Source organism: Scyliorhinus canicula, chromosome 4, assembly GCF_902713615.1.
Source record: "Scyliorhinus canicula chromosome 4, sScyCan1.1, whole genome shotgun sequence".
Classification (NCBI taxonomy): domain Eukaryota; kingdom Metazoa; phylum Chordata; class Chondrichthyes; order Carcharhiniformes; family Scyliorhinidae; genus Scyliorhinus; species Scyliorhinus canicula.
The window spans coordinates 98,037,197-98,109,285 of NC_052149.1; positions in this window are offsets into that span (position 1 = coordinate 98,037,197).

The window sequence follows — 72,089 nt, forward strand, 5'->3', positions numbered from 1 at the left end:
GGAATTGTGATCGCTATTCCCAAAGTAATCACCGACTGAAACATCAACCACCTGGTCGGGATCTTTCCCCAATACCAGGTCCAGTATGGCCCCTTCCCGAGTTGGACTATTTACATACTGCTCTAAAAAACTCTCCTGGATGCTCCTTACAAACTCTGCTCCATCTACGCCTCCAACACTACACGAATCCCATTCAATGTTGGGGAAGTTAAAATCTCCCATCACAACCAACCTATTGCTCCTACATTTTTCTATAATCTGTCTGCATATTTGTACCTCTACTTCATGCTCGCTTTTGGGAGGTCTGTAGTAAAGTCCCAACAATGTTACTGCACCCTTCCTATTTCTCAGCTCCACCCATATTGCCTCAGTGCTCGAATCCTCCATCGTGCCCTCCTTAATCACAGCTGCGATATCATCTCTGACTAGTAATGCAACTCCTCCACCACTTCTACCTCCCTCTCTATCCCTCCTGAAGCATCTATACCCTGGGATATTCAGTTGCCAGTCCTGCCCTTCCCTCAACCAAGTCTCAGTAATACCAATAACATCATATTCCCAGGTACTGATCCAAGCCCTAAGTTCATCTGCCTTACCTGCTACACTTCTCGCATTAAAACAAATGCACCTCAGACCACCTGTCCCTTTGCGTTCATCATCTCTTCCCTGTCTACTCTTCCCCTTAGTCACATTGAGTTTATTGTCTTGTACCTTACTGGCTTTAGTTGCTGCTTCTTTACTGACCTCTAACTTCCTAATCTGGTTCCCATCCCCCTGCCACATTAGTTTAAAACCTCCCCAACAGTGTTAGCGATACCCCAATAGGGTAGTTCCAGGAGAGTTCACAAAACTCAAATCATAACTTAGTCTGTTTGGTATTCTGTTTGTTACCTTTCCATGTGTTAATCAATAAGTCATCACTCTAGTTAAGTCACCAGCAGTTCTATGTGAATCATTGCAATGGCAAGGCGACAGAACACAACAGGAAAAAACATGAAGAAGGTGTGTCAATCACAGTGCTGGAGGGGGAGAATCCGATCGCAGGGATGGTGAATTTTAGTTGTCGGGGTGTTCTGACCCATGGGTTCAGTTATGGGTGGATTCCAACAGAAGAAGACGGCTTCAAATGTGGATGGGAATCCAACCATAGGGGTAGCGGGAGGGTAGATGGTGGCCAGGGAGGTCTGATAGCATTCAGGGTGTTAGCTGGTTGTGAGTGATGTCCAACAGGGGAAATGTAGGTTCAATGTGGTTGGGCATCGCGTAAGATGGTTGAGGGTGTCAGACGGTGGATGGGCAGAGCAGACTGATCAGTGGGCATGAGAAATTTTTTGGCTAGGTTGTTGGATTTTGAGGACACATTCTGCTCTTATGACCCTCAGGCAGTGATGTAAAAGATGTTCATGAACGTCTTTTCACCTTTTACCCCTTTTCACCTCCTTGCATCTATTCTACTTGGTTTTCTGAGTTCCAGGAATGATAATATGCAAGATAATCTTCTATAGAATGACTGATGGATCCATTTAGTCCCAGTCTTCCTGAACTATTATAAGTTTTTCCATCGCAATGGTCTCCTTCATTCTGTATTACGCCACCCACATCCAAAGCTTGCATTAACTTCATTTATCTAATTAAACAGGAACCACTGCTTTTTGTAACTATGTGCTTAGAAGGAATACAACTTTTTTTAACAGTTTGACTGCTACAGATTTAGCAAATTTTAAATCCTTGCTTCAGGTTATGCCATTATTTATCGCTAAGAAGCATTCCAATGAGGTAACCCAAGACTTAAGTTAATCACTGAAGCTGTTGCTAATTCAAAACTTGGCATGTGGATGCATCACTGAACTAAACGTTGAAGTGTTTTGTTGCTGTATGCAGTCAGTATTGTGTGGAGATACATAGATATAGATATGTCAGCCAACTCCTACTTGTCTGCATAGCATCTGCTGGGGTTAAGATGTTTCTTGCAGGCTGGCACTTCTCCCAGGCTGTGACAACATTCTCTTGCAGTGATTTTTCTTGGTATCACAAGGCTATACCTTTGAAACTTTCTCCCCTTTTACTAATAAGTTGCCTAAAGTTGGTAATAACCAGTTTGAAGATATGCATCTTGGTTGCTTAAACAAGTAACCATACCATTCCATCAAAACTATTTATTGTTTAATCATTGCCACAGTATTATCACTGCTTGTTAAGCTGACTGCTGCGCATGCTCTTGACAGTCGGGAAATTACATCACCTAGAAATTAAACTTCTTCAGGTATGTTGTGACTTATCTAAGAGCGTCTGGTGAGCACCATGAGAGTAGATGAACAATGCCCACTTTCCCTCCCCTCTCCCCATGCGGGACTGTCATGCCTACAAATAAAGTGGTTGATGGATGGGATCAGGTGCACACAAAGCACACAGAGCAGTGTTCAGCGGGCAGGATGTGATTTGAGAGCAGGAGGCAATCATGATTTTCATGTGGCCTCTTTATTAAGCAATTAGATAAATAGATTTAAGGCATCATTTTGTGTGTTCAGTACCTGGAATGCATTGAAGTCATGTCATTCTCATTTAAAATTGGTACTGCTCTACCTTTCAGCTATTTTAGGCACTAAAAAGAAATAAATTGAATGGACCACCCAGCATCGACCGAGGCATTGGAAATATTAAAGGCAAACCCAGCCCTGTCGACCCTGCAAAGTGCTCCTTACTAACATCTGGAGGCCAAAATGTGGGAGAGCTGTCTCACAGACTAGTCAAGCAACAGCCTGCCATAGTCATACAAATGGAATCATGCCTTACAGATAACGTCCCAGACACCACTGTCACCGTCCCTACGTATGTCCTGTCTCACCGGCCGGCAGGACAGACCCAGCAGAGGCGGTGCAGTACAGTGGTACATAGTTGGGAGGGAGTTGCCTGGGAGTCCTCAACATCGACTCTGAACCCCATGAAGTCTCATGGCTTCAAGTCAAAAATGGGCAAGGAAACCTCCTGCTGATTATCACGTACCGGCCACCATCGGCTGATGAATCTGTACTCCTCCATGGTGAACACCTCTTGGAGGAAGCACGGAAGTGTGGAAAGGGCACAGAATGCACTCTGGGCAGGGGACTTCAATATCCATCACCAGAAGTGGCTCGGTAGCATCACTACTGATCAAGTTGGCCAAATGCTAAAGGACATAGCTGCTAGACTGGGTATGTGACTGATGGTGAGGGAACCAACAAAAGTGAAAAACATACCAGACCTTATCCTCATCAACCTGACTGCCGCAGATGCATCTGTCCACGACAGTATCAGTAGAAGTGACCACAGCACAAAGTCCCATCTTCACTTTGAGGAAACTGCCCATTGTGTTGTGCGGCACCACTACCGTGCTAAATGGGATAGGTTCAGAACAGATCTAGCAACTCAAGACTGGGTATCCATGAGGAGCTGTGGACCATCAGCAGCTGCAAAATTCTACCCAGCCATAATCTGTAACCACATAGCCCAGCATATTCCCCCACTCTACCATTAACACCAGTCCAGGGGATCAACCCTGGTTCACTGAAGGGTGCAGGAGGCCATGCCAAGAGCAACACCAGGCAGACCTAAAAATGAGGTGACAACCTGGTGAAGTTACAACACAGGACTACTTGCTTGCCAAACAATGTAAGCAGCAAGTGATAGACAGCTAAGTGATCCCACAACTAATGGATCAGATCTAAGCTCTGCAGTCCTGCCACATCCAGCCATGAAGGGTGGTGGACAATTAAACAACTCACTGGAGGAGGAGAGGCTCCAAAAATATCCCCATCCTCAATGATGGAGGAGCCCAGCACAACTGTGCAAAAGGCAAGGCTAAAGCATTTGCAATAATCTTCAGCCAGAAGTGCCAAATGGATGATCCATCTCGGTCTTCTCCGAAAGTCCCCAGCTAACAGATGCCAGTCTTTAGCCAATAAGATTCACTCCACGTTATATCAAGTAATGGCTGAAGGCACTGGATATGGAAAAGGCTATGGCCCCTGACAATATTCCGGCAATAGAACTGAAGACTTGTTCTCCAGAACTTGCCGCAACCCTAGCCAAGCTGTTCCAGTACAGGTACAACAATGGCATCTACCCAGCAATGTGGAAAATTGCCCAGGTATGTCCTGCACAGAAGAAACAGGACAAAGAAACCAAAGTGGACGAGCCATATAAATACTGTGGCTACAAGAGCAGGTCAGAGGTTAGGAATCCTGCAGTGAATAACTCACCTCCTGACTCCCCAACGCCTGTTCACTATTTACAAGGTACACGTCAGGAGTGTGATGGTATATTCCCCACTTGCCTGTGTGAGTGCAGCTCCAACAACACTCAAGAAGCTCGACACCATCCAGGACAAAGTAGCCCACTTGATTGGCAACCCTTCCACAAACATTCACTCTCTCCACCACCAATGCACAGTAGCAGCTGTGTGTACCAGCTACAAGATGCACTGCAGTAACTCACCAAGATTCCATAGATAGCACCTTCCAAACCCATGATCACTACCATCTAGAAGGACAAGGGCAGCCGATACATGGGTAACAGCAGCACTCGCAAGTTCCCCTCCAAGTTACCTTGACTTGGAAATATATCACCGTTCCTTCACTGTCACTGGCTCAAAATCCTGGAAGTCCTTTCCTAATAGCACAATGGGTGTACCCACACCACATGGACTGCAGCAGTTCAAGAAAGCAGCTCACCACCACTTTCTCAAGAGCGATTCAGGATAGTCAATAAATGCTGGCCAAGCCAGCGAATCCCACATCCTGGAAAAATTAATTTTAAAAAAATACAGAACACTTTGATTGCATAGATATTGAGAGTGTGCTGGTCGCTTCATCTTTGGATCTTCACGAGGCATTTGGTAAGATTCCACATAAGAAACTCGGGGGTTTTTGTTCAGGGCTGACTGTTGGACCCCATGCTCAGAACTGCCCAAACCAAGAGTCCTCATGCCTGATCGACATATGGGGGGGGGGGGGGGGGGGGGGGGGGGGAGGTGAGCTGTCAGTGCCTCCACAGATGGCTCGCCTCAGGAGAAAGATCAATTTTAGACCAATTAAAAGGAGAAAAATGCTGGAAAATCTCAGCAGGCCTCAGCATCTATGGGGAGAGGAACAGAGGGTGAGCCTCGTCTTGTGTCAAGTGAGACGATGCCGGTGAATAGTGGGAGCCAAAAATGAGATCCTTACCAGGCACCAAACCGTTTGCGATGCAGCTGACCCACTTTGTTAAGCGATGCTGGCCGACAACCAATCCCATGCCCCATACCCCCAGACATGGTGTTCTGCCTCCCCACCCCGCGCCTTCCCCATATGACACGCCCTGACCACGCATCCTCATCCATGGTGGGAGGGCCTGCTCACTGTAATGCACGCCCGGCACCCCAGACATCCAGACACAATGTTCCCAAACCCCGGTCGCAGATAAGTGTCCAGTGTTGGGACCCATCCCGCACTCACCGCAGAGGCCTCTGGCCATGTGGCTGGAGGCCATTGCTGTTAGGGAATTGGCAATCGTGGTTAAGTGAGTGCTTCACACATCCCAAGTGGATCCCCATGGGTGGACGTGCCATGTAGCATGTGGGCTCATTGCCTCTCATCCGAATTACACCTTGATGCATGGACACTGTGCTTGAACACAACGAGAGGCAGTTCCACAGATGCAACAGCCAACCTTCGAACACCCGGGAGATGGGTCCCAACCCTGGACACTTGTCTGCGACCGGGGTTTGGGAACATTGTGTCTGGATGTCTGGGGTGCCGGGCGTGCGTTACAGTGAGCAGGCCCTCCCACTGTGGATGAGGATGCGTGGTCAGGGCGTGTCATGTGGGGAAGGCGCGGGGTGGGGAGGCAGAACACCATGTCTGGGGGGATGGGGCATGGGATTGGTTGTCGGCCAGCATCGCTGAACAAAGAGCCAGAGACATCATACTGGTTGTAGTGAGGGTTTTATAATTTGTCTTGTACAAGTGTACAAGTGTACATTCTCCCAATGGTACCGCCCCACTCTTCCCAACCCCTCTTCCCCACTCACGCTCCCCTCCTTACCCCCAACCTACACCTGATCCCCCCCTCAGTGCCCTATACATGATCCTCAATGTGCTTGGCCTTCCTTGCTCTACCGCTGTGTCTAGATGTATCCCCAGGATGCACATCAGAGGTGGAGGCAGCCAACTGTTTACCATGCCCCGTGGCCATCGATGCCCCCAGTGGGCGTACTATGGGGGCTCTGGGGCTGGGGGGCACCGGCACAATTGTCGGAGGTACATGCACAGCCTACTACCCTGTCCCGGGTGCTGACTGCGAGACACCGCGTCGCCACAGGCATGGAACGCGGAGGTGCTGGTGGCCACCATCAACACTCCATAGGATGAGTCCGGGTTGACCCTTAGTGCCCCCTCCTCCCGGTCTTGGGTTCACATCGGAATAGATGGGCAGCTGGACTAAGCCCGGCTGCCTCTGCGTCATCTGGCCCTGCAAACCCTGGCGGCTCTCCAATGTCTCCACCATGGTGTTGATGGCCTTGGCGATGCTCCTCCGTGATTGGGCCATTTACTGCAACGCCTTGGCAATGCCCACCTGCAACTGGGACAAGGTCCGCAGCTCCTCGACCATTCCTACTGAGACTGGGACATGTACCCCAGTGCCTCAACAAGGTCTGCCTAGTACTGGGTTATATCACTTAGCGAGTCGGACAGTCTACCGAGGGAGGCGGTGGGGAGATGGACTGGCACCATTGGCGGGAAAATGAGCAGTGGTCAGTGGGAGGGATGGGTTAGTCGGCATGGCAATAACAACTCGCGTGTGACACGTCCTCTGTTTGGGGCCCGATGGTTCCTCACCTCTGCAGCGTGCTCCAACCTCCACATTGGTGACCGCTCCGTCCTTGGCCAGCCTCGTAATCTCCGGGGACTATTCCTGAAAGGTGGAGAGGATTCTGATGTCCGGCACCCCACCGCCAGCTGGGCCCCCTCCCGATGATTGTAAGACAGCGTCTCCTGTAGAAACACAGGGAGGGCATCGTTAGCTGCAGATGTGCTTTACCGTGGTTGGGGCGAGAGAAGGCATGTGCAGGGAGGCTTGGGTGGGGGGGGGGGGGGGGGGGGGTGAAGGGAGGGTTGGGGCGGGTGAAGGGAGGCTTGGAGTGGTTGTTCACGTGGGGTGGGATGGTTTTGGGGGTGCCAACTCATAGGTGCAGGTCATTGACCTTCTTGCGGCACTGAGGCCTGACCTGAAGACCACTGCCACTTCATCCCAGGTGGCACTGGCTGCCCTGTGGCTCACCCTCCAGGACTTTTGGGGGAACTTCTCTCCTGGCCTTGACTGCATGTGAGAGCTTCCCCAGATCAGCATCTCCAAATCTTGGGGCTAGTCGTCTCGACACCATGGCTGCGCGCTGGGGTTGACTGTGCAAGAGCTGTTTAAGTGCTGCTCGACCTTTTTAGTGGGGGCTGGCAACGTGGTCCCAGCGAATTGGCTGGCGAGCCTTCATTTGCAGCTTGAAGACCGTCGGGCCTCCTTAAGTGGACCAATTAACATTGTATGTAGCTGCTGGCCTTGCCAGGCTGAATGCGGGACATTTGCAGCATTTCCCGCTCGCTAGCGCACTTAGAAATATTTCCAGAGAGTCGCGCCCAGCGTTAACGGTTCATAGAATTTTTTACAGTGCAGAAGGAGGCCATTCGGCCCATCGAGTCTGCACCGGCTCCTGGAAAGAGCACCCCACCCAAGGTCAACACCTCCACCCTATCCCCATAACCCAGTAACCCCACCCAACACTAAGGGCAATCTTGGACACTATGGGCAATTTATCATGTCCAATCCACCTAACTTGCACATCTTTGGACTGTGGGAGGAAACCGGAGTACCCGGAGGAAACCCACGCACACACGGGGAGGATGTGCAGACTCCGCACAGACAGTGACCCATTCCGGAATCGAACCTAGGACCCTAGAGCTGTGAAGCGATTATTCAAGTCCAATATGACTTTTCTTCCTCTCTACCGATGCTGCCAGACCTCCTGAGCATTTCCAGCATTTTCTGTTTCCATTTCTAATTTGCAGCATCTGTAGTATTTTGCATTCGATTTTAGACCACCTGTCTCCGCAGCAGCAGCCATCAGGCAAGTCCCAATACAGGCAAAGGTGAGGAGAGGCCAAGGAGTATGGAGTTGGGGAGAGCATTCCTGCTTTCCCTGGTTCCACACAGAGGTTCTTGAAACAAATATAAAATCAAACTTGCCTTTCATTACATGGGCCAGTAAAGGAATCCTGAGCAGGGAATACCAGGACCCTTCCCTGTCCATTGGTTACTATTTTTCCATTGCAATCCTTCAGCAGGCGTTTGTCCTCACATTAATAAATTCAAAGGGCATAATTTTAGTTTTTGGTGGCCACACACAAATTTAGCAGTGGGGTCAATACCTGTGCAGATTAGGCATAGGCCTTCCTCCAGCTAAATTGCTATGTGCCACGCCCAGTTGGCAATGCATATACCAGTGTTTTAACCCTCCTCAAAATTTCAGCCTTTGTTTTTGCACATTGGGACATAGCATACCTTGGGGACCACTATGGTATGGGCAAAGGAGAGGTTTTGACATCTGGGTGATTGGGAAGGTAAGATGGAATGGTACGAATGGTATGTGTTCATTGATGATTTGCTGCTGAGTGGATGTGAAGAGATCATATGGCTGTAAGGCAGACGTCTGATTTGTTTTCAAAGACATCGAGCTGGATTCTTGATTGATTGCTTGATTGATATCTACCGAAGTACAGTGAAAAATATTTTTCTGCAACCAAGGGAACGAACACAGTACATCTATAGTAGACAAAAGAATAACCAGAAGAGTACATGGACAAATGGTACATCAACAAATAGTGATTGGTTACAGTGTGAAACAAGGGCCAAACAAGAGCAGCAGAGGGCATTGTGAATAGTGTTCTTACAGGGAACAGATCAGTCCGAGGGAGAATCGTTGAGGAGTCTGGTAATTGTGGGGAAGAAGCTGTTCCTATGTCTGGAAGTGCGGGTCTTCAGACTTCTGTACCTTCTGCCTGATGGAAGGGTCTGGAATAGGGCAAAGCCTGGGTGTGAGGGGTCTCTGACAATGCTGTCTGCCGTTCTGAGGCAGCGAGAGGTATATACAGAATCAATGGCAAGCTTGTGTGATGCGTTGGGCTGAGTTCACCACACACTGCAGTTTCTTGCGATCTTGGGCTGAGCAGTTGCCATAGCAAGCTGTAATGCAGGCGGATAGGATGCTGTCTATGGCACATCTGTAGAACTTTGTGAGAGTCGATGCAGACATGCCGATTTTCTTTAGCTTCCATAGAAGTAGAGACGATGTTGGGCTTTCTTGACTGTTGACTGTGAGTGGACCAGGACAGACTGTTGGTGATGGTGACCCCCAAGAACTTAAAGCTATCGACCATCTCTACTTCGGAGCCATTGATGTAGACGGGTGGGAGGGGGACATGTGGGAGGTCATGCTATGCTTTCTGAAGTCGATGATCAGTTCCTTGATCTTTCCAACATTTAGAGAGAGTTTGTTTTAGGTATTTCGGTACAAAATTGGTTGTCAAGATGTTCGAGAGTTGGTTGTCGGGTCAGAGAGATAGCATCTGCTGTAGATCGGTTGTAGCGGTAGGTGAACTACAATGGATTTAGACCATCTGGGAGGCTGGCGTTCTGAGATTCTCGATCCCCGATTCCAAAATCGCATTCAGCAAGGTCGCGGAGAATCCCCGATGACTCCAAAATCGGGGACGACGCCGCTTTCGCGATGCTCCGGCCCTGTGAAAAGCAGCTGTATCCACGGCTTTGTCGCCATTGCCTGAGGCCCGCCCCGCGATGCTCCATCCCCGACTAGCCAAGTTCCCAACAGCGTGGGACTCTCATGGTCTCACTCGTCGTGAATTTAGCGTGGCGGCTGTGGACTCAGTCCGGCACCGCCAGTCGGGGGAAGGCCGATCCATGGGCGGGGCAGGGGGGGGGGGCTTCATTCGGGGCTGGGGTGCACTGTGGACAGGAGGTCCGGGGTGGCTACTTTTTTGGTGCCCGGGTCCGCGGGCTGAGTCCTCCATGAAGCATGGCGCGGCCATGGACCCGGTAATGCTTCGGGCAATATCGGAAGCTACAGCTGGGAGCTCTATGCTGCTCCCCTGATAGCGCCTCCCCACCCCCCCCTCCAAGGATTTGGTGGTCATTTTGCACCAGTTTTCCTGCCGCAAAACACCACCGTTTTCACTCCGGTGCGGAGAATCCAGCCCATCATGCTTGTTGAAACCTATTCAGAATGAGGACGCACAGGTGTCCCTTGCTCATCTCTCCATGGCTTTGGCGGCTGATCATGAAATCCCAGTATGGAAGCCTTCCTGCCCTGAAGCCAACTCCCCATTATCCTCATCTGAAGAAGAGTATAGTTCTCCTGTCAGTGTGTCTGACAAATGCTCCCCCATCTTCTGTGCAAAGTTGTACAGTGCACAGCAGAGTACGTCCCGACACTCTTTGAGGTGCATTTTGAAGAGATCTGCCGATCACCCTCGTCCGTCTCTCGATCACCATGACCATGACCTTCCACTCGATCACCCCCTGTTCACTCTCGACCTTTCACTCGAACCCCCCCACCAGCCTGCCTATCAATCACCCATATACTTCCCCTTGACCACCGTCGACCTCCCCCTCGACCTCTCCGATCACCCTCAACCTCCCCCTTGATCACCCTCAACCTACCTGCTGATGCCTCTCAGCCGCCTCTCCTTACTTTTAGCAAGCTCTGTTTGGGGGGACAGGCAGCTCCAACTCGCTCAGCATCACCTTGAACACTGTCCTGCCAGTTCCACATCAGCTTTACCTGACAGTGAAAGTGAAGGCCTAGCTTTCCCTTGTGCCACCAAATTAATTGCAAAGGTAGAATTTAATTGCCAAGCCATGGCCCAAGATCTTCTATCCTCTGATTTTCAGAGATTGGACATGTGACCCAAGGTGTGTGTCAGGACTCTGTGGAAGTCCTGATGCGGTGACTCTGGGAATCACCCAGAAGGTTGAAACTTCCAATGGACCATTTCCCTGCTCTTGGGATTCTTGGAAAAAGTCTCTAATTCTGAGTTAGAGTTCGATCCATCAGATGGTTCTGACTTATTTATCCAAATAGTTACCCAGGAAATGTTTTAAAAATCTTAATCTAACTCCTGGGTAACTATACAACTGACCACTGCACCCCCAATTTTCTCCTTGACCTCCTGATTAACCTCCTGACCCCCTTACTGACTACACCCCTGAAACCTCAACTCCCCTCTGATCCTCACGATACCTCCAACCCGACCTGACTAGCCTGTAGCCACTGTAGCCACCTAAAATGGACACTGAACTAAACAAGATGGAGAATTGCTAAGACTGCAGGGAAAAGCAGTTTAGCCAAGGCAGCAGCCTGCAAACACTCATTAGCATTTTGCAAGCAGCAAAACTAGTTTCTGGCCAGGTGGAAGATCTCAAACCAAAGGTGATAATGGCAAAACGCTTTACATACTAATGAGGCAGTCCAGATCTAGGCACACACAATGGCAACATTTGGGTTTGAATAAGATACTTTGAGTGGATGTCCAGACAGAGCGGCACCAGAAGTATCCACTATAGAAACCGCCCCCGCCATCAAGAGAGACCCTCACATTGGAGGAATTCAAAAGATATCGATTGGGAGTGATCCAATCGATACCTGAAGGTAAAGCCCGCCCAGAAAAGGCAAGGACATTGGGGACTCCTATAAAAGATAGACCCCCACCCATGGTCCTGTCTGTTGTTTCGTGCTCCGGCTTTGACCAAGAACTTCGAATTGTATCCTGACTCCAGCCGTTGAGCACCAGCCGCCGAACCGTAAGTGCCAATACGACGCTCGCTACGCGAACCAGGCCCTCTAGACCCCCAGTGACCAGCACGCTCTCTGAAGGTTGCAGACCAAGATCGGAACGAAGGCCTCGCTCCCTGACCTTGCCTGTTCCTGTTTAGTTAAGTATTCTGATTGCTTAGTTTAGTCATAGCTTAGTCCCTTAGCGTGTGCATGCGTATTTATTATAATTGTATAATAAATATTGATCGTTTGGAACTTACTAATCGGTGTATCGTTTTATTACTTTGAACCTGACCTTGGAATATTTGTGAGGTGTCTATACGGCATCTGGCGACTCCTGAGCTGAAAATACATACATAGAGCCTAGTAGTGTTAAGCACACGGCCTTTAAACGGAGGCGTGTTAATACACTCCAATAAACGCGTATTACACCCATAGTAAAACGTGCAACAAGCCCCCACCACCAGAGTAACCCCTGACCTTGCTAACACTTTCCCTGACCCCCCCAACCCAAATTGACAACACGTACCAACCTGACCCGACCCAACTACCTCCAAACCATTTACCCACCTACCACCGACCCACATGTCATCCTACCCACATGCCCTCCTACCCATACATCTCCTACTAACTCACTCACCCTATTTGCCCTATTTCCCTGCCATCCTACACACATGCCCCCTCACCTACCTGCTGCAGTTTCTTGGTCACCTGCCACCTTACCCACCTGCCAACCTACTACCTCATCCATCACCCTATACAACTGTCACCCACCAACTCATCATCTTCCACATCACCCATATGCCAGTCTAGCCATCCTACCCACTCTATCACCATATCCATTCACTCATTCCTCCATCGCCCAATCAGTAATATTCACACCTGACATTTAAACTTGCCATTACGGCAGCTAGTGATGTAAAAAGGGTGTGTGTGTCTTCTGCTCTGATCCTCATTGCTGCTCTCTGCATGAATTCCTGGGTTGAATGAGTTCTTCTGCATTGTGGTTTGGATGTTGGAACTTTTGACACACATCCAGGGATAGGTGGATAGTTTTCTATCGGAACAGGTGTTCTGACTCTGATTGGTTGTTTTTGGCCCTTGTCTTTAATGAATACCGATTGCATGCAAATCCACTACAATTACCTTTCCATCGTGTGTCATTGGGAATGCTGTCCCGCTTCCAACCAACTGCCAGGAAAATTCAGCCTGTCTATCTGTTTGTTACGACCTTGAAATTTCATCTCCTGCCCTATTTAATGCCCTCCCTCGACCAGCACTAAATTCCACTCCATAATACCCGTGTTAAATGTGTCATAACTTCTAGGTTGATGCAATGCTAAGTGATAAAAAACCAAAAAGTCTGGTGCTGGGCACAAAATGTTGGCAAAGGCTTCTGGGCTGGTTCTCTTTGCTGCTGTCTGTGAGGATTCCTGTGCTGAGGGAGTCCTTCCGTATTGTGGATTGAAAGTTGGAAAGTTGTCCACATAATAATAATATTATAATAATATATGTGGCCAAACATATGTGGGTAAGTGTGTAATTGCACGAGAATGTGTTCTGCTCCCAAAAAGTGACTGAAATATATTTAACACCGAATTGCATCAGGCAATATACAGATGACTATGGCAGCCACCTCCACTATTTTCTTTGCCATATTAATGAAGGGCCGAAAGCCTGTATTTATTACGGCGATAGGGTTGAGGTGTGTGCTCTTTCCAAGGGCAGGTGCAGACTCGATGTGCCGAATGGCGTCCTTCAGCACTGAAATTCTATGATTACATTGCATAACGTAGCATTTGCAGCATAGATAGAGGTCAATTAGCCCAAATAGTCTCTGCAAGTGTTTATGCTGTACTTAAAGCGCCTCCCACCTTACTTTATCTCCTCTACCAACATACCTTGTAAATCCTTTTTTCCTCATGCACACATCCAGCTTCCCATATATCTAATTCACCTCAGCCATTTGTTAGGGTAGAAATTTTCACATTTTAATTCACTCTCTGGGAAAGAGAGTTTCACAGTTCCTCTCACGCTCATCAGCCCTGGGCCGAGCCTGTGGCAGGCATGTTGCTCTTCATTTTTTAGGTTCTTGTTGGGTCCTCTGCCTATTTTCATCCAAATCTATCCCAGACATCCCTGTTCTGCTCCCATTAACTAACAGGAATTCTTGGAGCAGCACAGATGGCCATTACCTATTTTCTCCCTTTCCAAAGCTGATTCTGTTTTTCATATTGTGCCAACCCCGGGCTAATTTGATAGCTAATTGTATATCAGTCCATATTTAAAATCTGGCTAATTGAGAGTAATCGTTAACAATTCCAATTCAACCAAAACACGGAACAATCGAGCCTTTCAGCTTATTTAGCCATGAAGAACTGTTTAAGTTCATTATATTAACAGATAAACCCAGTTACACAAATAATCCTCACACTTGATTGGAGAAGATATTTGCATTTTCAAATTGTGTCAGACATTGGCCTTTCACCTTCAGTATGGTTAAACAGGAAAAACAAGCAAGCAGTCTTGCTGCGTAAATACATTTCTTCCCTCACTTGACCTTTGACCCATTTCATACGTTTTTGAATGGTATAATTTATTCTGTACAGAAATAAAGGTTTCCTTCACCAAGAAAGCTGATCCTTGAGCAACACTGAGCAGCCACACCAACTGAAAGTAAAATGTGTTTTCTGACTGGAATTATGCATTGAAATGTCACCCATCTGAGGTGTCATGATCTGATTTCTTAAAGGTGAAGAAGTGAATTATTCATCTTTGACAATGATCAAACCAATATTTATAACCGTTTCTTTTCCAATTCTTATCTTGCTGAATCATAAAACCATATTATCCTTACAGTACAGAAAGAGGCCATTCGGCACATCAAGTCTGCACTGACCCTCTGAAAGAGCACCCTTCCTCGGCCCACTCCCTCACTCTATCCCCGTAACCCCACCTAACCTGCAGGTCTTTGGGCACTAAAGAGAAATTTTACAGTTCAGAAGGAGGCCATTCGGCCCATCGAGTCTGCACCGGTCCTTGGAAAGAGGACCCTACCTAAGCCCACACCTCCACCCTATCCCCACACTTCCACCCTATCCCCGTAACCCTACCTTACATTTTTTTGGACACCAAGGGCAATTTGGCATAGCCATTCCACCTACCACTGCATATCTTTGGACTGTGGGAAGAAATCGGAGAACCCGGAGGAAACCCACGCAGACATGAGGAAAAGGTGCAGACTCTGCACAGACAGTGACCCAAGCCGGGAATCAACCCTGGGACCCTGGCGCTGTGAAGCCATTGTGCTAACCACTATGCTACCATGCTGTCCACCACCACGCTGTCCAATAGCATGGCCAATTCACCTAATTGCACATCTTTGGGCTTTGAAGTTCTCACCCACTACCTCCCCAGGGCATCTTTTTCACTGTTGAATCTCTTGACAGATAGATTTCTTGCTCGATAGAGCTCTTGCTCAATGGATCCCTTACTCATTGGATCTCTTGTTAGGAACATTGCTCAGTGGATCTCTTGTCAGATACATCTTGTTAGTTCTCTTGTGTAATCATAGAATCATAGAATCCCTACAGTGCAGAAGGAGTCTGCACCGACACCCCAAAAGAACACCCCAACCAGGCCCATGCCCTTACCCTATCCTTGTAATCCAACCTAAACTTTGGACATGAAGGGTCGATTCAACATGGCCCTAAATCCACCTAACTTGCACATCTTTGGGTTGTGGGAGGAAACCCGAGCACCTAGAAGAAACCCACACAGATACAGGGAGAACGTGCATACTCCATACTGGACAGTCAACCAAGGACAGAATCAAACTCGGGTTCCTGGCCGTGTGAGGCAGCCCTGCAAACCACTGTGCCACCATGAAACTCTTGCTCATGCTCGAAAGACCTCTAGTTAGAAATCTTGCTAGAGGGGTTGCATGCAGACGGATCTCTCTAAGATGGACCTCGTGTTAGATGGAACTCTTGTTAGAGCTCTTACTAGGCTGATTTGATGCTGGATGGATTATTTGTTCTTCCTCACTATCGAAAATGTGCTGACTCCCAACAGTGTCTTAAAGCCACTTGAAGTAGGACAATCAAAATTAAGTCAATTTATGTATTTATTAATATTTGTTGCTTAAAAAGCAAATGATGAACTCACAAAAATAAGCATTGCTGACAGGTTTATGCATTATTGTACATTAGGTATATTTGAGCAGCTAGGCATGGGGATAGGCATTTATTGTACATCACAGAGTTATTACCCAGAACTCACAATAGGCTTGTGGGATAGTTCAAAATCTCAGGGCAAACTAAAGCCCCAAATACTTAAAATGGTTCAGAATAACAATATTCAGAAAAGATTCAAAAATATGTCACTCAAGGCTAATACTTTAAATCCAACCAACAGTTTGAAAACAAATGCACTGAAGAGATCCTTATTTAGTACATTTATTTAGTTGATACATATTTCATAAATTAGATTTAACAACTATTGAAGGCCTACAGGTATTGCTGTATCTTTATTGTCTTTAACAATTCCCATTCCTAGCTGGTTCTTGACAGTACATTGTCAAACAGATGGTACTCCACTAAATTGATGGAAAATCTCAGCAAATGAGGCATATGAGGTGTTCCATTTAAATGCATTTCTAGTTTTGTGCCAATACAGATTATTTCTTTCATTGCAAATTACAAATGATTCAAGGCAATGTCATTGAAAAATTTTGTTGTGACTTTGAAAACCATGGAAACCCAGCCAAAGGCTAAAATCATTAATACTGATGAAACATCAAAGCACATTTGATTTGAAACTCAGGAGAACTGTAACGTGAAATTCATAGATTGCCTCTTGTCAGCACTTTGACATTGATACTTCCACTGATTCAACAAGAAAAATATTTCTGCATTTATATAGCGTCCTTAACAGTGCAAACACATCCCAAGGCAATGCACAGGAGATTAACAGGTACCATTTGTCACTGGGCTCCATAAGGAGATTAGGGTCGGTGAAGACTGGCCAAAGTGTGATCAAAGAGGTAGGTTTTGAGAGGAAACTTAAAGGAGGAGAAGGAGGTAAAGAGCTGGGGAGATTTGGGGAGGAAGTTCCAGTGCTGGGTCGAAGACATCGCTGATAATGGTGGAAGAACAGAAATCAAGGATGAGCAAGGCTCCAGAATTGGAGGAATGCATAGTCCTTCAGGGGCTGTAAGGCTTGACAAACAAATCACGGATAGGGAGGGGCAAGGTCATGGAGGGATTTGAAAGAAAGGAGGAGAATTTTAAAATCAAAGCATTGCCAGGCTGAAACCTAATGTAGGTCAACTAGTACAGGGTGAGGGTTGAATACAAGATAGGGTAAGGGCACCAGGGTTTTGGGTGAGCTCACATTTACACCATGGAAATGTGGATTAGCGGCAGAGGGTTCAAATAAACGTAAATTTGGAGCTGGCACCTAACTGCTGGGGAACCAGGGATATTTATTGCCATTGCTCGATTGCTTGGTGCTCAATTACAACACCATCCGTCAATAGGTTCCCCCTTCAGGGGATGTTGATTGAGACAAAACAAATATACATTTGACTCTTCGGTCTTGTTGACAGGTCATTATTTGTTCTTTCACTGTTGTGTTATGCTTCTTCAAGTAGCATAAGCTAGTTACTTGATGTATGCTTTGACAAAGGAAGGTCCAGACTTGGTAATGAGTTAAATATGTTTATTGAACTATTAACATAGTTCTTAAATGAGTTCCACTCTCCTGCTAATCTAACTGTAGTAACTCAGTCTAACTAAACCAGTCTGCTCTAAACCACGTGCTGGGTGTGATGCTTCTGATCAACCATGATGTATTCTCTAGATGCCTGTCTGTGGAAAGAGACAGAGCACGTGTGCCCTGTCCTTTTATATGGGTTGTGTAATGCCCCCTTGTGGTAATGCCACCTCTGGGTGACTTGACTGCTCATTGGTTGTGTCCTATTCTAAGTATTCATTAGCTGCATGTTTGCATATCATGACACCTCCAGTGCTCGCTCTAGTGTTTACTTAGTTGTACAGTAGTGTATTTACATTAACCCCTTGTGTATATACAGTGATGCATATCACCACATTTACTACTTGGACCACATAATGAATTAAAGATGTGGAACCCAATAATAAATGCCATTTCAAATGCTAAGATATATCTTGGACAAATTATTGTTTGCTCTCAGCATCTTTACCTCATACTTAGACAAGCATTTATCATTATCATAATCCTGCTCAAAGTAATTCCTCGTACCTTTCCAGAATCTTTGAGGGTAATACCATGTACTTCATACTTGAGAATGGCTCCAGAGTTGCAACAAAGGAAAACCCAGCGAGACAGAACAAAGAAGGAAAGAGATAAAAGAAAAAGAGAGAGAATCAGGTATAACAGTAAAGAGGGTGTAATATCCCGCACGGGGCCTATGGGGTGGGAATGAGTGTCTTCCCCATGGTCGTTGCAGAGTACAAGCTCCCCTCTAGGGATGGAGGATTTCTCATTAACCAATGTATTAAAGGTCTGACAGTAAGGCACCGACCATAAAGAGACCCGGTAGGGAACTATTGGGCACTGTATATACCGTGTGTTCTTCCTTTTACTTGGTATGAACTTCCCGTGTCCTTCTTAAAATGGTGATTAAGAGTAAACTGGTTGACGCTGTGACCTACTCGGCTGAGCCAACTCCCGGATTCTCTGGACCCAGGTTGGAATAAATTCTAAATGCCTCTGTCTGGGCAGTTAGATGCATTTGTTGAAGACTGAAACCAGTACCAGAAAGGATGCTTTACTTCTTCCGGACCAACAACATCACGGAGGATGAGGGCCAGACCATCATACTGTTGAAAGCCCATGGAGTACAGAAGTGTGGGGTGATCTGGAGTCTCATGTACCCGGCGGTGCCAGATACGTATTTGTTTGACCAACTCGTGGCACTTGTGCATTAACACTTTAACCGGACCCCGTCAGTGATGGTTCAATGATATCCATTTAATACAGTGGAGAGATCCTCCAGTGATTCCATCACCGAGTTCACATCACAACTACGGAAGATAGCTGAGATTTTGGGTATGGGACTGTTTTATTGGACATGTTCTGCAATCGTTTGGTCTCTGGAATAAATTAAATGGAAACACAGGAACATCTTTTGGGTGAAATCTCCCTGACGTTTCAATAGGTGCGGCAGATCTCTTTGTCCAGAGAAAGCACATAATGCGGCGTCCAAGAGATACAAGAGATACAAGAGATGGAGGTAAAGGTTTTCGGGCCTCGCCCCTCATGTCGTATCCCCATAGCATGGATCGACCGCCATGGTGACACCTGCATCTGGGCAATTATCCAGCCGTTGGGATGTAGGACGTCCCCGGACCCGCTGAAGGCGATTTCTGGCCTTGTGTGTTGTGCGGACGCCGGTCTAGGTGTAACCGCAGGCGGCAGGAGGGCCAGTGCTGCGTGCGCCCTGGCCGAGGTAGGCATCAGACCTGGGGCCAGGCCTTATATCTGGATGACCCAGAAGAGGCCATGATGAGGTTGAGATGTAACTGAATTGTTTGGTGGCGCCCCATGTGACCCCTCTTCATGTCCCAATGCAGGTAAATGGCCATATGCTCCAAATAGAATTGGAAACGGGAGCTGTCGTTTCTGTGGTGGTGCAGAGCACCTTTGATCTTATTAAATGGAGCGTGCATACTTTGACTTTTGCTGACACGGCAGCTTGTTTGGCCACTTAAAAGGGGGAATGGATGAATATTGGAGGGTCCACCCTCACTCCGATGGTTTATGGGTGCCAGTCAGCTCGCCTTCCCCTCATTGTTCTGCAAGGAAGAGGCTCTCGCCTGTTGGGCTGCGATTGGCTGAACCGTCTGTAGTTGGATTGGCAATTGATCCTCCAAGTGGGATTTGGCAGTCTGTGTGCGTTACTGAGCAAGTTATCCGAGGCTTTCCAGTCTGGCTTGGGTACAATTAAACGTGCCGTGGCGAATATCCAGGTGGCCCAGCTCCGATATTGTCGCACCCGTCCAGTTCCCTACGCTTTAGATAGTTGATACAAAACTTCATCGCTTGGAGGGTTTGGGCATCAATTGACCTGTGCGATCCGCTGATTGGGCAGCGTCGCTGGTCCCCATCATGAAGCCAGATAAGACAGTCCGTCTCTGCGGAGACAATAAGTTTTAAAAAAAATAATTTTTATTCAAACTTTTTCACATATTTTCAACAACAAACAAAACCCCCCCCTTACAAAAATGAGAAACAACAAAAAACGCATAAATAAACAGATTATATCTATATCACACATTCCCCCAGACTACTTGCCCCCATTAAACGATAAACAATAATAAATACAATAGTAAACACAAAGTACCCGTCCCCTCCCCACTCTGGGTTGCTGCTGCTGCTGACCATCTCCTAACGCTCCGCTAGAAAGTCTAGGAACAGTTGCCACTGCCTGAAGAACCCTTGCACGGATCCTCTTAAGGCAAATTTTACCTTCTCTAATTTAATAAACCCTGCTATGTCACTGATCCAGGCTTCCACACTTGGGGGCCTCGCATCCTTCCACTGCAACAGAATCCTTCGCCGGCTACCAGGGACGCAAAGGCCAGAATACCGGCCTCTTTCGCCTCCTGCACTCCCGGCTCGTCTGATACCCCAAATATTGCGAGCCCCCAGCTCGGCTTAACCCGGGTGTTCACCACCTTCGACACCATCCTTGCAACGCCCCTCCAGAACTCATCCAGCGCTGGGCACACCCAGAACATGTGGGCGTGGTTTGCCGGACACCCCGAACACCTCACACACCTATCCTCTACCCCAAAAAAACGATTCAGCCTTGCCCCAGTCATGTGCGCCCTGTGCAGAACCTTAAATTGTATCAGGCTAAGCCTGGTGCAAGAGGAGGAAGAATTTACCGTCCCCAGGGCGTCCGCCCACGTACCCTCGTCTATCTCATCCCCAAGCTCCTCCTCCCATTTACCTTTTAGCTCCTCCACCAAGGCCTCCTCCTCCTCCTGCATCTCCTGGTAGATTGCCGAGACCTTGCCCTCTCCAACCCACGCCCCCGAAGGCACCCTATCCTGGATCCTGCGTGCTGGCAACAGCGGGAATGCCCTCACCTGCTGTCTTACGAACGCCCTTACCTGCATGTACCTGAAGGCATTTCCGGGGGGAGCCCAAATTTTTCCTCCAACGCCCCAAGGCTCACGAACGTCCCGTCTATAAACAGGTCCCCCTTCCTTCTAATACCTGCCCTGTGCCAGCTCAGGAACCCCCCATCCATTCTCCCCGGGACAAACCGATGGTTCTCTCAGATCGGGGACCACACCGAAGCCTCTACCTCCCCCCTGTGGCGTCTCCATTGCCCCCAAATTTTGAAGGATGCTGCCACCACTGGACTCATGGTGTACCTTGTTGGCGGGAGCGGCAGCGGTGCCGTCACCAGCGCTCTCAGGCACGTGCCCACACAGGACGCCATCTCCAGCCTCTTCCACGCCGCCCCTCCCCCTCCATTACCCACTTGCCCACATCGCCACGTTAGCAGCCCAGTAGTACCCGCATAGATTAGGCAATGCTAGCCCTCCTCTGTCCTTGCTCCGCTCCAGAAACACCCTTCTCACCCTCGGGGTCTTCTTCGCCCATACAAACCCCATAATGCTCCTGCTGACCCGCTTAAAAAAGGCCTTAGGGATCAGGATGGGAAGGCACTGGAATATAAAAAGGAACCTCGGGAGCACCGTCATCTTCACCGACTGCACCCTACCCGCCAGGGAGAGCGGCAGCATATCCCACCTTTTAAACTCCTCCTCCATTTGCTCCACCAGCCTCGTCAACTTGAGCTTGTGTAGGGCCCCCCAGCTTCTGGCCACCTGGATCCCTAGGTACCTAAAACTCCTTTCCGCCCTTTTCAGTGGAAGCTCATCTATCCCCCTTCCCTGGCCCCCTGGGTGTACCATGAACAGCTCGCTCCTCCCCATGTCGAGCTTATACCCGGAGAAGTCCCCAAACTCTCTGAGGATCCACATCACCTCCGGCATCCCCCCACCGGGTCCGCCACATACAATAACAGATCGTCGGCATACAGCGATACCGGTGTTCCTTCCCCCGCACCACCCCCCTCCAGTCCCTGGACTCCCTCAAAGCCATCACCAAAGGCTCAATTGCCAACGCAAATAGCAGGGGGGGATTGGGGGCACCCTTGCCTCATCCCCCGGTACAGCCGGAAGTATTCCGACCTCCTCCGATTCGTGGCCACCCTCGCCACCGGGGCTTCGTATAGTAACCTCACCCAACTGACGAACCCCTCCCCGAACCCAAACCTCCTCAATACCTCCCAGAGGTACCCTCACTCCACCCTATCAAAGGCCTTCTCCGCATCCATAGCCGCCACTATCTCCGCCTCCCCCTCCACTGCCGGTATCATGATTACATTTAGGAGCCTCCGCATGTTGGTGTTTAGTTGCCTTCCTTTCACGAAACCCGTCTGGTCTTCGTGGATAACCCCCGGGACACAGTTCTCAATTCTAATAGCTAACACCTTTGCGAACAGTTTTGAATCTACATTGACGAGCGAGATTGGCCTATACGACCCACACTGTAAGGGGTCCTTGTCCCGTTTCGAGATCAGCGAGATCAGCGCCATAGACATCGTCGGGGTTAGGACCCCCCACCCCCTCACCTCATTGAAAGTCCTCACTAGTAGTGGGCCCAGCAGGTCCATATACTTCCTGTAGAATTCCACCGGGAACCCATCTGGCCCTGGTGCCTTCCCCGTCTGCATACCTCCCAGACCCCTTAGCCAGTTGCTCCAGCCCTACCGGTGCCCCAAGCCCCGCCACCTGCCCCTCCTCTACCCTCGGGAACCTCAGCCGGTCCAGAAACCGGCACATCCCCCCCCCCCTCCTCCGTCGGGGGCTCCGACCTATACAGCCCCTCATAAAAATCTCTAAATACCCCGTTTATTCCCACCGCACTCCGCACTGTGTTCCCCCCTTTACCTCTAACTCCCCCGATCTCGCTCGCTGCCTTCCGCTTCCGAAGCTGGTGTGCGAGCATCCGGCTAGCCTTCTCCCCGTATTTATACACCGTCCCTTGCGCCTTCCTCCACTGCACCTCCGCCTTCTTGGTCGTCAACAAGTTGAACTCGGCCTGGAGGCTTCGTCGCTCCTTGAGTAGTCCCTCCTCGGGGACCTCTGTGTACCTCCTATCTACCCTTACCATCTCCCCCACCAGCCTCTCCCTCTCTCTCCTCTCCTTCCCCTCCTTGTGGGCCCTAATGGAGATTAGTTCTCCCCTGATCACCGCCTTCAGCGCCTCCCAGACCACCCCTACCTGCACCTCTCCATTATCGTTGACCTCTAGGTATCTTTCTATGCACCCCCGGATCCGCCCGCTCGCCTCTTCATCCGCCAACAACCCCACCTCCAGGCGCCACAGCGGGTGCAGGTCCGTCTCCTCCCCAAGCTCGAGGTCCACCCAGTGTGGGTAATGGTCAGATTTGGCTATGGCTGAATACTTCGTGTCCTCCACCCTCAGAATCAGCGCCCTGCTCATCACGGAAAAGTCAATCCGGGCTCTATGGACTTGGGAAAAGAATGAGAATTCACTGGCCCCCGGCCTAACAAATCTCCATGTGTCCACTCCTCCCATCTGGTCCATAAACCCCCTCAGCACTTGGCCGCCGCCGGCCTCCTGCCCGTCCTGGACCTAGAGCAGTCCAATGCTAGATCCAATACCGTACTGAAGTCCCCATCCATTATCAAGCTCCCTGCCTCCAGGTCCGGAATCTGGCCCAACATGCGCCGCATAAATCCGGCATCGTCCCAGTTCAGGGCATACACATTCACCAAGACTACCCGCATCCCCTGCAGCTTACCACTCAAAAAAAAGAGAAAATGCAGTACCAAACAGAACAGAACATCCCCCCAAAACACAATAATCACTTTAATCCCCTCTCGACATCCCCTCGCCACATACCCTCAATCCGAGTCCAACTTTTCGGCCTGTATAAAGGTCCACGCCTCCTCCGGTGTCTCGAAGTAGTGGTGGCGGTCCTTGAAGGTGACCCACAGTCGCGCCGGCTGCAAAATTCCAAATTTCACCCCCTTCCGATGCAGCGCCGCCTTAGCCCGATTGTACCCGGCCCTCTTCTTGGCCATCTCCACGCTCCAGTCCTGGTATATCCGGACCACTGCATTCTCCCACCTGCTGCTCCGCTCTTTCTTTGCCCACCTTAGGACACACTCCCTGTCCACGAAGCGGTGGAACCGCACCAGCACCGCCCCAGCGGCGGCTCGTTGGGCTTGGGCCTCCTCGCCAGGACTCGATGGGCCCCCTCCAGCTCCAGGGGCCGCGGGAAGGCCCCCGCGCCCATCAGCGTGTTCAGCATCGTGACCACGTATGCTCCGACATCCGAACCCCTCCACCCCCTCCGGGAGACCCAGGATCCGCACGTTCTTCCTCCTCGACCGATTCTCCATGTCCTCGAACTTCGCCTGCCATTTCTTATGCAGCGTCTTATGCGCCTCTACCTTCACCGCCAGGCCCAAGATCTTGCGGATCTTGCGGACTGTCTCCGAGGCCTTTTGCCGCACCTCCCGGATCGCCACCCCTTGGGCCTTCTGGGTCTTGAGCAGCTTGTCAATCGAAGCCTTCATCGGCTCCAACAGCTCTGCCTTCAGCTCCGTGAAGCAATGCTGGAGAAACCCCTGTAGCTTGTGCGACCATTGCGCCCACACTGCCTGGTCTCCAACCGCCGCCATCTTGGTTTTCCTCCCTCGCACTTTTCGCCGCACCAAATCTACTTTCTTCACCGCTCCACTCCTGGTCCAATCCATACAGTGCCAGGGAAATATTGCTGCAGCCTTCCCACTCTGGGAAATCACCGAACAAATGCCGTTGAGGGCCCTAAAAAGAGCCCGATAGTCCGTTTCTGGCGGGAGCTGCCGAACGTGCGACTTAGCTCTTCATAGCCGCAACCGGAAGTCCCGGAGACAATAAGTTGACGGTCAACACAGCTTCGAGGTTAGACTGTTATCCTTTATCACGCTGTGAGGATCTTTATGGAACATTGGCCATTGGTTGTACATTTATTTACAAAATTTGAAGTGAGCAACGCTTATCTACAGCTGGAGCGCGACAAATCATCATGGAAGTATGTCACAATTAACACGCACAAGGAGCTTCATGAGTATACCTGGCTCCCGTTTGGGGAATCCTTGGCATGCGCAGTCCTTCAGTGTTTCATGGAGAGCATCTTCCGCGGATTTCCGCGTGTTGTGGTTTATTTAGATGATGTGCTAGTCACAGGGACCACAGCCAATAACACTTGCAGAACCTCAAGGCGGTGTTGAAGGTTTTTCAGAGAATGGGGTCCGCCTGCATTGCATGAAGTGTATGGTTCAGGCAAAATAAGTCGTATATTGGGGTATCGGGTGGACCGATACAGCCTGCACCCGGCTGCCGAGAAACTGAGAGCTATCAAAATGGTCCCATGAGATGCCACAGGGCGTTGTATTTTTCTTGGAACGGTTCATTACTATGGCTGGTTCATCCCAAACTTGGTGACTGCCTGGCCCCCCTTCACTTGCTCCACAAGAAGCATCAGCCTTGACAATGGAACAAGGCCCAGGATGAGGCACTTAAGAAGGTGAAATGGTGGTTGTCCTATTAGAGAGTGTTGATGCATGATGCATTCCGACCCTATGAAACTATTATTGGTCACATGCTATGAATCGCCAAATGGGGTAGTCCTGTCTGATCGAATGAGTGATGGCCGTGAACATCCAATCGCCTTTATCTCCTGGACACTGGCCTTGGCTGAGAGAAATTTTTTAGGAGCTGGTTTAGCACACTGGGCTAAATCGCTGGATTTTAAAGCAGACCAAGGCAGGCCAGCAGCACAGTTCAATTCCCGTACCAGCCTCCCCGAACAGGCGCTGGAATGTGGCGACTAGGGGCTTTTCACAGTAACTTCACTGAAGCCTACTTGTGACAATAAGCAATTTTCATTTATTTCATTTTCAGAAAGAAGGACCTGCGGTTATATTTGGTGTAAAGCAGTTTCATCAGTACATCTATGTACTGGATGGCTGATACATAACCTGAGTGGCTGGATTCTCGGTTTCAGCGGGTAAGTACCGGCTCAAACGGATAATTCGCGGCTGTTTTAAGATGCCAATCGGCACCGAACCATCTCCGATTCTGGGACCGGTGAGGGGCTAGCAGCCACGCCATGTAAAGCCTCACCTGCTGATACGGATGCAGAATGGTCGCGAATGCACATGGCGACGGCCTGCGGCAGCTGCGCCGTAAACATGGCGTTGGCCGCACACGGAACCGTCCCGCCATAAACTTCCCCCTGTAACCCCCCCTCGCCACCCCCGACCACCCCCCACCAGTACCCTACGCTCCCGCCGAAGGCCCCCTGCCAACGCAACGGCTCTCCCCCCCCCCTCCTGCCTGACTGTGGCGCCGCTGGACACAGTCCGCAACCGCCATGCCAGGTTTATGCAAAGTGAGAGGACAGGTGTCCCATGCCATCGGGAACTCAGCCCAATAGGGGCGGAACATCGGGGGAGGGCTTCAGGTGATGTCCTGAGGCCATCCTGACAGCGTGCAGCGGCTGTTGTTGAGGGGGCAGAGCATTGGAAAAACAGTGCCGCACCCGATTTTGGTGTAAAAATGGATTCTCCAGCCGATCTCTGAGTGCGATTTCGGAGTCGGCGATCGGACAATCCCGCCCCATATCTTTATCATCATGGATCACAAGCCATTTTTCTGGGCCTCGTCCATGAAGACAAAGGCGATCTCACTGAGAGCTTCTGCAAGGATTCAACGCTGTGCCTTGTTACTGGCTGTTTATGAATACTCTTTTGGGCACCGCCCGGAGACCCAGATTGCGCACGCTGATGTGTTGAGCCATCTTCTCCTGTAGACTGAATCTGCAGACACTCCCTTTGGTGGATGAAGTGGTCGCTGTCCTGAATTTTATGGACTCCTTGCCCATCACTACATTGCGTATATGTGACTGGACCCAAACTGACCCCATACTTGTCAAGGTGCTCTACAGTGGGTAGTATCAACAGCTGCCAGGGGAGTTGAAGGTTTTCTGCTCAAAATTCTCGGAGCTGACCGTGGAAGATACTGTCGTCCTGTGGTGCGCGAGGATTGTTGTTTCAATGAAGGGCCAGGCAATCATTATGAAGGACTTTCACAACGGGCACCCCAGAGTGTCCGAAATGAAGATGGTGATATCCGGTGGCCGGGTTTGGACAGAGATATCGAGATGTTGGCCCAACTGTGCTCCATCTGTCAAGAGCACCAGTAGATCCCCACAGCAGCACCCCTACACCCTTGGGAGTGGCCGAGGTCCCTTGGGCTCATGTACAAGCCAATTTTGCCTGTCCATTCCTATGTTTGATGATTCTCGTCCTGGTGGACGCCCCTTCAAAGGGGCTGCCGCTCCACAAGATAGCAACGATCAACTCCCGGGCAACCATCAAGCGAATGTCCATTTCTTTTTCCACCCATGGGATCTCGGAGGTGCTTGCAACAGGCAACCGAGCCTCTTTCACGAGTGAGGAATTTTCCCCTTTTGTGAAAAGCAATGGGATTTGGAAAATCTGCATTGCCCATACCATCCTGCATCGAATGGCTTGGCAGAGAGGTTATGCAGATGGTTAAATGGGGGCTAACAAAACAGACTTCCGGCTTGATGGACACCAGACTGGCACGTTTTCTATTCTCATATAGAGCTATGTGGATTGTGGTGGCCCCTGTTGCAATGTTAATAGATCGTAGGCTTTGCACACCACTGAATTTCATTATCCCGGATGTGGTGCGAAGGTGCGCCGTAACCAAGAATCACAAAGGTGTTGCCCAGTTCGACATCCGCCTCTTTGACACTTTGCACCTGACAATAACATTGCTCATTTGTAACTTCAGTGACGGTTCTCCGGTTCTTGGGGATTGTTATCCGTAAAACAGGGCCAGTCTTTTATCAGGTTGGGGTCCGGGAGCAACTAATGAGGTGGCATTTGGATCACATTCGCTCACGGAGGTTGCTCGCTCGTGAGGTTCATCAGAAGAATCCTGTCCTGGGTCCTCTGGCTCCATTACTGAATCAGCCCGCTGTGACGCTTCCAGCCTCTCTCGACGTCGACATGCCCAATGTTGTATCTTCCAACTCTGAATTGGAGATGCAAACATCTGAGGTCTGGGATGCTGATTCAACTGTTCCGCCACCTCCTGCCGATCATCCATTACGGCGTTCCTGCCGCAGACAGCGTTCACCGGCAAGGTATACGCTGATTGATTGGATGTATCGGGTACATGATGATTTGCCGGAGCCGAAGAGAGTCTGATGTCCTCCACCTGCTCCTTCTCCTCCTTCTCCTCATCGGTCGTCGAGGGGACTTCGGAGTTTGAGGGGAGGAATGTAATATCCCACCCGGGACCTACGGGGTGGGAATGATTACCCTGTGGCCCTTGAGGAGTACGTTTTCCGATCTAGGGCCGGGGAAACATAATGGGCGGAATTCTCAGCTCCCGGGAAAAATCGGGAAGGCCGTCGTGAAACTCGCCGAGAATGACCTGACGGTGGCGCCTATGTGACGTCAACCGCACATGCGCAGGTTGGCTGGCTCCAACCCGTGCATGCGCGGCTGATGCCACAACGGCTGACGGCTCAAACCCGCGCATGCACGATGGCCGTCTTCCCCTCCGCAAGACGTGGCGGCTTGATCTTGCGGGGCGGCGGAGGGGATAGAGTGCGTCGCTTTGAGGCGCCAGCCCGACGATCGGTGGGCACCGATCGCGGGCCAGTCCCCTCCCGAGCACGGCCGTGGTGCTCAATCCCCTCTCCGCACCCCACAGGTCCCAAACTCACCTTTCACGCACTGTTCACGACGGCAGCGACCAGGTGTGGTTGCCGCCGGCGTGAACAGGTCGGGAACGGCAGGCCGCTCGGCCCATCCGGGTCGGAGAATCGCCGGTCGCCATGAAAAACGGCGAGCGACGATTCTTCCGAGCGGAGGGTGGGAGAATAGTGGGGGGGCACCAGGGGGGCGTGATATGAGTCGCCCGGCCCTCCCGCGATTCTCCCACCCGGCGTGGGGAGCGGAGAATCACGCCCAATGTGATTCCAGGGAGGAAGTCGGTAGGGGGCTACCAGGAAGTGTATAAACCATATTGTAAATACATCTAATTCCTTACTTTACTTGGTGTGGACACCCCGGGTCCTTATTAAAGAGGGAATGAAAGATAAACAAGAGAAATAAATGAAAAGGAAATAGGTTATATTTAAATTTTGCCTTCCATATTTCCATGTCCAAAATTTGTTGTAAACGCATGTAATTACATTTTCAACACACTGCTGTTGAAAAAAAGTCAACTTGAACACAGCTAAGTGGATGATCAAATAATCTATTTTTGATGACAACGAAGAATGCTGGTGAGGATATTTTGAGAATTCCATATTCTTCTTTGTATAGCATCAGGGGATCTTTTACAACTAGTTCAGCAGGCAACCATTAAGGAGGAACTTTTAATCCGCATCACCTGACAGAAACTTGGCGAGTAGGTGTGTAGTCAAAACGCACCTTGTGATTTCTTCCCCTGGTCCTACTGCTTCCTCAGTAGTCCTTTATCATCACAGAATTGTAGAATTTATAGTGCAGAAGGAGGCCATTCGGTCATTGAGTCTGCATCGGCCCTTGGAAAGAGCACCTCACTTAAGCCTACGCCTCCACCCTATCCCTGTAACCCAGTAACCCCACCTAACCTTTTGGATACGAAGAGGCAATTTAGAACAGCCAATCCACTTAACCTGCACATTTTTGAACACTTTTTAGTAGAGAAGATGAACGTCCATTAAAAGGAAATGGAATTTGCTCTTAAATACAAAGGTCAGTCTCCAAAGGCCTTGGATCTCAACTACAGCCTTAATGTGAAGTCTGCATGGGAGTTAATTGTATAATAATTGTAATTAATTGTATGTAGATGATGGGCATTAGCTAAATATAAATAGGAAGCTTGAAACTGTGATTGTTGGGTTTTGAGGTGCATGTCTGTGATGTGTACATCTGTGAATAAAAGCCTGCGAAAGTGTGTAAAGTGATTGGCTCCAGTTAAATACTTCACCACCTGGCTTTTTATAACAGAACATGATAGCACAGATTGTGAACACAGATCTGAAGGCGAAACTTGGAAACTAAGAAGGAATCATTTCAAACAGAAAGCTAAAAGTCTGTAAATGTGGAAAATAGAATACGAATGGAAATTGTTGGGGGATGACTATTCTCTGACACTCTCAAAATCCAAGATATATGACCAGTGGAACAACAAAGTGAATAGGCCGGCACTGGTTATGTCCCTAATGAAGAGAAAAAAATTAGGTATTGTCTTGTTGTTGTTGTTTACTGCAAGAAGCTACATCCAGATTAAATATTTTCTGAGATGGATGCCCGTTGTAGCCATCTGAGATGGCCACCTGCAAAGGACCATGGGAATTATGGCCAACTCAGGACTCAGCCAGATACAGAGCTTCTGTGTATTTGAAACTCAGGTAGCTAGACCTGATTGAAACTCCCACACGTTTGCATTTTAATGGCCCGTTCCCCAGAACAATAGAACTCCAATCAAGAAACCGGTACAGCCACCGACTGATCGGCGCCACTCCCTTTACTCAGAAAGCCCAACTGCCGAGGTCAATGACCGCTAAGGACCCGTCCAGCCACCAAGGCACCCGCCCCTTTATTGGCCGAAATCCAAGGCAGTGATCAGAGCCCTGTTGAACTATTGGGTCCAAGATCAAGGACCGCCACAAAGAGCACAAAATCCCAGAGGGATAAAAGGGGACATAGCCATGTGTTCTGCCTCTTTTGGATCTGGCCTGTGCCAGCCTCCTTTGAATCCGGCCTGTGCCAGCCAACTGTAGCAGGAACAGCCAGCCAAGTTCAAGACCAACGATCGCTACCTGATGGATGAGCCCAGCAGAGACAGAGCCACTTTCTTCAAACCAGCCACGAGAGATCAAGATAAAGGCCTTATCCATCTGCACAGTGCTGGTCGCCCTGAAGTTAAGTATAGGTTATTGCAGCTGATAGGTGTAGTTTAACTCATAGTAGATATTGTGTTTGCATGTTGAAGTAATCCTTGTGTGTGTAAATAAACCATCTTTTGAACTGACTAACTGGTTATGTGGTCATTTGACCGATGTAAGGGAAAGACTTGTGGTTCACCGAGATAAATAGAAATAACCACAGTATTGGCGATGCTGTTGGGACATAAAATCACATTATAAATAGAGCCTCATATCATAAAGAGCAACACAGTCAATTGGATAGCGGTGAAAAGGTGTGGATGTTCTTTTATAGTTCTTGGGCTAGTTCTGTTAAATGCTAATGAAACACAGCCAGAATCTGTCAGATTTTGGAGAGCAGGTAGTTATTCCATGGAAGAATATATTTTAAATCTTTAAGACTTCATAAAATTCAATTTTGGGATCTCTGAATTGGTGTTTTGATTACTGGGTTTTGTTAAGGTGTCTCATGTGGGCAAGCAGTTGGTTCTAACTCATGCCCCAATCTCAAAGAAGGCCATGTTGGATCAGAAGTCTGCACATTAAAAAAATCCTAAGGAAGCAATTGTTCCCTTCAGCCCTCAAGGACCAAATGAGTCATCTCATGGTGTCACAATGTGGAGATGCCAGCTTCACCTGATGAAGGAGCAATGCTCCGAAAGCTGGTGAGTTCAAATGAACCTGTTGGGCTTTAACCTCGTGTTGTGAGACTTTATGCTGTCACAAAGAATAGATAACCCAATGATTTTCACATTTTGCAAAAAACAATATTAATCAATGCAACAGAAAGAATAAAGGCAGGTATAATGAGGATTAAAACATCTTTACTGATCTGGCCATTTCAGCAAAAGACAAAATTGGACCAAAATAAATAAGCGAATGAATGCCAGGAATGCACAAGGAAACATTAACAGGTACCTCAGATGTGTTTCAAAGTATTGTTATACAGTGAACTGTCAAAACGAAGAAGCAGGATATTCAAAATGGCACTTAATAAAGAGAATTCTGAGGTAGATGATGTAAATACACAATCCAAACAAATTAGACTGGTCACCAGGAATTTTAGTCATAGATCATAGAATTTACAGTGCAGAAGGCCGTTCGAGTCTGCACCGGCCCATAGAAAGATTACCCTACCCAAGACCGCACTTCCACCCTATCCCTTAACCCAGTAACCCCACCCAACCTTTTTTGGACATTAGGGCAATTTAGCATGGCCAATCCACCTAACCTGCACATCTTTGGACTGTGGGAGGGAAGCAGAGCATCCGGAGGAAACCCACGTAGACACAGGGAGAACATGCAGAATCCACACAGACAGTAACCCAAGCCAGGAATCGAACCTGGGACCCTGGAGCTGTGAACCAAAAGTGCTAACCACTGTGCTACCGTGCCACCCGGTCCTCTGATAAATGTTGCAGATGCAGACTCCTTTAACTTTGCAGTACTAGATAGAGTTTGTACATCAACAGTATCTTGGACAGATTGTTTGAGATGTTGGGCTATTCAACAGCACTATGTCATTTCTTTGATCTTGGCAAGGAACTCCCCATTGAGGCTACTCTTTACATCATTTCCTGCACTGGCGCGCTCAGCTTGCCAGTGCAGGAAGACTACTCGTGGATTGGAACACTATTTTTAGAGGTGGCCCTGATCTTTTGAATGTCTCTGCATCCCACCGCAGCCTTGTGACTCCCCACTTCACCAAACGTACCTCTTCTGGGGTTCTTGAGCTCTCCTTACCCCACCTCTTATGGGCAAGGCCCCCTGACACTGGTAATGTGGTACCTGGGCAGCTTGGCACTGCCAGCCTAGCACCCTGGCAGTGGCCTATTCAGTCTGGCAATGCCACCCAGGCACCATGGCAGTGCCAGGCAGGCAATGTCAAGGCGCCCAGGTGCTGGGGGAGTGCCAGGTTGCCACCCTACCCAGTGCCCAAACAGCCGGGGGCCTCAACCCCTGAGCAAGACCCCCCCACCAAGGTGTCATCATGACTGGTTCATGTCTTGGTGAACCTGTACCAAACGTCGCCCGGTTGAGGCCTCACTAGCGAAGCTGGTGAATCTTGGCCCCCGTGTGATTTGGGTTAGCGCATATTTAAATTAGCCTAATGACACATCTAAATGTGCGAACCTGGGTCTTGCCCAGTGAGAGTGAGACCCAAATCATGACGTGCCATGAGATTCTGTTGAATTTCACAAGATGTTGGAGCGTCGCGAATCTTGATGCAGACCTCTTGCGAGATTCAACAGTCTCATCCCGACACCAAATCCTGCGCGACAAGGCCGCTGAATCGTGTCCATTATATTGATTCACGAAGGAGTGAGGATCAATACAAATCTAACGAGTATAAAAATGGTACTTGCTTTAAGTTCGGTGATGACAGCACATTGCGGTCACTAAAGACAACTGTAATTCTATGTAAAATAGCAGGGGCAGCACGTTAGCACAGTGGTTAGCACTATATCTTCACAGCGCCAGGGTCTCAGGTTCAATTCCCACCTCTGGTCACTGTCTGTGCAGAGTCTGCACATTCTCCCCGTGACTGCGTGGGTTTCCTCCGGGTTCTCTGGTTTCCTCCCACAAGTCCTGAAAGACATGCTCTTAGGTAATTTGGCCATTCTGATTTCTCCCTCTGTGTACCCGAACAGGAGCTGGAATGTGGCGACTCGCGGCTTTTCACAGTAACTTCATTGCAATGTAAGCCAACTTGTGACAATAAAGATGATTATTATTAGGTGTAGGTAATTTTACAAGTACTTATGTTATCATTAGTGCAGTGGTTTCCAACCTCTTAAATGTCATGGTACACCTCTATACCATAAAACATTTTGAGGCACACCTCCTATTTTCTCTATCTTCTTTCCTTACTGGGAACTTCGTTTTTGACTTCTCCCTGTCCTCTCTCCTGTGTTAAATCAAGAGCAAGATGCGATATGGGATCAGAAGGCATAGAATCTGTGTGGGCAGAGTTGAGGAATTGCTACAATAAAAAGACCCTGATGGGAGTTATGTACAGGCCCCCCCTAGCAGTAGTCAGGATGTGGGGCAGAAAATAAATCAGGAGATAGAAAAGGCATAGAAGAAAGACGATATTACAATAGCCATGGACTGGGAACATCAGGTTGGTAGTGGAGCCCAAGAAAAGGAATTTGTGGAATGCCTGAGAGATGGTTTTTTGGAGCAGCTTGTGACAGAGCCTATTAGGGAACAGGCATTTCTGGATTTGGTGATGTGCAATGAGGCAGACTTGACAAGGGAACTTAAGGTGAAGGAATCCTTAGAATTTATCCCGCAGTTTGACAGGAAGAAGGTGGAATCAGATGTAATGGTATTACAATTAAATAAAGGTAACTACAAAGACATGAGGGAGGAGCTGGCCAGAGTTGATTCGAAGGGGAACCTAGCAAGGAAGACAGTGGAACTGCAATGGCAAGGTTTTTGGGGGTTATTTGGGAGATACAATAGAAATTCATCCCCAGGAGGAGGCATCCATGGCTGATGAGGGAAGACAAGGACAGCATAAAAGTAAAAGAAAAAGCATACAAAGTAGTAAGGATTAGTGGGAAGCCAGAGGTTTGGGAAGCCTTTAAAAGTGAGCAGACAACAACTAAAAAAGCAATAAGGGTGGAGAAGATTAAATATGGTATAAGGTAGCCAGTAATGTACATTTTTTTAACATATAAAAGGTAAGAGAGAGGCAAGAATAGGCATTGGACACTGGAAAATAAGGCTGGAGAAGTAGTAATAGGAAACAAAAAAGTGGCAGAGGAACTGAATAGTTACTTTGTATCAGCCTTCACGGTGGAAGACACTAGTTGGGTACCAGAACTCCAGGAGACTCAGGGGGCAGAAGTGAGTGTAATGGCCATCACCAAGGAGAAGGTTCTAGGGAAACTGAAAGGTCTGAAGATGGATAAATCACTTGGACCGGATGGATTACCCCCAGGGTTCTAAAGGAGATAGCTGAGGAGATTGTGGGGACATTGGTGGTGATCCTTCAGGAATCACTGGAGGCAAAGAGGGTCCCAGAGGCGAATGTAATATCCCTGTTAAAGAAGGGAGAAAGGCAGAAGATAGGAAATTATAGGCCGGTTAGCTTGACTTCATTCATTGATAAGATTTTAAAGTCCATTAATAAAGATGAGATTACAGAGTACTTGGAGGTGCATGATAAAATAGGACTTAGTCAGCACGGCTTCGTCAAGGGGAAGTCAAGTCTGAAAAATCTGTTCGAGAGTTCTTTGAGGAGGTAACAAGGAAGTTGGACAAAGGAGAACCAGTGGATGCGATCTATTTAGATTTCCAGAAGGCCTTTGATAAAGTGCCACAGAGGAGCCTATTCTATAAGTTAAGAACCCATGGTGTTCAGTGTAAAATACTGGCATGTATAGAGGATTGACTGACTGGCAGAAGGCAGAGAGTGGGGATGAAGGGGTATTTTTCAGGATGGCAGCCGGTGACTAGTGGTGTACCTCAGGGGTCTGTGCTGGGACCACAACTTTTCACAGTATACATTAACAATCTGGAAAAAGGACCTGAGGACACTGTTGCTACGTTTGCAGATGCTACAAAGAAATGCAGAGGGACAGATAGTATTGAGGAAGCAGGGGGGCTTCAGAAGGAGTTGGACAGGCTAGGAGAGTGAGTAAAGAAATGGCAGATGGAATACAATGTGAGGTTATGCACTTTGGAAGGAAGAATGGAGGCATCGACTAGTTTCTAAATGGGGAAATGCTTAGGAAATCAGAAGCATAAAGGGACTTAGGAGTCCTTGTTCAAGATTCTCTTACGGTTAATGTGCAATCGGCACTTAGGAAGGCAAATGCAATGTTAGCATTCATGTCGAGAGGGGTAGAATACAAGACCAGGGATGTACTTCTGAGGCTTTATAAGGCTCTGGTCGGACCCTATTTGGAGTGTTGTGAGCAATTTTGGGCCCCGTAACTAAGGAAGGATGTACTGGCCTTGGATAGGGCCCAGAGTAGGTTCGCAAGAATGATCCCTGGAATGAACAGCTTGTCATATGAGGAGCAGTTGAGGACTCTGGGTCAGGACTCGTTGGAGTTTAGAAGAATGAATGGGGATCTTTTGAAACTTACAGGATATTGCGAGGCCTGGATAGAGTGGACATGGAGAGGATGATTCCACTAGTAGGGAAAACTGGAACCAGAGGGCACAACCTCAGACTGAAGGTACAATGCTTTAAAACTGCGATGAGAAGCAATTTCTTCAGCCAAAGGATGGTGAATCCGTGGAACACTTGGCCGCAGAAGGATGTGGAGGCCAAATCACTGAGTGTCTTTATGACAGAGATAGATAGGTTCTTGATTAATAAGAGGATCAAAGGTTATGGGGAGAAGGCAGGAGAAAAATATCATCCATGATTGAATGGCAGAGCAGACTCGATGGGTCGAGTGGCCTAATTCTGCTCTTATGTCTTATGATGTTTCTCCTTCTAGCTATCTCTCTCACTTTTCCCAGGAAAAGTGCCCTTTTTTGAGTGTTTGCTTTTTGAGCAGGTGCATGGAACCTTTATCTTCAGCTCCACATCCGAAAGGGCGTGCGAAAGGGCCTGACCAAAATAGAAAATCGAAACCACGCATGTGTGGCTCTTTCCCAGCTGCACAAGATTCATTGAGTCTTGGAGATGCCAACCACAGAGCTGAAGATGAAGGTTAGTTTTAATTTAATTGCATGAATTTTGAATCATTTTGAATCTTTTTTCACATCACACTCGGGGGTTCTTCACGGCTCACCAGCATGCCGTGGCACACTTGTTGGGAACCGCTGCTCTAGTGAAGTACCTGTGCTATTAATCAAACATTCTATGAAAATGGCACAAATGGAGCTTGCCTGGAGCATGAGAAGTCAATATTTTTAAGAAGTCAATCGATTCCATTTTACCCAGTCAGGATATTATTGTATGCCCTTAACAAGACAAGTATTAATGGCATCTGGTTGAAAGAATCAGAGAGAAGGAAAACAAATTATCTTATTAATATAGACAATTTGCTCACCCTGTGTGTCAAAGGTGTAAAATCCTGCTAAAGATTGCCGGAATAGTTGTAAACGAGGCACCTTACACCTCAAATGTTCACATGTTTTGTGATGATGGTCCTGAGGAACAGAATGTGGTAAGTCAAGTGCTAAATACTGGTGCTGTGAGTGATCATGGCATACAGGACTGAGCTATCATATCCAAAGGCCTTTGCTAAATGTGGACACCCAGGTGATAGATATTCCAGAATTGAGGGATGCAGTCACTGGGGGACAGACAGGAAAAGCTACTGGCTTTTAACAGTTTAAATGTTGATTGAATGTTCAAGAAATGAGGTCCATGGACTGGCAGAATGGGGTGAAAGAGTGGAAAGTGAGAAAGCATGATGGAAATATCGATAACACGTCCAGAAGTAAGTGTAGCAGAAAAGGATGATGTACCAGAGAAAGAATGTCTAATAGTTCAAAGGGAAATCATGCAGTTGCAGTTCCTGACAGACATGAAAGTGGAAGTAGAGTCAGTGGTGTGTCAGTATTGTCACTGGACTAGTAATCCAGGCACCCAGGATTGTGGTGATATGCCTGTGAATAATATTGCATACACTCAGCAATGCAACCTCCCACCAGCAGGTGGCGTCAGACATCAGTCATGTGACATCCGGCTATCGGATATTGGTAGTAAGGCGTACATAAGGACAGTCACACACTGGGTAGTTCCAGAGCAACCCAGTCTGTATAAATTCTGTATGTTATCTTTCCATGTGTTAACTAATAAGTCATCATTCCAAATAAGTCATCAGCAGTTCTGTATGAATCATTGAAAGGATAAGACAACAGAATACAACAAGGATAATGCTCTGGGGACAGAGGTATAAATCCCACCATGGCAAGGGGTGAAATTTGAATTAAATAAAAAAACATCTGGAATTAAAAGTCTAATTGTGACCATGAGATCATTGTCAATTGTCATAAAAAAACATCAGGCCATTTGGGGAGGAAATCTGCTGTCCCTACCTGGTTTGGACTAAATGACCTGGTCAGACTCCAGAGGCCGGATTCTCTGCCCCGCCACGTCACATTTCCGTTTCACTCCGTCGGCGGAATGCTCCATTATGCCGGCTTCAATGGGGTTTCCCATTGTGGGGCAGCCCCATGCCGTTGGGAAACCCCCGTGCTGTCGGCAAAACGGAGCACCCCGCCGGCGGAGAAACCAGCCCCTAAACTAGCTGCCCCTAGCCAAGTTGTTTCAGTACAGCTTCAACACTGACATTTGCCCAACAATGTTTGATTTTGATTTGATTTGATTTATTATTGTCACAGTATTAGTAAACAGTGAAAAGTATTGTTTCTTGCATGCTGTACAAACAATGCATACCGTACATAGGGAAGGAAGGAGAGACTACAGAATATAATGTTACAGTCATAACTAGGACGTAAAGAAATGATCAACTTACTATGAGGTAGGTCCATTCAAACGTCTGATGGCAACAATGTGCAGAATTGCCCATGTACACAAGAACTTTTGCACAAGAACCCAGCCAATTACTGCCCCATCAGTATACCTTAATCACCAGTAAAGTGATGGAATGGATCATCAGCAGTGCTATCAAGCAGCAATGACCTACTCACTGATGCTCAGTTTGGGTAGCACCAGGATCCCTCAGTTCTTGACTTTATTACAGCCTTGGTTCAAGCATGGACAAAAGAGCTGAATTCCAGAGGTGAGGTGAGAGTGACTGCCCTTGACATCAAGGCAGTATTTCACTAAGAATGGCATTGTGGAGCGGTAACAAAACTGGAGTCAATGGGAATCAGTGTGAAAAGCACCGCTGATTGGAGCCATACCTGGCACAAATGAAGATCGTTGTGGTGATTGGAGGCCAATCATGTTTTCAGGCTAAAAGCACATTAACTCCCCAGGGCTTTCTCCAGTCAAACCAGAATGCATTAGCCCAGACTGAAAAACACATTCCTCTGGTCAATTTTGCCTTTTGGCTCCTAAAAGATCCAAGGCCCTACAAAACAGGATTCCTTTTAAAAACACGCTCTAACCCCAGTTAAGCCTTAAATTGCCTCAATATTTAGACTCCAACATTCCTAAAAGCCTCCATTCTCACAAGTCCTTCATGGGAGGTGGGGGTCAAGGAGGCGTGTGGTGCGCTGGAGGGGCTGAGGTCAGGATATTCTCGTGATGGGGCTTATTTTGCTGCTCTCCCCATCTGTATCCTTTAAACCCTTTAAACAGTCAGTCAGTATGTAAAATTAAAGTTTCCTCATAATACTGTAAAGTACTGTACTGTAAGTACTGTACACACACACACACCTGTCAGCATCAACGGGGCCGAGGTGGAGTTGGTGAGCAGTTTCAAATTCCTAGGGGCGCACATCACCAAAAATCTGTCCTGGTCCACTCACGTCGACGCTATCACCAAGAAAGCACAACAGCGCCTATACTTCCTCCGGAAACTAAGGAAATTCGGCATGTCCACATTAACCCTTACCAACTTTTACAGATGCACCATAGAAAGCATCCTATCGGGCTGCATCACAGCCTGGTTTGGCAACTGCTCGGCCCAGGACCGCAAGGAACTTCAGAGAGTCGTGAATACCGCCCAGTCCATCACACGAACCTGCCTCCCATCCATTGACTCCCATCTACACCTCTCGCTGCCTGGGGAAAGCAGGCAGCATAATCAAGGATCCCTCCCACCTGGCTTACTCACTGTTCCAACTTCTTCCATCAGGCAGGAGATTCAGAAGTCTGAGAACACACACGAACAGACTCAAAAACAGCTTCTTCCCCACTGTCACCAGACTCCTAAATGACCCTCTTATTGACTGACCTCATTAACACTACACCCTGTATGCTTCAACCGATGCCAATGCTTATGTAGTTACATTGTATATCTTGTGTTGCCCTATTATGTATTCTCATGTATTTTCTTGTATTTTCTTGAATTTTGTTTAATTCCCTTTTCTTCCATTACTGAATGATCTGTTGAGCTGCTTGCAGAAAAATACCTTTCACTGTACCTCGGTACACGTGACAATAAACAAATCCAATCCAATCCAATACAGTTAAAGTGTTCATATCTGAACGCCTAAACCATTTAAACAATCAGTATCTCATAAATAAACATCCCTCATGATAAAGTGATCATTCCATCTGTACCCCTAAATCCTTTAAAAGGTCAGTCATTATGCAAGTTTAAAGGTCGGTAGGATGAAGGTAAACATAATCCCTTTAAAGTGGTGGAAACCTTTGAAGTGGTTTTCACACAGTCAATTTCATTGTCGTTTAAAGTATAGAATTATTGAATCCCTACACTACAGAAGAAAGCCATTCAGCCTATCGAATCTGTACCAACCCTCCAAAAGAGTGCCCTACATAGACCCACTCTCCCATCCTATCCCCGAAACCCCACCTAACAAGCACTTCTTTGGACACTAATTGGCAATTTTAGCATGGCCAATCCATCTAAGTTGGATATCTTTGGATTGTCAGAGAAAACTGCAACACAATGATGATGGAAACGACTAATCATAGCAATCAATCTCTGTCAGTTAGGCCACAACATGCCCAGATATGACGTGAGGGTTTACTGTGCCACATTCTTACAGTTTCGAGAGCTCAGGCTTATCTGAAATCTTCTACCTTCTGCAACATCCAAATTTATTTTCTACACACCTATAAATATTTAGTGATCTGTCAACGAGCTTCCGTCCAAAAGTATAGAAAACGAATAGAAACGTAAACATATGAGGGCTAATGTTTCTATTTGGGTTCCAGTTGACGAAGTGGGCTTGAATTGTGCCCTTTTTGAGAAATGTTTTCCTTCCCCCCCCCCCCCCCCACCGCCGCAGCCTTTCGCTCAGCTGCATTTGAGTATCGGCGAATGCAAAATTTGCCATGAACCAGCACAATTGGACAATTAAGTGGCATTTCAAACAGTTATATTTAAAAGGATATGTTTTTAAAATATTGCTTGATATCTTTAAGGGTGTGGTGCAGTTTGATTAAAAATGGTTTATCACAAAAAATAAACAATTTTTAATCAGCATCAAGACTCCATCGTACAGCTTAATTTCAAATGACTGAAAGCGTCTTTTCAAAAACACCCAGAGCCACTTTCACGTTCGATTGAGCACTGTAGTCAGTTTCTTTGTAATTTTCAAAAGCTTTTAAAACAAATCTCTTGCTAACCTTTTGTCCAGCCTACGTTTAGAGCCAACTGACGACTAAAAATGAGTGCAATTAGTAGAAAGATGATGTGGTGATTAATTCACCTTGGGGGGCTGTATGGCCCATTTTGTAGGCAGGGCCTGCTTTTCGCACAGTGGTTTCAAAACTGGCACTAGAGATTGTCGAAACTCAACTTGCACTGAATGCAATTTGCATTTAAAATTCCACTATCGGGGCAGCACGGTGGCTCAGTGGTTAGCATTGCTGCCTACGGCACTGAGGACCCAGGTTCGAATCCCGGCCCTGGGTCACTGTCTGTGTGGAGTTTGCACATTCTCCCTGTGTCTGCGTGGGTTTCACCCCCACAACCCAAAGATGTGCAGGGTAGGTGAATTGGCCATGCTAAATTGCCACTTAATTGGAAAAAATAATTGGGTACTCTAAATTTATTTTTTAAAATCCACTATCTTTCGCGCAGGTCACGTCGGAAAAAGCCGACACAAATTGAACAGAATTTCACGGCGATTCTAGCTTCATTTTCACATCTTGCTGCTACTCTGTAACTTGTTGACCATTTCATATTTTAAGGAAATTATTTAAACTCACTGTGATCATGAAGAAGCTTTCGAAGTGATTGTTTTTAGGATATTTCTATTTATTCACAGTTCCATATTCTTCCATCCACCTATTGTACTTCATCTTCATTTTGGCCCATCTCCCTTAAGCCCAACAATTTAAGACCCTTCAAAACCTCAACTTCTGTCTCCATTAAAAAGCTTGAGAACGGTGTCTTCAACCAAGCTTTCAAAGACCTTTCTTAACCTTTCTTTCTCTCTCTCTGGCTTAGCACACATTTTCTAAAGCACCTTGGAATTATTTAACTGTTACCACTGCCTGGTCAGCTCTCAGCAGTGGCTAAGGTACTGGACCAGAGCTGCAGCTTTTTAAAGTTTTAAGGTGGTGCAGAAAGATTGATTCATTCCAGGATTAATGTTATAAGATAATAGGGCTTGCTTATTTTATAAAACAAGCTTTATTAAAACAAAATAAAAAACAATATTTAAACCTTTAAACTTCAACCCTAACAGTAACGGATTACATGTAATTTCTTAACTTTAACACACGAATTCCCATGAAACAGCACTTTGAATGAACATCCAGCTCTCATTTCACTTACACAGGTAGGCAAAAGTGATACTTGCATTTACGAAGCAATTTTTCTTCTGTTAGAGAAATTTTATCAGAACTGTTTTCCAAATCTGCCTCAGTGGCAACTTTCATGACCTTTCTCAGTAGTTTTCGTAAGCCTTCTTCCTGTAGCTGTTCAAATCAGGATTCTTTCTGTTTCTCTCTAAGCTCTGTCCAGCCCCTCAAACAAAGGTTCTCTCCCGGGGTTTCCAGACCTGATCCCATCACCGTTATCTTGGCTGTTTAATTGCCCACTCCCTTTTATACAAAACAACGGAGCCATGCTATTGATATGCAACTAAACCTCCATTGACAGACAAAGAGGCCATCAGACTCTGTAATAGGCTAGTGGTTGGCCAGACAAGAGTGTCCCAAAGGACAATGGATCTGGGGAATCCTGTGTATTCCCACTAATGAGTTTAAGTCTGAATGAGACAATGTAACTCAGGCCAGGTGTGGGCGTATCCCTCTGACTTCATGACAGTAATTTCTCTCAGTCTGTTTAACCCCTATACTGCTTGCTACACCTTCAATTCCATTTCTGGACACAATATCTTAATATCTCTCTCTCGTAACATAACATTAAAGTCATTATTTAAATGCAAGCCCTTGTTGCTGCAGAAATGACAATTGTGCATGTTCTTGATAGATAGTTTAATATATTTCATAGGACCTGAAGCCAAAGTCATTCAAACCTCCAGAATTACAGCTTTCCTCTTTCTCTCACACATTGCTTCACAACATAGAATAATAAATAAAGCTCTCCATCGGCAGCTTTTGCTTTCCACTTGCATACAATGGGATTTAATTCTGCTAAAGAACGCCTGTGCTGTATAACTCCAAGAGTTGTTAAAACAACAATGAGGAAATAAATTGCCGTTGGGTGCATTTTAGACACAAATTAGCTACCTCCATGTGCATACAAAGCGACAAAGTACAAAGTGTACATACATTCTGTCCTAGTCCTTGAAATAAGAAGCTACATTTTCTATAAATAATTCAGTAGCTCTCTAACCACCAATCTTCTCTGCATTTCCATGTATCCAACTTTAGCAATGATTTGAATTGGGTCATAGAGTTTGTGCTCCAGGAAGTGGCAGGTGCTGACATACTGGATAAGCAGTGGCAGTTTCAGTGAATAATTTATACCATTTTAATCCCTCACAAATGCCCCTTTGTGACCACCAGCATCTGAGAGAAAAGGAGTATTGCCGTTATCTGGACTAAATCCCTGATAAACATGCTGCGGAAATATGAATGGCCAAGTGGGGAGGGTAACTCCTGTTCTGTTGGTAAATGACAGGGATGGCTATCAGAGGTTAGGCTGAATGAAACTGTAATCACAGGACATCACAACTGTCAGTACGCATGTTTGAAACTGGATATATAAGAATTATATGCTGCTGCGTGTCAATGGGGAAAAATCTGCAAAATTATATTCATTTAGTCAACTGAGGTTAGGTTTTCATGGATTTTTAAAGGAACTGACTCCAGCACTTCCAGCAACCCCTTGATGCATGTTCAATTTAACACTTTAAGGTGGCTGAAATCTCCTTTTAGCTTGTAAAGCACTGACTGAATTTCTTTTTAGTGCAAATTCAAAAGCATTTTGCAGGGTAGTGGTGTGTGCAAGGCGGTGGGAGTGTGCAGCGTGGTGGGGTGTGGTGGGGGGAGTGCAGGGTAGTGGAGGGTGCGGGATGGGGTGTACAGGCTAGTGGGGGTGCAGGGTAGTGGGGGGGTGCAGGGTAGTAAGGGGTGTAGGGTGGGGGTGTGCAGGACGGGGGTTTGCAGTGTGTAGTGGGGGTGTGCAGGGTGGTGAGGGGTCTTCAGGGTGGTGGGGGTGTGCAGGGCGGTGGGGGGTGTGCAGGGTAGTGGGGGTGTGTAGGGTGGGGGTGTGCAGGATAGTGGGGGTGTGCAGGGTGGGGGGGGGTGCAGGGTAGTGGGCGTGTGCAGGGTGGATGGGTGGTGCAGGGTGGTGGGGGGTGTGCAGGGTGGTGGGGGGTGTGCAGCATGGTGGGGGGTGTGCAGGGTGTGGGGCTGCAGGGTGGTGAGGGGTGTGCAGGGTGGGGGGTGCAGGTTGAGAGGTGTGCAGGGTGGGGGGGTGCGAGGTGGGGGGGTGCAGGGTGGGGGGGGTGCAGGGATGTGGAGAGTTGCAGGGGGTGTGCAGGGTGGGGTGGTGGTGCGTGGTGGTGGGGGGGGTGCAGGGTAGTGGGAGTATGCAGGGTGGGGGTTTTTAGGATGGTGGAGGGGTGCAGGGTGGTTGGGGATGAGCAGGGTAGTGGGGGTGCAGGACGGTGGGAGTGTGCAGGGTGGTGGAGGGTTGCAGGGCGGGGGGTGTGCAGGGTGCGGGGTGTAAAGGGTGGAGGGGTGCGAGGTGGTGGGGGGGTGCAGAGTAGTGGGGGTGCAGGGTGGGGGTGTACAGGGTGGGGGGGCGCGGGGTGGTGTAGTTTGCAGTGTGGGGGTGCAGGGTGTGGGGTGTGCAGGGTGCGGGGTGTGCAGGGTGCGGGGTGTGCAGCGTGGGTTGTGCAGGGTGGGGGGTGTGCAGGGTAGGTGGAGTGTACAGGATGGGGGTGTGCAGGGTGCGGGGTGTGCAGGGTGCGGGGTGTGCAGGGTGCGGGGTGTGCAGGGTGCGGGGTGTGCAGGGTGGGGGGGTGCAGGGTGGGGTGTGTGCTGGGGGTGCAGGGGGTGTATGCAGGGTGGGGGTACAGGGTAGGGGTGTGCAGGGTGGTTGAGTGGGGGGTGCGGGGTGGTGGGGGGCAATGTGGGGGGTGTGCAGGGTAGTGGGGGTGTGCAGGGTGGGTGGGGGTGCAGGGTGGGTGGGGGTGCAGGGGGTATGCAGGGTGGGGCAGGTGCAGGGCGGGGGTGCAGAAAGGTGTGGTGCAGGGTCGGGGGGTGCGAGGTAGTGGGGTTGTACAGGGTGTGGGGGTGCAGGGTGGGGTGGGTGCAGGGTGGTGGGGTGAAGATTGGGGGTGTGCAAGGTGGGGTTGTGCAGGATGGTGGGGGGGTGCAGGGTGGTGGGGGGGTGAAGATTGCGGGTGTTCAAGGTGGGGGGTGCAGGCTGGTGTGGGTGAGCAGGGTGGTGGGGGGGTGAAGATTGGGGGTGTGCAATGTTGGGGTGTGCAGGATGGTGGGGTGGGTGAAGATTGGGGGTGTGCAATGTGGGGGTGTGCAAGGTGGTGGGGGGGGGTGAAGATTGGGGGTGTGCAATGTGGGGGTGTGCAAGGTGGTGGGGGGGTGAAGATTGGGGGTGTGCAATGTGGGGGTGTGCAGGATGGTAGGGTGGGTGAAGATTGGGGGTGTGCAATGTGGGGGGTGCAGGGTGGTGGGGGGTGCAGAGTAGTGGCGGTGCAGGGTGCTGGGCAGGGAAGTGGGGGTGTGCAGGATGTGGGGTGTGCAGGGTGGGGGGTGTGCAGGGTGGGTGGGAGTGCAGGGGGGGTGGGAGGGTGTGGGGGTGTGCAGAGTGGGTTGTGTAGGGTGGGGGTGTGCAGTGCGGGGGGTGCAGGGTGGGTGGGGTGCAGGGTGATGGGGGGCTGCAGGGTAGTGAGGGTATACAGGATGGAGGTGTGCAGGGTAGTGGAGGGTTGCAGGGTGGGGGGTGTGCAGGGTGGAGGTTGTGCAGGGTGGAGGGGTGCGGAGTGGTAGGGGGGTGCAGGGTAGGGGGTGTGCAGTGTGGGGGGTGTGCAGGGTGGGGGGTGTGCAGGGTGGGGGGTGTGCAGGGTGGAGGTGTGCAGGGTGGGGGGCAGGGGGTGTGTAGGGTGGGGGGGTACAGAGTGGGGGTGTGCAGGGTGGTTGGGTTGTACAGGGTGGGGGGTGCGGGGTGGTGGGGGGTGCAGGGTAGTGGGCGTGTGCAGGGTGAGGGTGTGCAGGGGGAGGGTGTGCAGGGTGGGGGGTGTGCAGGGTGGTGGGTGTGCAGGGTGGGGGGTGTACAGGGTGCTGGTGGGTGCAGGGTAGTGGGGGTGTGCAGGGTGGGTGGGTGTGCAGGGTAGTGGGGGGTGCAGGGTGGGGGGTGTGCAGGGTGGGGGGTGTGCAGGGTGGGGGGTGTGCAGGGTGGGTCATTCAGTGTGGGGGTGTACAGGGTGGGGTGGTGCAGGGTGGTGGGGTTTGCAGGGGGGGTGCAAGGTGGAGGTGTGCAGGGTGGGGGGTGTGCAGAGTGGGGTTGTGCAGGGTGGAGGTGTGCAGGGTGGGGGGGGCAGGGGGTGTGTAGGGTGGGGGGGTACAGGGTGGGGGTGTGCAAGGTGGTTGGGGTGTACAGGGTGGGGGGTGCGGGGTGGTGGGGGTGCAGGGTAGTGGGTGTGTGCAGGGTGAGGGTGTGCAGGGGGAGGGTGTGCAGGGTGGGGGTGTGCAGGGTGGGGGGTGTACAGGGTGCTGGGGGGTGCAGGGTAGTGGGGGTGTGCAGGGTGGGTGGGCGTGCAGGGTGGGGGTGTGCAGGGTGGGGGTGTGTGCAGGATGGGGGTGCAGGGGGTTTGCAGGGTGAGAGGTGTGCAGGGCGGGTTGTGCAGAAAGGCAGGGTCAGTGGGTGCGGGGTGGGGTGTGTACAGGGTGGGGGTGTGCAGGCTGGTGGGTGGGTGCAGGGTGGTGGGAGTGAAGATTGGGGGTGTGCAAGGTGAGGGTATGCAGGATAGTGAGGGGGTGCAGGGTGGTGGGGGGTGAGGTTTGAGGGTGTGCAAGGTGGGGGTATGCAGGATAGTGAGGGGGTGCAGGTTGGTGGGGGGGTGAGGTTTGAGGGTGTGCAAGGTGGGGGTGTGCAGGGTGGTGGGGGGGTGCAGAGTAGTGGTGGTGCAGGGTGGTGGCCTGGGAAGTGGGGGTGTGCAGGGTGGGGGGTGTGCAGGGTGGGTGGGGTTGTGGTGGGTGTGCAGGGTGGGGTGTGCAGGGAAGGGGTGTGCAGGGTGGGTGGGGTGCAGAGTGGTGGGGGCTGCAGGGTAGTGGGGGTGTACAGAATGGAGGTGTGCAGGGTGGGGGGGTGTAGGGTGAGGGGTGTGCAAGGTGCTGAGGGGTGCAGGGTAGTGGGTGTATGCAGGGTGGGTGGGGGTGCAGGGTGGGAGTGTGCAGGGTGGGTGGGGGTGCAGGGTGGTGTGGGGTGAAGATTGAGGGTCTGCAAGGTGGGGGTGTGCAGGATGGTGGGGGGGTGCAGGATAGTGGGGTGCAGGTGGTGGGGGGGTGCAGAGTAGTGGGGGTGCAGGGTGGGGGGTGTGCAGGGTGGGGGTGTGCAGGGTAGTGGGGGTGTGCAGGGTGGAGTGGGGTGCGGGGTGGTGGGGGGTGTGGGGGGTGTGCAGGGTGGGGTGTGTAGGGTGGGGGTGTGCAGGGTGGGGGTGTGCAGGGCGGAGGTGTGCAGGGTGGGTCGGGTGCAGGGTGGTGGGGGGCTGCAGGGTAGTTGGGGTGTATAGGGTGGGGATGTGCAGGGTGGGTGGGGTGTACAGGGGGGGGTGCGCAGTGTGGGGGTGTGCAGGGTGGGGGTGTGCTGGGTAGGGGGTGTGCAGGGTGGGGGTGTGCAGGGTAGGGGGTGTGCAGGGTGGGGGTGTGCAGGGTGGGGGGGGATGCAGGGTGGGGGTGTGCAGGGTAGGGGGTGTGCAGGGTGGGGGTGTGCAGTGTGGGGGGTGTGCAGGGTGGGGGTGTGCAGGGTAGGGGGTGTGCAGGGTGGGGGTGTGCAGTGTGGGGGGTGTGCAGGGTGGGGGTGTGCAGGGTAGGGGGTGTGCAGGGTGAGGGTGTGCAGGGTGGGGGGTGCAGGGTAGTGGGCAGCGCAGTGGGGGGGTACAGGGTAGTGGGCAGGGTGGTGGGGGGGTACAGGGTAGTGGGCAGGGCGGTAGGGGGTGCAGGGTAGTGGGCAGTGCAGTGGGGGGTGCAAGGTAGTGGGCAGTGCAGTGGGGGGGTACAGGGTAGTGGGCAGGGCGGTGGGGGGGTGCAGGGTAGTGGGCAGCGCAGTGGGGGGTGCAGGGTAGTGGGCAGTGCAGTGTGGGGGTGCAGAGTAGTGGGGAGGAGGTGCAAGATTGTTCTTAGTGCAGCCAAGTCCAAGGTAGTGGGAGTGTACAGGGTGGTGTGGTGCAGGGTGGTGGGGGGTGTGCAGTGTTGCAGGGGGGTGTGCAGGGTGGTGGGGGTGCAGGGGGGGGGGTGTAGGGTGGGGGGTGCAGGGTGGTAGGGGGGTGCAGAGTGGTTGGGGTGTGCAGGATGGTGGGGGTGTGCAGGGTAGTGGGGGTGTACAGGGTGGTGGGGTACAGGGTGGTGGGGGCGTGCAGAGTGGTGGGGGTTGTGCAGGGTTGTGGGGGTGTACAGGGTGGTGGGGTCCAGGGTGGTGGGGGGTGTGCAGTGTTGCAGGGGGGTGTGCAGGGTGGTGGGGGTGCAGGGTGGGGGGTGTAGGGTGGGGGGTGCAGGGTGGTAGGGGGGTGCAGAGTGGTTGGGGTGTGCAGGATGGTGGGGGTGTGCAGGGTAGTGGGGGTGTACAGGGTGGTGGGGTACAGGGTGGTGGGGGCGTGCAGAGTGGTGGGGGTTGTGCAGGGTTGTGGGGGTGTACAGGGTGGTGGGGTCCAGGGTGGTGGGGGTGTGCAGGGTGGTGGGTAGAGGGGGAGAGCAGGTAGAGGGGCTGGTTTAGCACAGGGCTAAATCGCTGGCTTTGAAAGCAGACCAGGCAGGCCAGCAGCAAGTTTCAATTCCTGTACCAGCCTCCCCGAACAGGCGCCGGAATGTGGCGACTTGGGGCTTTTCATAGTAACTTCGTTTGAAGCTTACTTGTGACAATAAACGATTTTCATTCATTCATTCATTTCAGTGCCTGGAAACAATAGGCTAAATGAGCTTGGCACAGGACTGTGATTCCTTTCCGTTGAGTGGCATCCAACTGTTGTCAAAGTTGGAACCTTCATCTCATCTAATTTACTGTCTTATCGACTCAGCCAGTAGGTGTATACATTGACCTTTATATAACTCTCAGAAAAACTATTCTCCTGGCACTGTATCTCTGCTTATCTCTACTCCTGACTGGTAAGGATGAAGAGGTAACCCAGGAACAGATATCATTTCATACATTGTCTTGGGGAGGTGCTGGCATAGTGGTACTGTCACTGGACTGGGAACCCAGAGACCCATGGCAATGCAGGGTTTGGATCCCACCATGACATACAGTCAAATTTGAATTTAGTAAAAAAAATCTGGACTTTACTAATGAAACAATTGTCCTAGAAACCCATCTGGTTCAGTAATGTTGTCCTCACTCGGCCTGGCCTATCTGTGACTTCAGGCCCAAAATAATGTGGTTGACAATTAAATAGTCGAGCAATTAAGGATGGTCAATGAATGTTACCCCCCCCCCAGTGATTCCCACATCCCACAAATGAATTTTTAAAAAGCTAACGGCATTAACAATCCCAGCGCAGGACTTCACATAAGACTATAAGATATAGGAGCAGAATTAGGCCATTTGACCCATCGGGTCTGCTCCACCATTCGATCATGACTGATATGTTTTCTCACCCCATTCTTCTGTCTTCTCTCTGCAACTCCTTAATCAAGAACCTATCTATCTCAGTCTTAAAGATACTCAGTGACCGAGCATCCACAGCCTTCTGCGGCAATGAGTTCCAGATCGTTGCTATGTATTATGAATACCGTGATGGTTACTCTGTTGATGCACACTCTAATTACAGCACTGATATCTTGGTTCTCAGCGCCAATGTTGAAAGAGACTATGGGTGGCATTCTCCGTTGCCCGATGCCAAAATCGTATCTGGCGATTGTGCGGAGAATCTCCGTTTGCGACCGAATCGGGGTCGGTGCCGTTTTTCAGATGCTCCTCCCCCCTCCAAATCGGCATCATCTAGGAGCGCTTCGCACTTCGTTGTGACGGTGTCAGCGTGTCGCTTTCAGGCCCTCTCCTGAAGCTCTGCCCCCCGATGGTCCGGGTTCACGGCCACGCAGGTCGCGTGCGGTCTAAGTTTTCATAAACCCGGCATGGCGGCTGCGGACTGTGCTCAACGCTGCCACAGTCAGGCGGGAGCCGTGCTGCTAGCTGGAAGGGGCTTCGGCAAGGGCTGAGGGGACTGGTGAGGGTTGTCCAGGCGGTGGCGAGGGAGTGTCGAGGGGGACATTATTTGGTCGGCCGGGTCCGGGTTCCTTCATCAGCCCTGTCATTGCCACACAGCTTGATGGCCATTTCCTACGTCAAGATCATTTCTACCTGAAGGTCACCAGGGATAAACTTTGAGGAACATGTGGAAATATAAACAATTAAGACAGTCAAGTTTAAAAAAAATATTTTTTATTCTCCTTTTTCACATTTTCTCCCAAATGTACACCCACCAGCAACAAACAATAATCAGTAATAAATATGTCAATCCCCATATCAAGAACAATGATCCCATCCTCCCACCAAACCCCAAACATTAGCCCGCAAGTTCACATAAACAAATGACAAAAAGGAATCAGGAATCACCCATAATCACCATTAGCACACACCGCCCCCCTCACCCCAACCCTCCACCCATCCCCCCAACTAATGTTAGATGTTATCCAGTTTTTGAAAGTGCATAATGAATAATGCCCATGAATTGTAGAACGCCTCCATCCTTCCCCTCAGTTCAAACTTAACCTTCTCAAGAGGTCAAGAATTCTAACAAGTCCCCCCTCCACACCAGGGCACAGGTTGGAGAGGCTGCTCTCCATCCCACCAGGATCCGCCTTTGGGCGATCAATGAGGCGAAGGCTACGATATCTGCCTCCGCACCCATTTCCAACTCTGGCTGGTCCGACACCCTGAATATGGCCACCCAGGGGTCCGGGTCCATTTTCACATGCACCACTTTAGAAATTACCCTAAAAACCTCCTTCCAGTAATGCTCTAGCTTTGGACAGGTCCAAAACATATGAACGTGATTAGCGCCCCCCCACCGCAACGTTCACACACATCTTCCACTCCCTCCATGGCTCAAATCTGTGGTTCCCCCGAATCGGCATTTCCCTTGACCCTGCCCCCAACCCGAAGTGTTGGCAAAACTGCCTCCAAATTCTCAATGAAGCTATTATTACCGGACTCCTGGAATATTTCCCCGGGGCTATCGGGACCGGCGATGTTGCTAGTGCTTTCGGTCCCGACCCCCTGCACAAACTCTCCTCCATTCTGACCCACTGGGAATCAACCCCTCTGACCCAGCTCCACACCTTCTCCACATCCGCCGCCCAGTAGTAATAATCAGGTTCGGAAGACCCAAACGCCCTGCCTACCTTTCCCTCTCTAGCAGCACCTTCCTCACTCTGGCCACCTTCCCTCCCCTTATGAACGACATAATCCTTCCCTCAATCTCTCTGTAAAAAGCTTTGGCAGGAAAATTGGCAGACTTTAAAAATAAACAGAAATTACAGCAATATGTTCACCTTAACCGCCTGTACCCGACCCGCCAGTGACAGAGGGAGATCATCCTACCTTGCCAGATCAGCTTTCACTCTCCCCATCAAACTAGAAATGTTGTACCTGCGGAGCCCCCCCCCCCCCCCCCACCCCACTTCCGGGCAACCTGCACCCCCAGGTACCTAAAGTGAGTCCCTGCCCGACGGAATGGCAACCCCCCCACCCCTGCCCCCACCCCCGGCCGAGACACCACAAAATACTCACTCTTGTCTAGATTTAGTTTGTACCCCGAGAAAGACCCAAACACTCGAAGCAGCTCCAATATTCCCCCTATCGACACACTCGGTTCCGACACATACAGCACCAAGTCATCGGCATATAAGGACACCCGATGCTTTATCCCCCCCCGCACTATTCCTTTCTATACTCCTGAACTTCTTAATGCGATGGCCAACGGCTCAATCGCGAGTGCAACCAGCAGGGGGGACATAGAACATCCCTGCCTCGTCCCACGGTGGAGTGAAAAGTATCTCGAGCTGATATTGTTTGTGCGGACACTGGCCTTCAGCTCCTTATATAGGAGCTTTACCCAGTTCACAAATCTTGGTCCAATCCCAAAACCGCTCCAGAACTGCCAGCAAGTATCCCCATTCTACCCGGTCAAACGCCTTCTCAGCATCCAATGCCACAACCACCTCTGTTTCCTTTCCCTCTGTCAGTGCCATAACGACATTCAATACCTTTCTAACGTTTGAAAAGAGCTGCCTCCATCTCACAAACCCAGTCTGATCTCCACCTATCACCTTCGGGAGGCACTCCTCTAGAGTACCCGCCAGCACCTTCGCCAATACTTTTGCGTCCACATTCAGACACGATATGGGCCTATAAGACCCACACTCCATCGGATCGAATCGCCCGGGGCCGGCATCAATCCGCCCCCGCCATGTCCCGAATTCTCTGCCCCCCTGAGGTTCGGTGGGGGTGGGAATTGCACCGCACCGGTCGGCGGGCCCCCTGCGTCGGTCGGTGGGCCCCCCGCAGCGATTCTCCGGCCCGTGATGGGCCGAAGTCCTGCCGCTGACAGGCCTCTCCCGCCGGCGTGGTTTAAACCATCTCTCTTACTGGCGGGATTGGCGGTGCGGGCGGGCTCCGGGGTCCTGTGGGGCGATCTGACCCCAGGGTGTGCCCCCATGGTGGCCTGGCCCGTGATTGGGGCCCACCGTTCGGCGGGCCGGTCTGTGCCATGGGGGCACTCTTTTTCTTCCGCCCCCGCCATGTAGAGGTATTACGGTACCTAGTAATGCTGGAACACCATTGGTAGTTAATGTATGCTTTCCATTGGTTGAGCCTGTATGGTAGCTCCGCCCTGCAAAGTGGGGTATAAGAGCCCGTGCCGCCCCAGCAGCTTTCTTTCTGTACCTGAGCTGCTGGGGGGGAACATCTAGCTTATTAAAGCCTTCAGTTGGACTACAACCTCGTTTTAGTAGTCATTGATCGTGCATCAATTTAATAAGCTAGATTTAAAGAATGGAGCTCCGAATCAAGCCGGAGTATCTGCAACTCAGCCCACATGCAGTAAACTCAGCAGCGACTTTCAAACACTGGCTAGCGTGCTTCAACCTCGGAACGGCAGAAAACACCCACAAGAGAACAGAAACTGCAGTTCCTGCACTCGAGGGTGAGCCCAGAAGTCTACACCCTCACCGAGGACGCGGACGACTTCGATGCCGTGATGGAGTTGCTGAAAGGACATTACATTCGCCTGGTGAATCAGGTCTACGCCCGGCATCTACTAGCAACGAGGCGACAAATTCCTGGTGAGTCACTCGAAGAATTCTACCGTGCGCTCCTAGAAACTGCAGCTGCTCGCAAGTTTCAGCAAACGACCACACGGAACTGTTGATTCGGGACGCTTTTGGTGCGGGTATGCTGTCTTCTCAAATCCGCCAGCGTTTGCTGGAGAAAGAAACTCTAGGCCTCAAGGAGGCACGGGCCCTTGCCGGCTCCCTGGATGTGGCCTCCCGAAATGCCCGCAGCTACGCCCCCGACCGTGCGGCAGCCCCCTGGGCAGCGTGAAACCCCTCTGCGGCCGACTCCGAGGTGATGACCCACACTCCCCCACATGCTTGCGCTGCAAGATGGCCCGGCAACCACGGGGGGCCCCTTGGCTATTTTTGCGGGCAAGCTAAACACCCCCAACAGCGCTGCCCAGCCCGTTCATCCACATGTAAAGCGTGCGGCAAAAAGGGCCACTTTGTGGCGGTATGCCAGGCCCGGGTGATCGCTGCGGTCTCCGGAAGCGAATGCGGACCGCCACTACAACCTTCTCCACGGGCCCCGTGCGGCCAGCGAGCGCCGCCATCTTCCTCCTCCAGGGCCACGTGTGGTCTCCGGGTGCCACCATCTTGTCCCGCTAACGCCGCGTGTGATGGATGGGCGCCGCCATTTTGTGCACCCACTGCCATGTGCGACCAGTGGGCGCCGCCATCTTGGATGGACTCCCAGGACCTCAGTGCAGATGACCACACACCACCCGACGAGAACACCCAGCTGCTGCCACGATTAGCCTCGGTGACCCTGGGCCAGTCTCGGCCACGAACACTCTCTACTGCGACAACAACGGTGCTAATCAACGGACACGAGACGTCCTCCTTAATCGACTCTGGGAGCACAGAGAGCTTCATACACCCCGACACGGTAAGGCGCTGTTCTCTCCCCGTCCACCCTGTTAATCAAAAAATCTCCCTGGCCTCCGGTTCCCACTCAGTAGAGATAAAAGGGTTCTGTGTAGCAAACCTCACGGTCCAACGAAGGGAGTTCAAAAATTACCGGCTCTGCATCCTTCCCCACCTCTGCACGGCCACAGTCCTGGTGTTAGACTACCAGTGCAACCTCCAAAGTCTAACGTTCAAATTCGGCGGCCCTATCCCCCTCTCACTGTCTGCAGCCTCGCGACCCTCAAGGTCGATCCGCCTTCCCTGTTTGCGAATCTCACCCCGGATTGCAAACCCGTCGCCACCAGGAGCAGACGGTACAGTGTCCAGGACCGGATCTTAATTAGGTCAGAGGTCCAACGGCTACTGAGAGAAGGAGTCATTGAAGCTAGCAACTGTCCCTGGAAAGCTCAAGTCGTGGTGCTAAAGACCGGGGAGAAGAATAGGATGGTCATCGACTACAGTCAGACCATCAACAGGTTTATGCAGCTGGACGCGTACCCTCTCCCCCGCATATCCGACCTGGTAAACAGGATCGCGCAATACAAGGTCTTCTCCACGGTGGACCTTAAGTCCGCCTACCACAAGCTCCCCATCCGCACGAGTGACCGCTAGTACACTGCCTTCGAGGCAGATGGGCAGCTCTACCACTTTTTAAGGGTTCCCTTCGGTGTCACTAACGTGGTCTCGGTCTTCCAATGAGAGATGGACTGAATGGTTGACCGATACGGTTTACGGGCACGGCCAGCAGGACCACGACACCAACCTCTGAAAATTCCTCCAGACCGCAAAAATACGTGTTTAGCACCGACCGCCTAGCCATCCTCGGCTACGTAGTGTGAAATGGAGTTATAGGCCCCGACCCTGAAAGCATGCGCCCCCTTATGGAGTTCCCCCTCCCTCACTGCTCCAAGGCCCTGAAGCGCTGCCTATGTTTTTTTTCTTACTACTCCCAGTGGGTCCCCAACTATGTAGACAAGGCCCATCCTCTGATCCAATCCAGTTTTTCCCCTGTCGATAGAGGCCTGCCAGGCCTTCAGCCGCATCAAAGCAGATATTGCAAAGGCCACGATGCACGACATTGTGACGCGTCCGACGTAGCCCTGGCGGCCACCCTCAACCAAGCGGGCAGACCCGTGGCCTTCTTCTCACGTACCCTCCATGCTTCCGAAATCCGCCATTCCTCAGTCGAAAAGGAGGCCCAGTCCATAGTAGAAGCTGTGCGACATTGGAGGCATTACCTGGCCGGCAGGAGATTCACACTCCTCACTGACCAACGGTCGGTCGCCTTCATGTTCGATAATGCACAGCGGGGCAAGATAAAACACGATAAGATCTTGCGGTGGAAGATCGAACTCTACACCTATAACTAAGAGATCTTGTATCGTCCCGGGAAGCTAAACGAGCCTCCTGATGCCCTGTCCCGCGGCACATGTGCCAACGCACAAGTGGACCGCCTCCGAGCCCTCCATGAGGACCTCTGCCACCCGGGGGGGTCACTCGCTTCTTCCATTTTGTCAAGACCCGCAACCTGCCATCCTCCATCGAGGAGGTCAGGACAGCCACCAGGAATTGCCAAATCTGGGCGGAGTGCAAGCCGCACTTCTACCGGCCAGAGAAAGCGCACCTGATAAAGATTTCCTGTCCTTTTGAAAGCCTCAGCATGGACTTCAAAGGTCCCCTCCCCTCCACCGACCGCAACACGTACTTCCTGCACGTGATTGACGAGTACTCCCGATTCCCATTCGCCATCCCCTGCCCCGACATGACCGCAACCAGTGTCATCAAAGCCCTCCATAGCATCTTTACACTGTTCGGGTTCCCCGCTTACATACATAGTGATAGGGGGTCCTCCTTTATGAGCGACAACCTGAGCGCCAATTCCTGCTCAGAAAGGGCATCGCCTCGAGCAGGATGACCAGTTACAACCCCCGGGGTAACAGACAGGTAGAGAGAGAGAACAGAATGGTCTGGAAGACCGTCCTACTGGCCCTATGGTCCAGAAATCTCCCAGTCTCCCACTGGCAGGAAGTCCTCCCGGATGCCCTCCACTCCATCCGGTCACTGCTCTGCACCATGACCAACCAAACACCTCACGAATGTCTCCTTGTCTTCCCCAGGAAGTCCTCCACTGGGACCTCGCTCCCGACCTGGCTGGTAGATCCTGGACCCATCCTGCTCCGAAAACACGTTCGGGCGCACAAGTCGGACCCGTTGGTCGAGAGGGTCCATCTTCTCCATGCTAACCCCCAGTACGCCTACATGGCGTACCCCGACGGCCGACAAGACACGATCTCCTTACGAGACCTGGCGCCCGCCGGATCCCCGCACACACCCCCACCACCAGTCCCACCCTCCATCCCACCGGTGCACCTTATAGCCTCCTTCCCAGGACGATCGGTTCTTCCGCCGGCCCCGTCTAGGCCCCACCGCCCACCGACGCACCCCGCAGCCGCTCCCTTCCCAGGTCAATCAGCTCCCCCACCAGCACCGTCTAGGGGTGTTGAAGCTGCCACAGAGATCGAAACCACGCTCCCGGAGTCACAGACGCCCGAACCTCCACCGGCGTCACCACCGAAGCTGCGACGATCACAGAGGACGGCCAGGGCCCCCGATCGACTGATTGCTTCACTGTAACTTGTATATAGTTAATTGTTAAATTGTAAATAGTTACGATAATAAGGCAAAACGCTGTACGGAGGTATTACGGTACCTCCATAACCATAACTTCTACCACATTACCATGTTGTAATGCCAAGCCACCATCCCCGCCGGACTCTTTTTTAACAGAGGGTGAATGGGGTAGCATGTATAGTGTGGTTAGAATATAGAGCATACAGTGCAGAAGGAGGCCATCCGGCCCATTGAGTCTGCACCGACCCACTTAAACCCTCCCTTCCCCCCTATCCCCGTAACCCAATAACCTCTCCGAACCTTTTTGGACACTAAGGGCAAGTTAGCATGGCCAATCCACCGAACCTGCACATCTTTGGACTGTGGGAGGAAACCGGAGCACCTGGAGGAAACCCACGCAGACACGGGAAGAACGTGCAGACTCTGCACAGACAGTGGCCCAGCAGGGAATTGAACCTGGGATCCTGGCGCTGTGAAGCCACAGTGCTATCCACTTGTGCTACTGTGCTGCCCATCCACTTGTGCTACCGTGCTGCCTATGTTATGCAGCACATGACCACAAGTCTGAGAGCATTGTCAGAGTTCTATTGCAGAATAACGCTGAGTAGGTCAGGCAGCAAAACCATTACACTGGTGGTCTGCTCAATGATGTTTATGGGATATCATGGGCGAAATTCTCCGCGGACCGTCGTGACGCCGATTTCCGGCGAGCAAAAGTGGTGCAGATGACTCCGGCGTCGGGGCCTTCTTTTAGGACGCTAATCTCTGTTCCCGGAGGGGCCAGCATCAGACCGACGCGATACGCGTCATTTTAATGCACTGCAGAAGTGGCGCGTTGAGAGAGAGAGGACGGGTACCGGCGTGGGGAGAGGAGGAGGAAGGAAGGGGGGGAGGGAGGAGGAGGAAGGGGGAGAGGAGGAGGAGGAAAGGGGGAGGAGGAGGGGGGGAGGAGGAGGAAGGGGGGGGAAGGGGGGAGGAGGAGGAAGAGGGGAGGAGGGGGGGAAGGAGGGGGAAGGAAGGGGGGAGGAGGGGGAGGAGGAGGAAGGGGGGAGGAGGAGGAAGAGGGGAGGAGGAGGAAGGGGGGAGGAGGAGGGGGAAGGGGGGAGGAGGAAGGGGGGAGGAGGAAGGGGGGCAGGAGGAGGAAGGGGGAGAGGAGGAGGAAGGGGGGGAGGAGGAGGAAGGGGGGAGGAGGAGGAAGGGGGGAGGAGGAGGAAGGGGGGAGGAGGAGGAAGGGGGGAGGAGGAGGAAGGGGGGAGGAGGAGGAAGGGGGAGGAGGAGGAAGGGGGGGTGGAGGAGCAAGGAAGGAAGGGGGGGTGGAGGAGGAAGGAAGGAAGAGGGGGGAGGAGGAAGGAAGGGGGAGGAGGAAGGAAGGGGGGAGGAGGAAGGAAGGGGGGAGGAGGAAGGAAGGGGGAGGAGGAAGGAAGGGGGGGAGGAGGAGAGAGGGGGGGGTGTGGGTACCGGCTTCAGAGGGAGGGGGGTGTGGGTACGGCCTTCAGAGGGAGGGGGTGTGTGGGTACCGGCCTTCAGAGGGATGGGGGTGTGGGTACCGGCCTTCAGAGGGATGGGGGTGTGGGTACCGGCCTTCAGAGGGATGGGGGTGTGGGTACCGGCCTTCAGAGGGATGGGGGTGCGGGTACCGGCCTTCAGAGGGAGGGGGGGGGGGGGTACCGGCCTTCAGAGGGAGAGGGGGTGTGGGTACCGACCTTCAGAGGGGGGGGGGGGTGGTGTGTGGGTACCGGCCTTCAGAGGGGGGGGTGTGGGTACCGGCCTTCAGAGGGAGGGGGGTGTGAGTACCGGCCTCCAGAGGGAGGGGGGTGTGAGTACCGGCGTTGAGAGGAGAGGGGAGGGGACCCTGAGTTGAGTGGAGAGGGGGGACCCTGCGTTGAAAGGGGGGGGGGACCCTGCGTGGAGAGGAGAGGGGGGGGACCCTGCATTGAGAGGAGAGGGGCAGGGACCCGGCGTTGAGAGGAGAGGGGGGGTGACCCGGCATTGAGAGGAGAGGGGGGGGACCCTGCGTTGAGAGGAGAGGGGGTGGGACCCTGCGTTGAGAGGAGAGGGGGGGGGGACCCTGCGTTGAGAGGAGAGGGGGGGGGACCCTGCGTTGAGAGAAGAGGGGGGGATCCTGCGTTGAGAGGAGAGGGGGGGGACCCGGCGTTGAGAGGAGAGGGGGGGAGGGACCCGTCGTTGGGGGCGGGGGACCCGGCGTTGAGGAGGGGGGACCCGGCATTGAGAGGGGGTGGACCCGGCGTTGAGAGGGTGGGGGGTTGCGGCGATGAGGGGGGGTGGGTTGAGGGTAGGGGTTGCGGCATTGAGAGGGTGGGGAGTTGCGGCGTTGAGGGGGGGGGTTGCGGAGTTACGAGAGATGGGGGGGCGGCGTTGGAGGGGGTAGGGGTGGTGGGGAGGGGGTAGGGGTGGTTAGGGGGGTAGGGGTGGTGAGGGGGGTAGGGGCGTTGGAGGGGGTAGGGGTAGTTAGGGGGGTAGGGGTGGTGAGGGGGGTAGGGGCGTTGGAGGGAGGTAGGGGTGGTGATGGGGGGGTTGGGGTAGGGGGCAGCGGCGTGGAAAGGGGGGGCGATGGTGCGTTGGCCCCGGGCATCCGTCGCCCCCCGCTCTCTCGAGGAGGAAGGGGGGGGAAGGGGGGGAGGAGGAGGAAGGGGGGAGGAGGGGGGGAAGGAGGGGGGAGGAAGGGGGGAGGAGGGGGGAGGAGGAGGAAGGGGGGAGGAGGAGGAAGGGGGGAGGAGGAGGAGGAAGGGGGGAGGAGGAAGGGGGGGTGGAGGAAGGGGGGCAGGAGGAGGAAGGGGGAGAGGAGGAGGAAGGGGGGAGGAGGAGGAAGGGGGGGAGGAGGAGGAAGGGGGAGGAGGAGGAAGGGGGGGAGGAGGAGGAAGGGGGAGGAGGAGGAAGGGGGGAGGAGGAGGAAGGGGGGTGGAGGAGCAAGGAAGGAAGGGGGGGTGCAGGAGGAAGGAAGGAAGAGGGTGGAGGAGGAAGGAAGGGGGGAGGAGGAAGGAAGGGGGGGAGGAGGAAGGAAGGGGGAGGAGGAAGGAAGGGGGGAGGAGGAGAGAGGGGGGATGTGGGTACCGGCTTCAGAGGGAGGGGGGTGTGGGTACCGGCCTTCAGAGGGAGGGGGGTGTGGGTACCGGCCTTCAGAGGGAGGGGGGTGTGGGTACCGGCCTTCAGAGGGAGGGGGGTGTGTTGTACCGGCCTTCAGAGGGAGGGGGTGTGTGGGTACCGGCCTTCAGAGGGGGGGGGGGTGTGGGTACCGGCCTTCAGAGGGAGGGGGGTGTGAGTACCGGCCTCCAGAGGGAGGGGGGTGTGAGTACCGGCGTTGAGAGGAGAGGGGGGGGGACCCTGCGTTGAGAGGAGAGGGGGGAACCCTGCGTTGAGAGGGGGGGGACCCTGCGTGGAGAGGAGAGGGGGGGGACCCTGCATTTTGAGGAGAGGGGCGGGGACCCGGCGTTGAGAGGAGAGGGGGGGTGACCCGGCGTTGAGAGGAGAGGGGGGGGGGAACCCTGCGGTGAGAGGAGAGGGGGTGGGACCCTGCGTTGAGAGGAGAGGGGGTGGGACCCTGCGTTGAGAGGAGAGGGGGTGGGACCCTGCGTTGAGAAGAGAGGGGGGGGACCCTGCGTTGAGAGGAGAGGGGGGGGACCCTGCGTTGAGAGAAGAGGGGGGGATCCTGCGTTAAGAGGAGAGGGGGGGACCCGGCCGTGGGGGGGGGGGGGGGACCCGGCGTTGAGGAGGGGGGACCCGGCGTTGAGAGGGGGTGGACCCGGCGTTGAGAGGGTGGGGGGTTGCGGCGATGAGGGGGGGTGGGTTGAGGGTAGGGGTTGCGGCATTGAGAGGGTGGGAGTAGTTGCGGCGTTGAGGGGGGGGTTGCGGAGTTACGAGAGATGGGGGGGCGGCGTTGGAGGGGGTAGGGGTGGTGGGGAGGGGGTAGGGGTGGTTAGGGGGGTAGGGGTGGTGAGGGGGGTAGGGGCGTTGGAGGGGGTAGGGGTAGTTAGGGGGGTAGGGGTGGTGAGGGGGGTAGGGGCGTTGGAGAGAGGTAGGGGTGGTGATGGGGGGGTTGGGGTAGGGGGCAGCGGCGTGCAGAGGGGGTCGATGGTGCGTTGGCCCCAGGCATCCGTCGCCCCCCCCTCTCTCGAGGAGGAAGGGGGGGGAAGGGGGGGAGGAGGAGGAAGGGGGGAGGAGGGGGGGGAAGGAGGGGGGAGGAAGGGGGGAGGAGGGGGGAGGAGGAGGAAGGGGGAAGGAGGAGGAAGGGGGGAGAAGGAAGGGGGGAGGAGGAAGGGGGGCAGGAGGAGGAAGGGGGAGAGGAGGAGGAAGGGGGGGAGGAGGAGGAAGGGGGGGAGGAGGAGGAAGGCGGGAGGAGGAGGAAGGGGGAGGAGGAGGAAGGGGGAGGAGGAGGAAGGGGGGTGGAGGAGGAAGGAAGGAAGAGGGGGGAGGAGGAAGGAAGGGGGGAGGAGCAAGGAAGGGGGGGAGGAGGAAGGAAGGGGGGAGGAGGAAGGAAGGGGGGAGGAGGAAGGAAGGGGGGGAGGAGGAGAGAGGGGGGGTGTGGGTACCGGCTTCAGAGGGAGGGGGGTGTGGGTACCGGCCTTCAGAGGGAGGGGGGTGTGGGTACCGGCCTTCAGAGGGAGGGGGGGTGTGGGTACCGGCCTTCAGAGGGAGGGGGGGTGTGGGTACCGGCCTTCAGAGGGGGGGGGGGGTGTGGGTACCGGCCTTCAGAGGGAGGGGGGTGTGAGTACCGGCCTCCAGAGGGAGGGGGGTGTGAGTACCGGCGTTGAGAGGAGAGGGGGGGGGACTCTGCGTTGAGAGGGGGGGGGACCCTGCGTGGAGAGGAGAGGGGGGGGACCCTGCCTTGAGAGGAGAGGGGGTGTGACCCGGCGTTGAGAGGAGAGGGGGGGGGACCCTGCATTGAGAGGAGAGGGGGTGGGACCCTGCGTTGAGAGGAGGGGGGGGGGGGGACCCTGCATTGTGAGGAGAGGGGCGGGGACCCGGCGTTGAGAGGAGAGGGGGGGGGACCCTGCATTGAGAGGAGAGGGGGTGGGACCCTGCGCTGAGAGGAGAGGGGGGGGGGACCCTGCGTTGAGAGGAGAGGGGGGGGGACCCTGCGTTGAGAGGAGAGGGGGGGACCCGGCGTTGAGAGGAGAGGGGGGGGACCCGTCGTGGGGGGGGGGGACCCGGCGTTGAGGAGGGGGGACCCGGCGTTGAGAGGGGGTGGACCCGGCGTTGAGAGGGTGGGGGGGTTGCGGCGATGAGGGGGGGGTGGGTTGAGGGGAGGGGTTGCGGCATTGAGAGGGTGGGGAGTTGCGGCGTTGAGGGGGGGGGTTGCGGAGTTACGAGAGATGGGGGGGCGGCGTTGGAGGGGGGTAGGGGTGGTGGGGAGGGGGTAGGGGTGGTTAGGGGTAGGGGTGGTGAGGGGGGTAGGGGCGTTGGAGGGGGGTAGGGGTGGTTTGGGGGTTGGGGTGGTGAGGGGGGTAGGGGCGTTGGAGGGAGGTAGGGGTGGTGATGGGGGCGTTGGGGTAGGGGGCAGCGGCGTGCAGAGGGGGGGCGATGGTGCGTTGGCCCCGGGCATCCGTCGCCCCCCCCCTCTCTCTGCACGCCGCTGCCCCCAAACCCCCCACCACCACCCCTACCCCCCCACCACCCCTACCCCCTCCCCACCACCCCTACCCCCTCCCCCACCACCCCTACCCCCCCTCCTCACCACCCCTACCCACCTCCCCACCACACCTACCCCCCTCCAACGCCGCAACACCCCCCTCCAACGCCGCAACCCCCCCAATGCCGCAACCCCCCCTCCAACGCCCGCAACCCCCCCCCCCCAACGCCGCAAACCCCCCCCCCCCAACGCCGCAACCCCCCCCCCCTTGCCCTCGGACACTGAACGGCGTCAACAATCATCAATGGTTGACGACGTTTTAAAGCTACTCTGTTTTTCGCCGACGTGACCCGTGGCCACGTCAGCGGGACTTCGGCCCATCCGGGCCGGAGATTTGTTGAAACTAAAAAATCAATGACATCCCGCCGGCGCCAGCTGTTTTCAGAGGCTGCCGGCGGGATTTGCACAACGCCAGTTTTTGGCCGCTCGGAGAATAAAAAACCCAGCGGGAGCGGGAATAACGCTGCCGCCGGCCGATTCTCCGACCCTGCGTGGGGTCGGAGAATTTCGCCCCATAACTCTCAGTATCAGCCATTGTGCCTCTGGGTTTGGGTTTCTGGCAGGAATCATGTAACATGTCCACAAGAAACATCCATTGTTACCCATTTACTGGTCTGTAACCTGGTGTCCTAGTTTGAGTAAGGGCGCAACAGAGGACTGACACATAGGGCGCAATTCTCCGCACTCACGACGGTGCGGAGAATAGCGGGGGTCGTAAATTTTTACGGCCACGCTAGTCTGACGCCCTCCCGCTATTCTCCCCCCCCCCCCCCCACGCCCGACACGAATCGCTGCCGCCGTTTTTTTACGGCCAGCAGCAATTCTCTGCTGGCCGATGGGCCGAAGTCCAAGCCCTTTACGGCTGTTTTTACGAACGGCAATGCGTAAAAACGGCCGTAAAGTCCCGATTTTGAAACCATGGCACCGATTGGCACGGCAGTACCACGGCCGTGCCAAGGGTGCCATGGCCCGCGATCGGTGGGCACCGATCGCGGGCAGCGGGTCCGATTCCCGCGCACTCTTTATCCTTCCGCCGCCCCGCTGTATCACTTCGCGGGGCGGCTGAGGGGCATCCCGGCCCACGCATGCGCGGGTTTCGCGCAAATGCGCGATGACGTCATCCGCGCATGCGCGGGTTGGAATCTTCCAATCCGCGCATGCGCGGCTGACGTCATGTGACGCGTCAGCCGGCGCAAACTCTGGCAAGCGGGCTTAACAAAATTCGTTAAGCCCGCGATGCCGGAGTTCACGGCCGCGGCATACTAGCCCCGACCGGGGACCAGAATCGGTTCCCGGTCGGGGAGGGGGAGGCTGGCGTCAAACCTGCCCGGTTTTGACGCCAGCCTTACGATTTCTCCCTGTCTGGGAGAATCGCGCCCATAATCAATTTCCCAGCAAACCGTGCGCAGACCCGCACAATGCATTGCCTGTGGTCACAACCAAGCTGTACATTCAATGTTTGGTACTCCTTCTATTGAGGAGGTTGCCACCTCACAGGAAATGTGGGTGCAGTCTATGTACCCTGGGGAAGATGGTATTGTGCTCTCTTGATCTACATCAGTCTATCATTTGGAAAGAGAGGCTGGTGTTGCTCCTGGTGTATGGAGCCTCACTGATCTCCCTGCCACTGCAATGCACAACAAATTGGGAGGTATCGCTGTTGCCACTTGTTGAAGCTGAGAATGACCACGTGGCATAAAGTCTAAGGGTTGGGGTGACTGTGATGATAGCAGGGCACAATATACAAACAAGAATCCTTTGGAAATATTCAGCAGGTCTGGCAGCATCAGTGTGGAGAGAAAAAAGTGAATGGGCAAAATCTTGCTAACATTGTTTCTAATCGCTGGTCAGAACCATTTCTGCTTCCCAACCCCACACCAGTCAGAAACGTGCTGATGGGGGAATTATACTGGAGTTGGCCAGCTAAGAAGCCACCTCCATATTCACTGTCTAAAGATGCTGGGTGGTTTGCTCAGGCTGGAAGTGCAACTGAAGGGCCTGTAGCACTGGGTGGTCAGCAGACCCATCAGAGATGTGGAGACTTCTGAGACAAGTAAGGAAATGTGAGGGGGCCTCAAAATGGAAGCCCTTTTCAGCACCTGCTTAAGGCCCACAGCTCTTAGAGTCATCCACGTGGAGTGGAAACTGGTCCCCAGGAGAGATAATGGTTCAAACTCTGGTCCTCTTATTTGTGCGGCTGATTCTTTGAGCAAGTGAGAAAAGGCATCAACGGCCCTCTGGCCTGCTGTCCCAAATGTACTGCCAGCTTCTGGATTCAGCTGGGGGTGGTCCAGTGCTGGATTAAAGCAAATTACTGCGGATGCTGGAATCTGAAACGAAAGGGAAAATGCTGGAAAATCTCAGCAAGTCTGGCAGCATCTGTAGGGAGAGAAAAGAGCTAACGTTTCGAGTCCGATGGCTTTGACAAAGAGTTATCGGACTCGAAAAGTTAGCTCTTTTCTCTCCCTACAGATGCTGCCAGACTTGCTGAGATTTTCCAGCATTTTCCCTTTCGTGGTCCAGTGCTAATGTCTGAAGCTTGTCCCTAAGTAAGGCCTGAATAGGGGTGGCACGCGGCGCAGTGGTTAGCACTGGGACTACGGCACTGAGGACCCAGGTTTGAATCCCGGCCCTGAGTCACTGTCCGTGTGGAGTTTGCACATTCTCCCCATGTCTGCGTGGGCTTCACCCCCACAAACCAAAGATGTGCAGGTTAGGTGGATTGGCCACGCTAAATTACCCCTTAATTGGAAAAAAATATATAATTGGGTACTTTAAATTTATTTTAAAAATGCAAGGTCTTAACTGGCTACCTGCTGCTGCCAGGTGGATAGTTGGTGCCATTGTTAACACACATCTGGAAAAAACACAAAAGGCAGAATGCATCGGAGAGCCAACTTTCTGAATTTTCCTTTCCCTCCACCGCTTAAGCCGTCTCTGTGGGAGCTGATTAGATTCCAGGCAATATTTCAGCTGGCAGTATTTCCAGAATTTTCTGCTTCTTTTAAAATTTCAGATTTCCAGGGTCTGTGGTCTTTTGATTATGGAATAGCACAGCTAATCATTCCTGTCTTCTCTTCGACTCCTCGTCATCCTTTGCCCAAGGCAAACTGACAAGATCACCCATGACTGGAATAAATTGTGTACAAATCAGACATAGTGCGGCAAAAGCACAAAGTTGTTCCCAGAAGTCAGAATGTAGAAAATAGCCTCAAAGTAGACCAAGAACTTAATCAGCAGACTATGAGGAGCAACCAGCACCTTAGCTATGGATGGGATACGACCTTGAAGTCACCCAGGTTCCTTGCTAACTGCCATGACTAGAAGTTGCTCAGTGAGTTTATCAAGTGGCCAGGACCACTTTCAATAAAAGATACTATGATAAGTTTTGGGCATTTGTTTAAATATTACTTTAAACATTATAACTGCTGAATTGCTCTGGCTCATGCCCTGGGTACCCAGCAAGTGGTTTGATTCAATGTGCTGGGCAGCACATTTCACTGGAAGGTAGAAGAATGTGTTTGTTGTCCCAATTGTGCCCTCAGGCAATCATTTTTCATCTGACAAACAAGCACAGTGTGATCGAATGTCTGGGCCAGAATATTTTCCACATTCCAAATAAGATGTGGATGGATGTTACATTGCAAGACTGCAGCTCAAAGATCAGATAAAGGATTTTTCATACTGTGGTTAATGATAGTTTTGTGGAGGAAACTAAATGGGGCACAACAAGTAATTTGATGTTAATATGACAAGGAGTGATGTGAACAAAACAATAAGGGCATCAACTGGATCTCCCACCTTACAGTTATTGACCCTGCAGGAACAATCACAGACCAACATGTGCATTTAACCAGGAGTCAATCAGATTACAGTTGATCTGAATAAGTACAGAAATTCGTGCTGCTTTATTCATGTGGAGTTAGCATGCTGAAAATACATGTCTGCAGCTACCATTGTGCTAATGCTTTTAGTGTGTGCATTTTGAATGCCCTGAAAGCTGAAATATGAAAAACATCAACAGATCAGACTGTATGCAAAAAACACACAACCATTTAGTCCATCAAGCAAGCCATAAAGCTCTGTCCTATTAAATCTTGTGACGCAATCATTTTCAGAATTTCTCTGGCAAATAATTCACAATATTTTGCAGCATTTATATCATTTGTTCAAATCTTGAAAGCTCCCGCAGATCCAGCCACACAGGAACAACCGCAATCCAGAACACCATGTTCAGGATTTGACGGGGAGTAATTTTAATCTAACCCACTTGGCAGGATGCCCGGTCCCATTTCTGTATTCAGTGCTGGTGTCCCACAGTCAAATTTGGTCATTATTTCTCCATGACTAGTGACCTGCCTCTACGGCCAGTATCTACAGCTCTCTGGCCTCATCCGTGTGCTCTGCAATGGGATTGCACCCATTCAGGTCTGACACAATTTCTAGGTCCTGTGTAAAAGAAGAACCAAGCAAAGTGCCTCATGTCCTGTGGCCTTGACATCTATTATTCTGAAGTGCTTCGAGAGGTTGGTCATGAGACACATCAACTCCATACTCCCAGAGTGCCTTGATCCATTGCAATTCACATACCGCCACAACCGGTCCACAGCAGACGCTATCTCCCGGGCCCTACACTCATACCTGGAGCATCTCGGCAACAAGGACTCCTACGTCAGACTCCTTCATTGATTGACTACAACTCCGCTTTCAACACCGTAATTCCAGCCAAGCTCATATCAAAACTCCAAAACCTTGGACTTGGCTCCTCCTTCTGCAGCTGGATCCTCAATTTCCTGACCCATAGACCACAATCAGTAAGGATAAACAACACCTGCTCCATGATAGTCCTCAGTACCGGGGCCCCACAAGGCTGTGCACTTAGTCCCCAACTATACTCCCTGTACACACACAACTGTGTGGCACAATTTGGTTCCATCTCCATCTATATGTTTGCAGATGACATGACCGTAGTGGGTTGGATCTAGAACAACAATGAGTCAGAGTACAGGAGGGAGACAGAGAACCTAGTGGTGTGGTGTAACAACAAACAATCTCTCACTCAACTTCAGGAAGCTGAACATCATACGCACCCCTGGCTGCATCAATTGTGTCGAGGTGGAGATGGTTGACAGCTTATGATTCATAGGTGTGCACATCACCAACAATCTGTCCTGGTCCACCCAAGTCAAGGCTACGACTAAGAATGCACAACAGCGCCTATACTGCCTCAGAAAGCTAAGGAAATTCAGCATGTTCACATTGACTCTTACCAATGTTTACAGATGCACCATAGAAAGCATCCTATCTGGCTGCATCACAGCCTGGTATGGCAACTGCTCGGCCCAAGACTGTAAGAAGCTACAGAGTTGTGAACACAGCCCAGTCCATCACACGAACCCGCCTCCCATCCATTGACTCTGTCTACACCTCCCGCTGCCTTGGGAAAGTGGGCAGCATAATCAAAGACCCCTCCCACCCGGGTTATTCCCTCTTCTGACTTCTTCCTCGTGCTGGTGATACAAAAGTCTGAGAACACGCACTAAGAGATTCAAAAACAGCTTCTTCCCCATTGTTACCAGGCTCCTGAATGACCCTCTTATTGATCAAACTCACATCTTCTCTACTGACGCCATATGCTTCACCTGATGCTTGTGTTTATATATGTACATTGTGCATCTATTCGTATGTCCTATGTTTTTTCATATATGGAACCATCTGTCTGGACTACGCAGAACAATACTTTTCACTGTACCTAAGTGCACGTGACAATAAACCCAGATCCAAATCTAAATACAGGCTCAGATAAAGTATTGCTGTCCAAATCATTCTGTGTCTATTTGTTTGGATTTCTCCATGCATGCTCATTTCTAGCTGCTTTCCGGGCCCGAATTATGATGCTATCTTTATTTTTTCTTCCCTTGAGCAAGCTTTTAGCCAAGCTTTATGGTGATACTTCTGCAGTCTGCGCATCACAGGCAGATTTCACACCCGAGAGGATTGCCTGGTGGACAGGAGGAGTGGATCTGAGGAACGTCAATGTTGGTGAATGTTTGTAGCACAGTGGTTGCTGACTAGAATGGTTGAATTTTTGGGGAGGCAGGAAGGATAGGAGCTGTATGTATCAGTGAGTCATTCTGGCCTCTCCCTCTCCAGTTTGATTTTACGTGATAGATGCAGTTTATGTGCTGATTGAGCTTGTACACCTTCAACTGTGAGTAAGTTCATCTCTTGCTTGATGGGTTAGACCTTGGCTCCTGTGTTCCTTTTGGGCTTACTGTTGCTTCTATCAGTATGGAGGTGAGTGAATTCTGTGGAGTTGAGATAACTTTATGGATAGCTTGGATATTGAGAATATGTAGCTCAGAGAGGTTGCCTGATGTAATTGGACTATTTTCCCTCTAACCAATATTCTTCCCTAATATCACCAAGGGATTGACTGCTTGATGCTGTCTAATTTTACAGGTGCTGTTTTCTGGCTCCTCGCACAAATTATTTTTATTTACATGTGAGCCTTTCTTCATCCAACATTCACACACACACACACACATGTACTTCCAGCTGAATATTGATGAGGAGCAGGAAATGCAGATGACTTTCCCCTTGCTGACCTGGAATGTTGCGGCCAATAATATTGCTCCAATTGTCATCCAGGTTGTGATTAGTTAATGCAGCGCAGACTATTTTGCCTCTTGATCTATACAGCTCAGCTTTTGACTGGATAAACTTGCAGAACTATTTAAGGGACATTGTGCCATTTTATCTTCTATCCTAGTTCTAACCAAATACTCATTCAGTTTTTTGAGGTAACACAGGAATTTCCCTGTAAACCACTGCAGCAAAAGATCAGGTGAATCTCAGTTTACAGGATATATTTAGTTGAAGGTAAGTGGAAATTCTTCTGTTCACCCATCATCCCTATGCTTGCTGCTGATTTACATTGGTCCCAATCAGGCAATGCTTCAATTTGAAAAATCTCACCCTTGTTTTCAAATCCCCTTGGGATTTTGCTCCTCCCTATTTCTTTCTGCTGCCGTACATTTGGTGGAGTTTTGGCAGAAATTCTGTTTAAGTATGCAGCGGGGTAGCACAGTGGTTAGCACTGTCGTTTCACAGCGCCAGGGTCCCAGGTTCGATTCCCGGCTTGGGTCACTGTCTGTGTGGAGTCCACATGTTCTCCCTGGGTCTTTGTGGGTTTACTCCGGCTGCCCCGGTTTCCTGCCACAAATCCCAAAAGATGTGATTGTGAGGTGAATTGGACATTCTGAATTCTCCCTCTGTGAACCCGAACAGGCGCCGGAATGTGGCGACTAGGGGATTTTCACAGTAACTTCATTGCAGTGTTAATGTAAGCCTACTTGTGACAATAAAGATTATTATTATTACAAAAGGTATTTCAGCCGCCTGGGCTCAAAACTTTGGAATGCCCTCCCTATAACTCCCTGCCACTTTAAATCTGTCCTCCTTCAATATAATCTTTGGACTAACGTTTGGGCTCCTGCCCAAATATCTCCTAATACCTTAGGTGGCTCCTTCTCAAATGTTATTTGATAACGCTCTTGTAAAGTGTCTCGGGATGTTTTACTTTGTTAAAGGTGCTATATACATTCTAGATGTTGTTGTTGCTGAATTACCATGGAATGGAGGCCACAACTAAAATGTGTCACTTTCTGCAGCCAGGATTGGAATCCACTGTTATGATACAAATGGCAGTCAGTGATGTCAAGTGAAAGGCCGCCTGGAATTTGTTATTCACCTTCGAAGCAAGAGAAGGAAAAGATCTGCTTCTCAGGTTCCAATGTCCAATTCATTGGTGTCCCGTGCAAGTCACAGATGAATGCTCCGGAGAATGACTGAGGATCATTGGAACAGGAGAGGTCACTTGATCCCTTTGATCTGTTGCCCAATCTGGAGTGTGGCTGACCTGCACCCGAACCCCATCCACCTACCTTGGCCTCATATCCGATTGATTTTGGCTAACCCATCTATCTGAGATTTAAAATGATTAATTGAGCTCATATTGATTGCTTTTTGTGGGAGAGAGTTCGCCTCTTCTACCATGATTTTGTTTTAGAAGTGTTTCACAATTTGGATCCTGAAAAACTAGCCACTGCCTACCTAGCTAATAACCCCTTTGAAAAACACACGCTCATTGGTAACATCTTCACTTAAGTTCGACCAATATGCATAACAGTTGACTTCTCAGTGGCCCGGCAATACACGTTATCCTGAATTTACCGCATTTTTACTTGAATACACTTGAATAGATGTGGTCCGCAATTCTCCAGCCATTGGGATTCTCTGTTCCCGCTGGCACCACCCCCCCCCCCCCCCCCCCCCCCCCCCCCCCCCCCCCCCTGTGGGTTTCCCGGCTGCGTAGGGTGGCTTCTATGGGAAATCCCATTGACAAAGCAGCAGGAGTAGATTATCCCAGCGCCAGTGAACAGCACACTGCTGAGAAAGACACGCAGGGAAGCTGGGGAATCCAGCCCGTGGTCTTTGTAGTGATATTCAGATATCAATATACATGATCGATGTCTGTAAATGTAGTACAGTCATTTCAACACTAGATGGCCCACAGTCAGATACGAGAAGAACTGGTTTCCTGCCTTTTCTAAGTCAGATAATTCGGATGATGATGACATGATGAGATGATTCAGAACAGTGAACAAGCAAGACATAGAATAGCTAGAGTGAGAGAAGTTAGAACTAGTTTGTTATAATAGTGTATAGTTATCTGTATTGTACTTTAATTTTTTACCGTTAGCTTAGTATTGAGTTAAAGGACTCAGTTTATTATTTTGTTACTCATTAAATAGATCATCTTTCAATAAGAAGACTATTGGTCATTTTATCATCCTGGTGGATTCAAGAGTAATATATATATTTCAGATAAGTCATGATTTAAAATATAACAGTCTTCACTGACATGAATATGAACTTCTCCAAAATGAACTCTTCAGACCCATTATAGTTCCACTTCCAACAAACTTTATTAATCCTGCTAGCAGTGGACCATCAAAGTAGTAGTTTCGCAGAGGGCTTTACAGAAAAGAGATAGAGTGCAAACAAAATTATGCAACACTAGATTACTTTTGGCATATGCTACAAATTTAATGCAGTTGCCTGCTGCGTACATGACCTGAAATCACTGACTGGAAGTGCCTACTGTCAAGTGCTGCTATGACAAACAGCTAGCATTGCTTTGCCTTCGACAGCTTCCAGTGGCTAAGGGGAAGCTTGCAACTAAGAATAATGCTGAGCTTGAACAATCTCAAACCTGCTCACAGGCACCTTGATTTTAACTGGTGGCTCTGTGCCTTCAGTTTCTGTACCCCATTGAGTTTGGATGGGATTCCAACTGGTGATAGCTGAGCACTGAGAAGAATCAGACCTCAAAGTGCTAGTCAGTGCTTCAGCATCCAAATGATTATTCTGC